This window comes from Periplaneta americana, chromosome 7, assembly GCF_040183065.1.
Source record: "Periplaneta americana isolate PAMFEO1 chromosome 7, P.americana_PAMFEO1_priV1, whole genome shotgun sequence".
NCBI classification, from domain to species: Eukaryota; Metazoa; Arthropoda; class Insecta; order Blattodea; family Blattidae; genus Periplaneta; species Periplaneta americana.
Window position 1 is genome coordinate 59496004 of NC_091123.1, and position 60734 is coordinate 59556737.

Sequence of the window (60734 nt, forward strand, 5' to 3'; positions counted from 1 at the left end):
TGTTCAACTCATTTCGAAGATAGTTGTTACCTTGAAACTACGTTATTACAATGTACATTGCTATTGTTCTTCATCCACTTCATATCCTTCATTTTCTTCAAACAGTTGATGTTTCAGTGCATACATGAATAATTATTCGCTGAATTTGAAGGTACAGAAACTGTATAAATTAGAAAACGTTAATTATTTAATTTGAGTGATTGAAAGTGACTTAGTTACGGATTAATGAAACAGTTTCTTATACAGCTGTTGCTCCTGCTACTGCTACTACTACTACTACTGCCACTACTAACACCACCACTACCACTGCTACCACTACCACTACTACTGCTGCTGCTGCTTCTTTTAATTTCATACAGCAGTTTAACCTGCGGCAAAAAGTAAACATTAATTCTTGTATTAACCGTGGTTATGAATATTCACATTCAGAGTTCCTACGAAAATGATGAAAGCCTGACAGCCTAATTGAATCCCGATAAAGCGAGTTGAGATTGATAAAAAAATCCCGATTTGAGCGATAACAGCCTACAACGTTATTTAAACAAGTTAGTCTGCATTTTCTATTATCCCATATTTTTATTTATTCAAATTTAGCATTGTAAGCATAGAGGTAGCCCGGGGAAATTTAGTAAGTCTGTGAGGTAACCCAGTTGATTGCAGTAAGGCAACTCTACTCGCAAGATAATAGTTCCGCTAGTTCTACCTCTTTGTTGATTAATCCTTTTCGGTACTTATAGTTACTTTTAGTTACTGCTCTCGCAATTAATCACCATTGTATATTTTAGGTGCGTTGAGTGGCAAAAAAAGATAGCGTTTTGATATGGTATTTTAAACTAATAACAGACACATACAATTCCTGCGTTGTATAGTTTAGTGAACTATGTTTAAACATGGATTCATCGTCAGATATACTCTTGCAATACCGGTTCCGATAAAGAAAAGTTAATTTAGTAGCGAAAGGTTAAAACATACGCGTGGTTAATAAAAGAGAAAACGATTAGCCTGTAGTATTCACTCTATTGTGTCCTTCGTATTTTAGCGTTCCTCAAGGAGGCGAGTATTACATTATAAGCACGCGAACACTACTTTGCAGAAAACAACTATAAAGTGATGATCAGTCTAATGTCTTAAGTCAGTTTCTAATATCCCGATTTCTCTCGCAGAAAACGTAGCAACTCTGCTGATAGCAGAAACACGGTATTAAAGGTAAATCGCAAAGGAAGTTTTGTTCTTGTAAATAAAACCATTTAGCTTTCGGATACGCAATAAAACGCGTATTCAAATAGCGGTTTCGAAATCCCGCGCGTTTTCTACCAACAAATGGCGGCTTTCAGCTGCTACAATTTGGGAACATGTTTCTCACTTCTCCGCTACGGCGTGGTAGGGGCTCGAATATGGTACGGCACGTCAGGGCTGTTCAAAGAAAAAGTAAAGTCCCTTAAAAATTTAACAATTTAAAACGACAGCAGCTAAAACAGTAAAAAGGCTATGTAAATCGTAATTTCCGCCACAAAATCCGTCACCCGTCGAAGCCCTACTTTTCCCGTCCGCTACGTTGAAATTCCGTCACTTTTGACGGAATTTCCGTCCAGTTGGCAACACTGCCGCAGCGCCACGTACAACGTCTCGCGCGGGTTTTTAAAAATAGCCAACGAAATTTCCACAGTTTCTCTACATATTGCAATGCATGTTACCAACTTATTTCCATTCATTGATTTTTGGCAGCCAAATGAAATGTGTCAGATTCATGGTAGACACACTGTATTATACAACCAACTACAACATCACCAGTTAGATATTTCTAAGGTTCAAATCTGCATATAAAAATTAAATTATGGTTTATTTAACGACACTCGCAACAGCAGGGTAACCCCTGCGTCGCCTGTGTGCCGGAATTTTGTCCGCAGGATTCTTTTAAATGCCAGTAAATCTACTAACATGAGCCTGTCTCATTTAAACACAACTTACAAGATAAGGCGCATGGAACTAATCTTTAAATAAAGTAAGTTGCTTGGTTTATTTTTGTATGCAGCCCCCCTTAATTCAATACCCACGAGCCGCCACTGCAGTACTGTATTTATAATAATAATAATAATAATAATAATAATAATAATAATAATAATAATAATAAAGAGAGGAGCGCACAATGTGCAGAGTTCGAGATAAGTCACTAACTTCCACAGTACAGTATTTATGACCCGAGCAAAGAGGCGGTTCGGGAGATATTTGTAGAGCACGTGCATTCTTAGGTCATAAACGATTCTTGTATACTTACATGTGCAATTATGTGCTATCTGTTAATTCTGTTGATGTCTTTCCGACCTGTTAAATGGTTTTCAGACATCGTCTCTGAACCTCTGTTGACTTCTGGTAGCACACAGAGAGGTCGTAAAATGTGCTGAATTGCACTTTGAGTTGGATTTTAAAAGGTGTTTCCGCATTAATTTCTAAAATGCAAACTTTCCCTCGGGAATGGTTAACTTCGACCTCAGAAAATGAACAACCAATTAAATCGCAAATTTGTAAACATAATAACTTCAAATATAACAACCAATCACAACTGTAGAATTTTATAGCTTCAACAATAAGCTAGGTACCTCTATTTGGCCTGGTTGGCAAATTCAGTTGCATATTGGTATCAGAATTGTTTCAGTTCACATCTAAAATGGATAATTGGTTGAAACAGGAGCAGAAATCGGGATGAAGTTGTTATAAGTTTAGTAATGTTTGATGGATGGTTTTTCCGTCTACAAACTTAAGTAAAATAATGAGTTAAAACACCATTACAATAATATTTATTAAAATGTGGACTAGATTAACATTTTTGACCGGACATTGATCAACTTCAGATCAATATTATGTAGCCTGCATAAATATGTTTAAACACAAGAGGCATTTAAATAGAATTGCATAATGTTATACTTGGACGTTATGTTTGTATTAAAATTAAAGGTTAAAAGTAATGGTTGATAAAATATATCAACATTGAGATAAACAACAGGCAATTAAAATGTCAACTTGTAACATAGATTGATTTGACATAAGGTTTTGTAATATGGTTCTATTTGGACAATTTTTATTTGATATTGTGAAGTTGCAGTTAGGAATACTGTTTTAATTATGCACTGCCAACTCCAAAGATTCTACTAAATAGGCATAATTGCCGAGATGTATTGTTGATCGTAGTGTAGCTACCTGTTGACTCATCTCGAATGTTTGAACTTATGTAGTTTCAGTATTTTATGCGTTGTTGAGTCATTTTTGGAAGAGAATCCTAGAGTTGACCTATTTACCATAACTAGAGCAACTTTAAGTTAAATTAAGGTTGTTAAATATTATTTCTATTAATAAGGGGTTCTCCTATTGGCTACGCACTAGAAATTATAGCAATTCCTTACGAAATATCGATTGTTACTGATAATTCAGACACGTGAAATATGTTAAAATCATGACGTCACCCAAACATCGTAAGATGAAGATTACATTTATAAAGTTTCTTTCCAGCCATAAGCAGTGCTGACTAAGATCAGATGCTATGGACAGTACTTTATAACAGAGTCGCCAGTATGAAAGGATAATTTCGAGCCTTTGGCGTGAGGTGAACTCGATAGCTCAGTGGTAGAGCGCCTGACCGGAGAACAGGAAGTCGCAGGTTCGATTCCCGCTCTAGGTTGTGAAATTTTTCTTTCATACCATGGCATGATTGTGACTATAATAGTATTTAATTCATTAATTCATGAATAGAGATTTACTAGTATACCTACGTTCAGAATCAGGGACAAATCAAGAATGGTATATGGGCCCCTTGAGTAATAATAGTAATAATAATAATAATAATAATAATAATAATCTCACCTCTTTGATGTTGATCACAGGGACGAATTTCACTCACAGTCACAGTTGTTAAGTACGTCATTGTCATAACAACCCCTTTCTTTATAGACCATGATATCAAACTACCGGTTATTACAAATTTGATGTTATTTCTTTATTAATTGTTTTATAATGCTGTCGTAAAAATAGTTATTTATGTATTAAGAGACGTATCGGTAAGTAGTTTTTACTATTCAAGGACCAGATTGCACCTGAGTGATAGTGAGGGTTGCAATTAAATAGTTCCTATACTAGTAAATTGTACTTAACTCACGAATTGCATATAATGTTTTTTCCACTCCTACATTTTACATAATAAACATAATATATTTCATCATTTTTTGTTATTTAATATCAGAACTGTTGGGAGGATTGTTGACTTTTGAGTATTATCTTGTTTGTTGTTAACGCAACTGTTGAATGAAACATATTTTCACTTTCTTTCCAAGGGAAGTAATGTGTTATGTTCTGTCGCCAACACTATCACTGTAAAATCCATTTACTTCCCTAAAAAGAGCTAATAGCAGCATACTTACAGCAGTTGGAGTGAAAAGAACAATGTAAGAAATAAGTTTATAATGGTATACAGTTATTATGTTTGTCAAAATTAGGAAACTCCTAAACATTGGCTCATGCAATCAAGTATTATAACATTATAAACTTATTATTTTACTTTAATATCTACAATGGTTTTCTTGTAAATTAGAGTCAGCTTCAAATCATAAAAAGGGATAAAGAGTGTAGTGTAAATTTTTTAATGAAATTAATAATGTAGGCCTATCTTTTTTTTTTATGAAATCAACAGATTCCATAGGGTTGTTTTTCATTTTTGACACCTCATCAAGTACCATCAAGTATCAAAACATACAATGTTTACTTGATTTGTTCACTTTATCAATGTACCATAATAAATTGCAGATCAGATACAGGTGGCACCGGTTTAGATTGAGTTAAAAAAAGAAGGAATCTGTATGTGGTGCTTTGCTGTTTGATATATACGTAGCTAGTTCCTAGAATAGTGCCCTGGTACTTATTGTACATATGTAGTTTACTGTATGTTATATTATTGCAAAGGTTATATAAATATTTGTTTTCTGTCAACTTGATATTTTGTTGATTCTTTCGTGTTTGTGTATATTGGATTATCAATTTTTATTTCAAACTTCACACTAATTTTTATATTTTTCCATGACTTTGCTCTGAATGTTACAGATATGAGTTTTTGTTTTGGTAACTGTGTAGGTTCTGTAGGAATTATTTCAACTCCGTCTAAAGATGTTTTTGATTTTAGTTACCTGTACACTCTCCTCTTTGTTGAGTACCGTATTTTAGCCTTGTCTCTTACATACTGCGACACAAACATGAATAAATAATGTAGTTAATAATAATAATAATAATAATAATAATAATAATAATAATAATAATAATCATCATCGTTGTTAGCTGTGTACACTAGTGAAATAGTTGAACTAAAATTTACCTGTGGGACCACTTTGTACAAAAGGTGAGAAGGAATTGAATCGAATTGAGGGACGGATAAATAAGGAGAGAACAGATCAGTGACTCAACAAAATTTGTAACATATATCTTCATCATGAAAAAAATATCTTACAAGAGTTTAGGAAATATTATAATTTATTTATGAAAAAAAAAAAAAGTTACCGGTACCGGTACTCCATCCTATTCGTTATGTGAATATCTTCCACATATTCTGAATATTCGTACTTGTACTTTAAAATAAATTTTATACCTATAATTCTTAAAAGAGGTGACTTAAAAGTTAAGTTGTTTAATTAAAAATAATAACAAAAAAGAAATACACTTTCCTCATCTCGTAATATCATACCATGCTGTTAGGCACTTCTTACATTTTTCACTTCCTTAAATCTCAACTTCACAATATTTGTTTGTCATTTTACATTCACAATACATACTCTGTTAAGTATTGAAAATTATGTTTACAAAGTACATAATATGCTGAAATTCACACCAATTATTTACCTTGGAAGTTTAGTATTTTTTTTTTTTTTACACAGCGTGTCTTGAATACAGTTCAGAATACTGCAGTAATGTCATTATTGGACCTATTTGCAGACGGTTACTATGTTACTATGTAAATTTGATTGATGAGACTTTAAAATTGCCGAAAAAAATAATGGTTAAATGTAAAATTTGTAATTAATTTAACCAATGTTAATATACGAAACACAATGATTTTGTGAAAGACATAAGATTTAATTTTAACCAACTTTTAAATGATTCTGTCTGCATTTAATTCTTCCTGTGATTTTATATTCAAAATTTTACGGTTCTTGAATCTTCTTATTTCCTCTTTATGTTGGTGATGCTAAGACTTGCTGGAGCATTTGTAACGCACTTCACATTGTTCTCCACTTATACCATAATCCACTGCTTCTTGTAGTTTCGCAACAATTCCTTCATATTTGGGATTGTATGGCACCACTCTGTAGAACAAAATAATATTTGATTTAATTCTAATAGCTACATACAGGTAATCATTTGAGTGCACTACATACTGTATACTGGGGACAGAACATCTAGAAGCTTGGAGACGGTTACTTTTACTGTCCGACCGCCCCCTCCTCCCGCACTAGCAGGTATGCGGTACCATTCAGCTGCAAAACATTTTCTGAACAGACGTTATTGTATTGTGAGAGCGCAGCTGGATCAGTGGAAGTAAGTGGTCAACGTTTTCAGTTTGTAGTGCAACGAACAATTCTGCTGTGTGTGGATTCTTCTGTAGTGACGTCACTTAAGCCTCTAGTTGTTCTGTCCCCGGTATAACATTTCAGTAATTAGAGAGAGAGAGAGAGAGAGAGAGAGAGAGAGAATACAATTTCGAGATAATACAAGAATTTAGACTTTCGCTACGGACTAGGTAGGCAGTGTACAAATGCAATCTTCTTACTGCTGAAATCGAAAGTATAATAAAATTCCAATTACATAATCCATTATTTGAACGCAGCTTTCGTGATAACACGTTATAAATTCCATTCCACTCCACGTCTGTATTCGTCATCCTTCACTGTTACTATTTCTCGTCACTGGAAAGCTCTACCACCTGAAATCAAGGGCTTCCAAACCTTGAAATCTTGTTTAGTCAACTGTCCGGAGACAGGTCTGAACCTCACAAGTGATACCAACAAGGCACTACTTATGAGACAACTAGGCCAGGAGATAAAGGGGTAGGGTGGCCAGTTCCTTTCCCCCTCCATTGCATACGTCACTGACTAGATACGTACATATTACACTAGTCAGACTTCAGATGTATATAAACAATTGTTCTTCCTCTGACACATTAAATCTAAGTTACAAAATTATCTCATAATGAGTTGCCAAACTAACTTACTGTTATGACAAATGTTGTATTGTGTGTATCCACGTATCCTCTAAATTTAGATATTCCAGTGATTTTGTTTGTTTTTTGTTTAATTATTTTTTCCTATAACGCCTATCATGTAGGAACTCGTGCTACTTATCTTGATTTTCCTCTCTCTCTTTTCTTTTTTTTTTTTTTTTGCACCTAAAATTTTGTTTATTGTATGCTACACATTGTATGTCCCACTCGTTTTCATTAATGTTTACATTTGATTATGCTTATTTCTTTCTTTCTAAATGTTGTAGCGGTAATGTACATGTCTCATGTCTATTGGTTTATTTGTTTACATTGAATCATAATTATCTCTTTAAATTTTTTTGTGTAGGTACTGTATTAATTGGTACCGATATATTTGTAATCTTCTTTGTATCAAAGTTTTACTCCTAGTTGGGTGTTACAGAATTATTATCGAATTTTCAGTTTGGTTTTAGAAACAGCTAAAATACATTAGATGCAGTTGAAAAACTAGTCTCGTCTGTTATTCCCGGTTTTGATCGTCATGAAAGCTAATTGAACCACAACTATAGCAATATAGAACAGACATGGAAATTCTACACATTGAATCCAAAAGCCAAAATTGAAAATACTAGAAATATATGAACACAAAAAAAAATACATATAGTATATACATAATAGTCAGTCAATTGAGTTTCAGAATGCACACCCTTTCGACACAACACTACTAATTGCAAATACATCCCCATCTGTGCCCACAAACTCCAAACCCCCCCCCCCCCCCAAGACATCAAACAAGAAGGGATCGGAAGAACGCAAAAGACTTTACTAGAAGTTCCGAAGAAACTAATCACATAGGTGAAGTACCACATATTTCCAGTATTTAACAGCATCACAGCGAATGTATTTGAGTTATTAATTAACAATTTTATTAATACTGGTACATAATATTAGTAATATACAAGTGTTAAAATTGTGTAAATTAAAAATGAATGACGAAAATATTTATTAAACAATAATGTAGACTACGTTATAATTATGTAGACATTACCTTTCCTAAGTTACGTTGGGTTAAACAGTAAACAACTTACATTTCCTGTCAGAATAAGTTACGATACTAGGAGTGATAGATGAATAGTCGAAAATCTATGATAATAGCATACTATACAATTGTGTAAGGTTTCCTGTTTTTATTCCCTTTCTCCTAATGAAATATATAATTCGCACAGTGCTGAAATGTTTGTTTACTGTGTTGTTTCTATTGTAATGTATACGTGACTCTCCCTTTAATGTCATACTTTAGAAGAATTCCACATTCTTACTAATTCAACAATTTACATTTACAGCAGAATGAGGGACATAGACTGCAGATATATGAGAATATGAGAAGTGGCTCCTTAAGGTTGTAGCAGAAAATAAACTTATAGCAAGCTCGTGTTTCTTCTTCTTAATTCAGATATCCACTTTCCAGCAGTTGCTTCTAATTCCTGTCTGCCATAAGGATCTATCATTCCACTGTCCATCTTCTAAGTCGAATTTAGTCATAACTTTTTTCACACTACCACACCAACTTAAACGAGTCCTTCCCCTTTTCCTTTTTCTTGTGGGGGATCAATGAATTATCCGTTTGGGCCATCTATCCTCCTCCATTCTTTGTACATGTCCGTACCACTGCAGTATCTGTTCCTCAATCCTGTTTACTACAGTTTCTTCTGCTTCCATCTCTGCTCTAATAAAATCATTTCTTGCCTGCTGCAACCGAGACACTCTCATACTTGGACGTAACCCATCCATCTCAGTGCTCTCCAACTTTTTCCTCCATCTATCATTCAAAGTCCAACACTTTGACCCATACAGAAGGACACTCTCAACTATTGTTTTCAAGATACGGTTTTTAGTTGCTTTTGTCATTTCTCTGTTCCAAAGGATAACATTCAAGGATCTAGTTATTTTTATCGCTTGGCAGATTCTATTTTCTATGTTCTTTTCATAAGTACCAGAACTATCTATAATTGATCCTAAATATTTAAACTGGCTGACATTCTTAATTGTTACACCATTTACAACCAAGTCCTCTCCCTTCTCTCCAACAACCATATATTCTGTCTTCATAAAATTCACTTTCAATCCGTGTAGACTATACTCACTTACAAGCATGCGGAACATATGGACTATTCAATATCTTACTGATCTTGTCCTACTATTACCTGGTCGTCGGCATATAGCAAGGTATGCAACATATGGCTATTAATATTTATGCCCATACCTCTGCATGAGTCATTCCATTTCTTCAAGGCATTCTCTAGGAAGATTTTAAATAAAGTTGGTGACATTCCACACCCTTGCCTCAAACCTTTTGTAGTACAAAATTCTGCTGATAGATTTTTCCCTATTTTGACACATGCTGTACACTTATACATTCTCCTTATGAGGTCTATGAGAGGATTTGGGACTGCAGTTTTTTGTAGGGCAGGCCAAAGTCGATTAACTGGTACTGAGTGATATGCCTTCTCTAGATCAATGAAGATAAAATGTATCTCTTTTCCTTTGGTTAACATTCTTTCCATCATCTGCCTAATTGTAAATATACAAACAAAAATTCTAGAAGCTATAAACTATTTAAAACAAGAGTTGAAGTAATTTAGTTCTGTCTACTAGATCATAGGAACATGATTGGTTTGCTTCAGAGAATCATGCAATCCGATGCTATACTGAGTGGGAGTGATATAACTGTGTAGACCAGGGATGGGCATCGAGAGCAGATCCAGACTCTAAACCTAAACGGGGATGCTTAATATTCATTCGTCACTGAATCAACGCTGCGCGGTGTTCGGCGGGGAGGAAAGGGGATGAAGAAAAATCATATGACTCCCCGTGAGAGAGTAGAATCTGCTCTTGCTGCCCAGCCCTGGTGTAGACTGATGAGGGCAATAGGCGGCATTAAAATAAATAAATAACTTGTTATGCGTTTTGTAATTAGTTGTATGGTTAATTTATTAGAAAATTAGGCTGAAAGTCTGCATAGTTTGGCAACAGCGCATCTCCAACTCATACAGAGTTACTTATTCTGAGATTGAAAATTCACAAACATGTTGTTACAGATTGTTCCATAGCATCTTTGAAAAATTTGCATTAATACAAATATGAAATATTTTTTTCCAGATGTATGGCATGACAGTGCAAATGTGGAAAAGTTAGCTACACCCTTGTGCAGGATGTAAGTTATCCAACATTGATGTGCGAAATGTTACAGAAAGACTAGGAATGTGAGTACTATATTTATAATATACTTTATTGTCATACATTAGCTCTTGTGTTAATTACTTCTTAAATACATGTTGAATCTTTCGTACACTACTTTTAACACTTGAATATAAATAATTGATTAAATGATAAATGATAATTGATAAATTGATTAAATGGCGATCATAATTAACACAAGTAAGATCACCATTTAATCAATTACAGTATTTACGTCTTAAATAATTGAGCTATTGTGAGAAAATTCCAAATACAGTACTCTGTGATGATTAGAAATATTAACACAGAAATTGGAAAGGGATGGTTTATGAAAATTTACTTGTAGTACGTAAATGACTGTAGTAACTTTCGAGGAATATCACTTTTGTTGACGTCATACAAAATTTTGTCCAATATTCTTTTGAGAAGATTAACTCCATATGGGAATCATCAGTGTAGGTGTAATAGATCGACTATTGATCAGATTTTTTGTATTCAACAGATATTGGAGAAAAATGGGCGTATAAGGGTACAGTACATCAGTTATTCATACATTTCAAAAAGGCATATGACTCAGTTAAGAGAAAAGTTTTATATAATATTCTTATTGAATTTGGTATTCCCAAGAAACTAGTTCGATTAAAATGTGTCTCAGTGAAACGTACAGCAGAGTCTGTATAGCCTAGTTTCTGTCAGATACTTTTCCAATAGCTCTGTAAATTCATCATCACGATGCTGGGTGGGCAGTGGTGCCATAAGATGGCCAAAATTTCTTTTTTAATGAGGACTTGAACCAATGCTCATTCCTTATTGGTAGTCTAAAGCAAGATATTTTGACCACAAAGCTACGGTGCGTGACATCTAAGTTATATATGTATATAATTTCACCAAATTTGGGACATATATTTAAACAACACTAGTGAAACTGTAGGTATCAGTAATTACTTCTAGTTTTAATGTATGAATAAAACCAACCCAAGGAGGACACTTCCAGGACAAGTTGTGATCGTCCCCCATTTCTCCTACATACAGGTAGGACATATTAATGTTTCGGTTAATTTCTGTCTGTCTTGATAATATAAACTACCGGTAACACTTTTCGAGGCTGTCTTCGAGTGTGATATTATGTACATTAGTGCATATTGCACAACAAAACACTCCTGCATATGAACAGATTAAAATTATTGACAACAAATTACTGACTTCCAGCCATCCACTTCAAGACTACTATTAGGTAAATCAGACAACTATCTCCTCTCCTCTCCTCTCCTCTCCTCTCCTATCCTTGTCACATTCCTCGTTCTCTCATCACTTAGCTGTTCCCACATCTAACCCCCTTTAACTTTGTCACAATCTCGGAGCTCTGTATCATAGACCTTGCAAATATGCATCACAGACCTCAGGACTATGCGTCACAGTCCACTGGGCTATCTGTCACAGTCCTCGGTCAGTCACTTACATATACCCTCATTAAACCGTTTTTACCATTGTTACAAAACTTGGCATATTGCTAGCCCATATAATACTATAATGCTCCTTTTTCATTTTACTAGTTTTTTTTTTCACTCTTTTCGTCTTTCAGATGTTGTTTCTACTGTTACTTTTAATACGACGAACCCTAATGAGCGATTCTGCAAATGTATGATGTATGATGGTGATGTAGAATCGTTGGTAGTGTACAATTGTGTACCGGAACTACTTATCATCCAAGAAAGAGGCGTATCACATGTGTCATTTATGGTGATTTCTATAAAACGAGCTACCAGTACTTTCTTGTATGAAACAAACGAACGTAGAACTTATTTTACTACTCTTCAGAACTTTACACATCATAATTAATAGGAAAAGTTATAACATTAACTAAGTTCTAAATGTAACCTAACCTAATCTAACATAACTCAGCCTAACTTAACATAACCTGATCCTACCTTAACAGATCTGACTTGATCTCACCTGGGTACCTAACCTAAATAAACTAGGCTAAGTTCTCATAATAAGTTGCGCTGAAGCACTTGCCTAAGTCCTCTTATAACCTAACCTGCATAGTCTAACCTAACCTGATGTAAGAATCAATGATTGAAACAAGTGACACTGATTTCTCTTGACGAATACCGAAACAAATAAATTTGTTGAAAGTTTTTTAAGTACTTAGTAGATCTACTGAAATACTTACGTATTGAAGATTCTAGCTCCTTTGATGAGCATTTTGGCTGCTGTGACATATTCACGGGCCTTTTTCGGCTCCTCACAAGCTACTCGGTGCAGACAGTTGTAGTCATTGTTCGCATCTCCCATCAGGTATGTGAGCAGCAGGAGGAGTTCCGATTCTGTGATAAGTGGGTTTGCTCTTGGGTCTGGGATTAGGTTGTCATCATCGGAACTACGTCCATAACTACCAGATGTCCCACCTCCGTGTTTTAGGAATCCAAAAGAAAACAACCCTGCTCCAAATAGCAGAGCTTTCAGGACCAGCAGAATGAACAGGTTAGTCAGATTCAAACTCAGAACCTGAAAAAAAAAAAAATTGATATAATTACTGCCAATCATTCCTTAGGATAACACTTTTTTTCTTGAGATTTTAAGACATTGTTATGCCATTAGATCGTAAAATTGATGCAGATAATATCTCAGTAAAATTGTTATAAGGTAAAGAATTTTTTACTTTAATTCTGGCACTATGGCCACAAGAGGTGCCAGAGTCCAGAGTCCAGCTGAAAATCTGCCATCTTGTAGCCAGCTGCGTAACTATCAGATAGGATAGGGACATTCTAAGTTCATTCACATTCAAAATACCTGATCTCGTCCAACTACGATATACTGTTCCAGCTTGACTGAGCAAGGTGGCTCATGCATTCCACCTGACTGTGGTTTTTCCGTGGTTTTCCACAGTTACTTAGGCAAATGCCAGGTTGGAATTTTCATTGCCACGGTCCATTTCCCTTCTCTTCTTGTGTAGAAAAAGCATTTAGATTACATATCATTCGTTTTCTTCATCTCAGTCCATAGACACATTCAGGTCAAGACGCATGTCTTCGTCCACTTACGGGGGGAAGGAGGGGGGTCCCTCTCCACAACCGTTTCTGGGTTTCTAACTTTCCGCAATATCTCTGACAGGATTCATTCCTTAAGAGCACTTACAAGGGCACTTCGACACCTTGGAAGGAGCGTTGGAATGGATCCTGTGCTACTTGGTCACCTTGGTGGTATGAACTTGGGGTGCGGAGTGGGGGTAGGAGGCCCCCATTGGATAAGCAGGTGAGGAGTCAATGCAGCCAGTGGGCTGGTACACCTCATCCTCATTGATCCTATAAATTCGGAGGGCACAATAGATAGCCGACATGCAAAGGCTCGTCCCTAACCTAACCGCCACCATTACCTAACCTAACCTATTGTTGCAGATATGAAAAGTGCTTTGCTGATTCAATCGAAGGCATCAATTGCAGCTGTGGTCGCATACTAAGCCGAAAAGAAATGTACACTATGCCCCTGGAGCTATTTTTTTTTTTTTTTTTTTCAGAAAAACAGATAAAATGTCATACTACACAAAGTTACGGGAATGGGAGTATTTTCAAAGCTTTGGGTACCGTTTTGTTTGGAGTTAAAAAGAATATTGGACAAGAAAGTGAGAAAGGAAACACACTTGAAATTTTATAGTTTTGTTTGAAGTTAAAAAAGAATATTGGGCAAGGAAGTGAGAAGGAAACACTCTTGAAATTTTGTAGTTGTGTTTGAAGTTAAAAAAGAATATTCGGCAAGAAAGTGAGAAAGGAAACACTCTTGAAATTTTATAGTTTTGTTTGAAGTTAAAAAAGAATATTGAACAAGAAAGTGAGAAAGAAACACTTTTGTAATTTTGTAGTTTTTGTTGCAGTTAAAAAAATATTGAACAAGAAAGTGAGAAAGAAACACTCTTGAAATTTTGTAGTTTTTGTTGAAGTTAAAAAATAATATTGAACAAGAAAGTGAGAAAGGAATCACTCCTGAGATTTTATAGTTTTGTTTGACGTTAAAAAAGAATATTGGGCAAGAAAGTGAGAAAGAAACACTCTTGAAATTTTGTAGTTTTTGTTGAAGTTAAAAAATAATATTGAACAAGAAAGTGAGAAAGGAATCACTCCTGAGATTTTATAGTTTTGTTTGGAGTTAAAAAATAATATTGGGCAAGAAAGTGAGAAAGAAACACTCTTGAAATTTTGTAGTTTTTGTTGAAGTTAAAAAATAATATTGAACAAGAAAGTGAGAAAGGAATCACTCCTGAGATTTTATAGTTTTGTTTGGAGTTAAAAAAGAATATTGGGCAAGAAAGTGAGAAAGAAACACTTTTGAAATTTTGTAGTTTTGTTTGAAGTTAAAAAAGAATATTGGACAAGAAAGTGAGAAAAGAATCACTCCTGAGATTTTATAGTTTTGTTTGAAGTTAAAAAATAATATTGGGCAAGAAAGTGAGAAAGAAACACTCTTGAAATTTTGTAGTTTTTGTTGAAGTTAAGAAAGAATATTGGGCAAGAAAGTGAGAAGGAAACACTCTTGAAATTTTGTAGTTTTGTTTGAAGTTAAAAAAGAATATTGGGCAAGAAAGTGAGAAAGAAACACTCTTGAAATTTTATAGTTTTGTTTGAAGTTAAAAAAGAATATTGGACAAGAAAGTGAGAAAGGAATCACTCCTGAGATTTTATAGTTTTGTTTGAAGTTAAAAAATAATATTGGGCAAGAAAGTGAGAAAGAAACACTCTTGAAATGTTGTAGTTTTTGTTGAAGTTAAGAAAGAATATTGCGCAAGAAAGTGAGAAGGAAACACTCTTGAAATTTTGTAGTTTTGTTTGAAGTTAAAAAAGAATATTGGGCAAGAAAGTGAGAAAGGAAACACTCTTGAAATTTTATAGTTTTGTTTGAAGTTAAAAAAGAATATTGGACAAGAAAGTGAGAAAGAAACACTCTTGAAATTTTGTAGTTTTTGTTGAAGTTAAAAAATAATATTGAACAAGAAAGTGAGAAGGAAACACTCTTGAAATTTTGTAGTTTTGTTTGATGTTAAAAAAGAATATTGGGCAAGAAAGTGAGAAAGGAAACACTCTTGAAATTACATAGTTTTGTTTGAAGTTAAAAAAGAATATTGGACAAGAAAGTGAGAAAGAAACACTTTTGTAATTTTGTAGTTTTTGTTGCAGTTAAAAAATAATATTGAACAAAAAAGTGAGAAAGAAATACTCTTGAAATTTTGTAGTTTTTGTTGAAGTTAAAAAATAATATCGAACAAGAAAGTGAGAAAGGAATCACTCCTGAGATTTTATAGTTTTGTTTGACGTTAAAAAAGAATATTGGGCAAGAAAGTGAGAAAGAAACACTTTTGAAATTTTGTAGTTTTGTTTGAAGTAAAAAATAATATTGGACAAGAAAGTGAGAAAGAAACACTTTTGAAATTTTGTAGTTTTATTTGAAGTTAAATAATATTGACAAGAAAGTGAGAAAGGAATCACTCCTGAGATTTTATAGTTTTGTTTGAAGTTAAAAAAGAATATTGGACAAGAAAGTGAGAAAGAAGCACTTTTGAAATTTTGTAGTTTTGTTTGAAGTTAAAAAATAATATTGGACAAGAGAGTGAGAAAGAAACACTCTTGAAATTTAGTAGTATTATTTGAAGTTAAATAATATTGACAAGAAAGTGAGAAAGGAATCACTCCTGAGATTTTATAGTTTTGTTTGAAGTCAAAAAAGAATATTGGACAAGAAAGTGAGAAAGAAGCACTTTTGAAATTTTGTAGTTTTGTTTGAAGTTAAAAAATAATATTGGACAAGAAAGTGAGAAAGAAACACTTTTGAAATTTTGTAGTTTTGTTTGGAGTTAAAAAAGAATATTGGACAAGAAAGTGAGAAAGAAACACTCTTGAAATTTTGTAGTTTTGTTTGAAGTTGAAAAATAATATTGGACAAGAAAGTGAGAAAGGAATCACTCCTGAAATTTTATAGTTTTGTTTGGAGTTAAAAAAGGATATTGGGCAAAAAAGTGAGAAAGAAAACACTCCTAAAATTTTATAAGGTGTTGATGGTAGCCATAATTTTATACGGATTAGAATCATGGACTATAAATAAACAAAAGTGAAAAAATGATAAGAAGAATAGGGTCGCAGAGATGAAATTTTTTAGATTTATGGCTGGCTACACGATTATAGATAGAAAGGGTAATGAAGAGTTATAAATCTTGAGCCTGATTGATAAAATAGAAGAATATAGAGAAAACTGGTATGTACATGTCTGTAGAATGAACCGTGAAAGAATGCATTTGATCATTTTTAACTACATCCCTAGAGAAAAAGAAGTCAGTGGTGATGTTGGTAGAAATCAGCAGCTGGAGCCTGAACGGATCAATAGTCCAGACCTTGATAGATGATGATGATTGTCACCGTTTTGCTAACTTTCAACAAAATATGATATTTGCATGCTTTTCACTTGCCGACATGGAGGAGCTTAGCCAAAACCTTGCAGTAAGGAACTTACTCTTTCAGTTTAAAATAATAAGCTATAGCTAGCAGCAGAGAGTTAAACATGCAGGTGTGTGAGCTTGGTGTGAGTTACAAGCTTGGGGTCGACAGAGGGCGACTGATTTTTATTTTTTTATTGTTTCGTCTGCAGCCAAGTGCAGAGTACAGTCACTTCCGAATATGAATGATCCTTGTCAATATGAGTTACATTTATTTTGTAAGTTCGAGCTGTTGGAATATTCAGTTTTCAAATTACATTTTGTAAACAATCTGAAAATAATAAAACTGAGTCATCTTTCAATTCATCGACTCTGGAACTAAGTGACACTTGTCGTAACATTAATCATTACTGATGAACGTTATTAAATTAGTAATGACTACTTCACTGTGTTAATATAAATAATTATTACTTATTTTTAATATTAAATTATAATCACACTAGTCGAGATTATTCAGTAGGCTATTAAGTTATGAAAATAATAATAATAATAATAATAATAATAATAATAATAATAATAATAATATAACAAAAACATTAAAGAATTAACTGCTTATACGAGTGAATAATGCATCTGTAAGGATAGTATGGCCAAGGAAGCTTTTAATAGAAAAAAGAGCATTTTCTAAGAACTAAGGAAGAGACTAGTGAAGTGCTTTGTATGGGGCAGAAACATGGACATTGCGACGAAGTGAAGAGAAGCGAATAGAAGCATTTGAAATGTGGATATGGAGCAGGATGGAACTTGTGAAGTGGACAGATAGAATAAGAAATGAAGCTGTGTTGGAAAGAGGAAAAGGAATTGGCTGGGTCACTGGTTGAGAATAAACTGCCTACTGAAGGAAGCACTGGAAGGAATAGTGAACGGGAGAAGATTTCGGGGTAGAAGTAGATATCGTTTGATAGACGACATTAAGATATATGGATCGTATGAGGAAATGAAAAGGAAGGCAGAAAATAGGAAAGATTGGAGAATGCTGGGTTTGCAGTGAAAGACCTGCCCTTGGGCAGAACATTGAATGAATGAATGAATGAATGAATGAATGAATTAATTAATTAATTAATTAATTAATTAATCTATATACTGCGTGCCAGTGGCAGCTGATGATTACGTCACTTGTAGTGATATGATTATTACTAGAGACCGACATAACATGAAGAATATTTTGCTAAATATAAAATTTATTTTGGCAAAATATGAAAATGTGAAATAAATATTTCAATGCTAAAATATCTTCTTTCCTAAACCATTTGTAGCAGGTTTACATAATTATTTACAAAATAAACCTTTAGAGATTAATAGTTTTTTCTATATTTAATACGCTACCAGCCACTGGCGGACTCAGTCGGTTGAGGCGCTTGCCTGCCGATCTGAAGTTGCGCTCGGGCGCGGGTTCGATCCCCACTTGGACTGATTACCTGGTTGGTTTTTTTCCGAGGTTTTCCTCAACCGTAAGGTGAATGCTAAGTAATCTATGGCGAATCCTCAGCCTCATCTCACTATCACCAATCTCATCGACGCTAAATAACCTAGTAGTTGATGCAGGGTCGTTAAATAACCAACTAAAAAATATTATTCCGTGGCGCTACAGCCCGTGAAGGGCCTAGACCGGCCAGCCGGCTGCTGGCCTCACGCCCACATGCCGAAGCAGAGGTGGATGATTATCCAACCAGAATGGAGGTATCGTGTGGTTAGCACGATGATCCCCGCAGCCGTTATAGCTGGCATTCGCAACCGGATTTCGCTATCTATCGTAGGTCCCCAAGTGCATCACGATGCTGGGTGGGCACCGGTCCCATACACTGGCCGATATTTCATGAGAAAATTTCTTCTTCCATGAGGACTCGAACCAGCGCGCATTCCGTAACGCGAGTCCTAGGCAGGATGCCTTAGACCATGACGCCACGGCGCGGGATACTGAAAAAATATGCTACCATAAAAATAAAATACAACACAAGTAACTTTTATATATTTTCTGGCGGTTAATATTGTTTTGTACTGTGAAAACCCCATGAAGTTGCAAAAAATAGGGAAAATAAATGAAGGGTTCAGAGCCATAGTGGGCCAAGCGCCATTTATTAAAAACGGAGAAAGAAAGGGTTAAAGATAACTGACTACCATAGTTTAATGAAGATTGACATATCATTTAGTTTTAATGTGTATACTTTATATTACTTGCTTTATGTTTCCATTGAATTATGGTAATAACTTCATTTTAACCCTTGTTTTCTACGGTTATAGTAAATGGCGCTTGGCCCACTATGGTTCTGAACCCTTCAAATAGGCAACAAAATTAATGGTTGAGATCCGTTTAAAACATTGATTTACGTGTACATAAGTAGACATGGCAACACTGAAAGGCTTTCACTAGATTCCAGAGAATGAGCTAAGGTAAAATAGGAACCACTTATTTTGTTTTGGTTTCTCAAATTCATTAACGGAACGAGTTCACGAATTCAATTAGGCCTACTCTACACCAGTGATTCTCAAAGTAGGGTTGGCGACCCTCAGGGGGTTCGTGTGAAGAACTGAGGGGGGTCGCGAAGTTATTTACAAAATAAAACAAAATTCGCTTTATTAATATACATCTAGTTTGTATTTAGAACATAAACATTAGCAACATTAAGCATAAAAGTAAAGAATGTTTCAGTACCGTAGTTATAGGGTAAAAAATAATTAATTCTATAAATGTGCCTGTTTTGCAGAAAGTAGCTTCTGAAATCTGTACTAAGTATTCAATGCATAGATGAACGCAACTGTCTAAAAACAGATTCAGTATCCATCTGACTCGTAATTGTTTTGAGTTTCTTCTGGAAAAAAAAACTAAAAAAAACCTGTTGTTTAAATCGTAGACCTACTTTGGGTGCTATCGACGGGTTTTGAGTAAAATTATAGGCCTAGTTGTTTGCAATTCTACTTAAGATTTGTTGTTGTTTTTTTCGTTTGACATGTTCCATATTCTAGCTAAGAAGCGATGTACGAATACCATGGAATGTACATAAATGTACAATACAATACAGGATTCGTATTTTTAGAAATGGGATCAAAGACCGGTACAGAAGTCTCGCCCAAAAGTGGGTTGCGCCTACAGAAAGTTGAGAATCACTGCTCTAAACTCTAAAGCGGAAACTGAAGATTTAATTTGCCCTTGGAAATCTTGGAATGGGTGGCTTGCGTTTTTCAAGTGTTTCCTGGAAAACATCTCTATTTTCTCCTTATAATATCTGGAGAGCGCGGCTCATTGACAGTTATAGAAATGTTAACGGAGGGGAAAAAATCGTGCAAAATATGAAAAGAGATACATTATGATGGTTTTTATGAAATGTGAAAATATTACTAAAATATTATGAAATAGGCTATGAACTTTTTTGGCTTTAATTCTACTCTGCACATCGTGAATCTTGAAAATCCTTGTTTCTATAACGCTAGCAGGAATGGTTTAGAATAGGAAATTTCATATTTTGCCTGTCATTAACTTTACTCCACACCCCGTTCCGGACTAGCATCTCTCCAGGTCCCAAATACGTATAGTGTGCTCTTAGATACAGTGCACTTGATGGCTGTCCATAAAATCGACTCTGTTGTAGAAAAGAATTATACGTGATTAACACAAAAATGTATACTTATCATTTTGCTTTTGGAGCATCATTAGTTCAACAGCTAGAGTATCGGCATTTCACACCAGAGACGTGGGTTCAAATTCTTGAGAGTTCAAGTGGAATTTGTTGCAAACAAAGGACATGTTTGGAGCAATTTCTTACTAATTACCCTAATTTCTCTTGCCGAAAATCTACAGATTTTTCAATTACACTCTTGTAATGTTATCTTAGTACACCAGGGACAACACCAAATATGGTAAAGAGGTAAAAAAAATTTGGTGCATTTTTCCTATAAGCCATAAGGGAACGATAGAGTTCAGAGTTAATTAATGATTATTGTAATTTTCAACAAAGCGATGGAGGAGTTTTCCTTTTGAAGTTTCTCATCATTGTTACCATATGATGACTATGATCTCCACGAAGAAAGTTGAAGAAAGATTAAGGAAGTATTTTTGGAATCGTCGGAGCCAATAATGATATACTCGTAGCGGTTTTGTATTGGGAGGTGAAAGAAAAAGTGTGACACTCTTACTTTCTATAAGATTCCGAATATTACAAAAAATATAATAAACATCCTGTCATCCGTGAAGAGGAAGAGGTGACAACACTATCTCCCAGAACATCTCCATCAGAGGGCGAAATAGCGAATTGAATAGCCAGTCAGTGCAATACTTGACGGTGTGGTATCAACAGCTGTATTGTGTCGTAAATGGGTATGTGAAACAATGTTACCTTTCAGTTTTAGAATACACTATTGATTTTAAATTAAATTCAGTAGAACAAACTTCGGTACATTGGAGAATGTACAATGTATTCGATAATGGAAACAGGATTTTAACAGCTGCCATACTGGAATAATTTTAAAAAAGAATTTTTTATTCATTTCATTTTATTCATTTATTTAATACTTTACACTTGAGCTACATTAGGGATTGCAGCCCGAAAGAGCAGAAGCTCGTGCTCGGGCGCAGTTCAGATCATTTATACAAAATATATCACAAAATTAAGAGAGTTCATTGAGTACAATAACATTAATAAGTGGCATTGTGTTTTCAAATTGAACTCCTTCGAATAAGGGTGTAAGCAACCAATCTATGATAGACATTTCAGGAGGAAAGAAAATAATTTCAGGGGCATACTTCGTTAGGCCTATATTTACTAGCAGAACAATTTAATTAATCATAGATACAAGTTTATTCAGCTATTGGATACATTCATTTATTGTTATAAATAGACGCTTCAAAATTAATTTTTGCACCGAAGTTACATTTTTCATTAATTTAATGTTACACTCTTTTTCGAGGGAGGTCTTCAATTATGTAATTAGAATTTAATACAGTAATAAAAGTCTCTTTTCATCCAGTTATTTTAACTTTCTTATTAAATTTAGTATATTTGATGTTACTTTCTCCACTAATTGAATTAGATATGACTACTGGGTAATACAGTATTAGATTGTTTTCCCAACGAATTTATAATTTAAATAGAATTCCTGCGATTAGTTTATTATTCATTCTACCATGATATAATCAGATCTTTTTAATGTATTATTTTATGTCAGATGGTTTCTTGCGCGAATTTCTATGGCTCGCGATAAAAGGGCATAAGTCATAAATTGAAACAAATCTGAAGCTCTACATAATTATGGAAGAGGATAGATATGTCTTCTACATCCTCCCAAAAAGTACATTTTTGTATTCATATTATGGTGGTGGATGCTCTGGAAGGAATGGTAAACGGGAGAAGAGTTCGGGGCAGTAAATATCAGAATATGATAGACGACATTAAGATATTATATGGATCATATGAGGAGGCAGAGAGAAAGGCAGAAAATAGGAAAGATTGGTGAAAGATGGGTTTGCAGTGAAAGACCTTGTCTTGGGCAGAACACTGAATGAATGAATGAATGAATGAATGAATGAATGAATGAATATGGTGCCATAAGTTAAAACCTCCATTTTTTACTTACGCCCTTTTTACCGCGCACTATAGATTTATACCAGTGGTTGCCAAACACCACGAAATTGTGACGTAATAGAAATGCAACCCGCACACCACTATTGTAGGGAGAGGGGTGGAGTGGGTATCTCCTCAGATAAATGCAGTGAATAACAGTGCAGAGACGGACTGTGACCAAAAAATGGAAGCAATATAATATTCTTCTACTTTTTAACTATACACTTTTTTCCATGTTAATTTTTTATCCTCCTAGTCATTATTTTTGTATTATTAATAAAATAAAATACATTTATTTTCTTATTTACCATAGAAAGAACGTGTACTTTACATCAGCAGATATTTGAAATTAGAAAAACGTACCAGGCTGGTCACGAAGTTGTAAATTACACTACATACTTAAAAAAAAGACGTCGAAGTATTTTACTCCGATTAAGACATATAAGCCGATATTTTTTATTGTTCGTTTATTAATGAGATATTAAGTTACAGGTAAGGGCGTGGTAGTCTTCGTAACAAGAAAAATAATGACAACGTGCATTGTTCTTTTATACTTAATTTAAAATTTTACAACAAATTAAGTATCTCATATTTTTGCCATCTGCACAAAAGAAATACTTTTCCTCCCACGCTACTTAAAATTAAGTTTTTACTTATACCTGTTTTCGAAAAGACATTGAAACATAGTATCCTACACACTTGTAACATTACATGCGTACGTCCGCTGCTGATAAATGTCTTTACTTATATCGAAGTGATGGCTGTAAACAGAGGGTAGAGGTAGGATGCCATGGTTACGCTTGAGTGGAGGCATGGGCATGTGTTGCGACACAGCTTTTTGCGATACTGATTTATACCATTTAAATACATATGGTCAAATCTTTTTAAGTACAAGGGCCTTCTTAGACCAATGCCGCTCCAGTAATTCTTCTCCATTGGCTCCTATCCTATGCTTTTATTTTCCATTGGCCTACTTCGAAGGTCTTAAGGTAGATATTGCTACGTCGTCAAAGCATCATGTAGCCGGTCTTCCTACTTTTTTGTATAATAAAATACCAGTATAACGAAATCATGGGATCTCTGAACTTACTTCGTTATAGTGACATTTCGTTTCTATGTAAAAGTTAGTAGGCATACATTGTTTTTTTTTTTAAGAAAACGCATTACGCCGTAAAATTCCGCATATTTTATATGTAGGTCTTGAAAATATCCTTAAGTAACATAAATAGCTGTACTTGCATTGCATTATAAAAGAAAAAAAATTAAAGAAAAGGCATAGGAAAAGTAAAAAATTCAAGTTTTATGAAGTACCTATTTTGTAGGACAAGAGGTGCGATGTTGTTGGGAAGCCATATTGTGAGATTAATGAGCTATGATTGAGAGCACTATGTTCCGAGATTAGTGATCTGTGATTAATAGAAGGAAACTAAATGGAGAAAACAAGGAAACAACTGCATGAAAATTCAGATACATCTGCATCATAGTAGACGTAATACATTAACTAGATGACTAGATATTTAATGATCGCGTGGCCATTATGTAATTACAGTATTACCACAGTCTAATTACTAGACTCTAGTATATACAGTCACGAAGCTTGGGTTGTGAGGGTGCTAGGAACAATAGACTGTACAGGTACTATTTCGCATTGTCTGTAATGAGGCGATATTAGCGATCCTAGTGGTTAGTAACTATCTATGGATGCATATTTACAACGTATTGAGCTTCGTGACTGTATATACTAGACTGTGATGTTACTATAATATAAATAATATAAAATATGTCCCTACTTGCTAAGGATTGTACTCTGTATTTAAAATACGATCTTGTAGCATAACCTACTGCTTTACATCTCCTTCTCATTCATTTTACCAAGTTTTTACACGGTTCTGGTTTCATTTTAGCCATTTTTCTCTCACGACATGTTTGAAATCGTCTATGGTTGTAGGCCTACACTTGTGCTTGCTCATACTCCTTTTCAAAATTTCCAACGAATGTTCGACGATGTCGGGTGAGGGTGGTGGATCTACGCAAATTTAACTCGTGCCCATTTATTTGATCCTTTTCCACTTCATATAGGCTATATATTGAAAGTGTATAACTAAACTTATTTTAAAACAGTTCAAAACAATTTGTTATTAATTGTTATTTTAATTATTGTTACATTTAGGTTATTTAACGATCTGTATCAACTAAGCCAGGTTATAGAAAGTTTTGCTCTCTTAGAAAAATTACAAGTTTTAACGATGAACTATGCAGGTAAGTGAAAGAAAGAAACGTTAAAGTCTTGTAGGGAATTAAACTTTTATTTCTGTGTCGTTGACTGGGCAATATTATGGAACGAAAAATAAGAATCTACAAGACTGCAAGGTGACCTTTAGTAGCGTACAGTAATATTGTCGGCGCAATGCAATAGGAGCAGTTATTCTTTGTACTCATATCTCAAGCGATAAGAATAAGAGAAATTCAGTTATTTTATTACCGTTTGTTCGAACTGACGTTAATAACAAAAGCCATTGTTTTCAGTACCAGTACGTGTCACCTTACTTTGACCGTTTAGCCTGCGAATCACACAGCATCCGGTACAGTCTCTGCGGAATATTATGGTGTTCAACTATGTACAGTACATGGCAACTCAACTAATCTAATTTCGTAATTTGTTTCTATTTTTATTTAAAAAAAGTCATTTATCATATTTGTTTCTTTATTTTAGTGATTTCTGTTATTTGTATAAGCGTTATTTGTGATTAAACAAGTCGACCTGGTTGGCGAGTTTGTATAGCGCTGGCCTTCTATGCCCAAGGTTGCCGGTTCGATCCCGGGGCAGGTCGATGGCATTTAAGTGTGCTTAAATGCGACAGGCTCATGTCAGTAGATTTACTGGCATGTAAAAGAACAATATGATAAATTCAAGAATAATTAACGCCAGGAAAGTTACAGGAACACTAAATTCTATTCTACGGCAGAAGAATATTGGGACAAAAACAAAAATGATGATATATGAATCCATAGTTAAACGCGCATTACTCTATGGATGTGAAGTTTGGCAGATACCTGAGAGCATGAAAAATAAGCTTCTATCTACTGAAATGGATTTCCTGAGAAGATCAGCCATGAAGTCAAGACTATATAGGGTCAAGAACGAAGATTTTAGAAGACTTGTGCATAAAGAAAAAACAGTCATCGAAGAAATACAAAGAAGACAATTAATTTGGTACGGACATGTTCAGCGGATGGAAAACGAAAGACTGCCGGAAACTATCTTGAAATAGGTTCCAAATGGGAGGAGAAGAAGAGGGCGACCGCGAGATACATGGATTAAAGGAGTTAATAATGCTATGTCACAGAGAGAGTTAACAAGACGGTGATTGGGAGGACAGAAGAAGATGGCAACTAGGATCCGCAAGGCGACCCCTCTCGCTGTGAAGCCGGATATACAGTATAGGCCTATAAAAGAACTCGTGCGGGACAAAATTCCGGCACATCCGGCGACGCTGATATAACCTCTGCAGTTGCGAGCGTCGTTAAATAAAACAAAACATTTTAAAATTTGTGATGAAACAATGCCTTCAGTAATTTCAAAATTGAAAGAAAAAAACAGTTCACAGTCAAAGACGTGATTGTGGCCAATGTTGGTCAGTTTATGGAAAACGAGGTAAGCAACAAAGGCGAAGTGTGTTCACCGGCATACTAAAATATACAGTACAGATAGTTCAACAAAGAGCTTCTCAATCAAGTGGCGTGTCAATGAGTTCAGTATCAAAGATTATAGAAAAAAAAGTCGTTGAAAGAACATAATTCTAAATACCTGGCAAAATCATGACGTTCCCGAAAGAACCACAGACATTGACACGTTTGGCAAATGTGTTATTCGACGGATAATTCACAGTTTTTACGCATACTGCTGACGAAATTGAAAGACAATGAACTTACAAAGAAGTTACTCAACTAGGACCTATAAGACGAATTGTAAAAGATCTGGGCACGACACCTTATCCTGCTCAAGGTTTTTCCGTGGTTTCCCTTGAGTAACAAGACAAACGTCGGGATGAGCCCTAAAAGAAATGGGCCACGGACCACTTCCCTTCCCCCACTCTTTTCTCTTCTACTATCACAAAGAAATTGCTAATTTCTTAGATAATCCTATAATATGATAACAGGGGAAAATAAACATAATGTAAGTTCACAGGGCTAACGGCTTCGAAGCTGGATACCTGGTTCTAATGAAGTGCATAAGTAGCAATATAAACATGGGGCATAATATAGTTACTCTGCCTGCCATAATAAATTCACTTCAATTAAATTCCCCAATGTAAAAAAAAAACTGGGGTTTAAGTGGGAAAAGATAAAAACTAACAGCAGCATCTGTTACGCAGGCGATTCGGGTTCGAATCCTGGTCAGACATGGGATTTTTCATTGAAAAATCGTAGTAACATTTGTGACAGGCAACGTCGCCGTTGGATTTTTTTTTTCCTTGGGGTTCTCCCGTTTTCCTATATTAGGCAGCTACAACATTCCGTCAACATTTCTCCATTTCGTCATCATTCCATAGCATTCCCCGAATGTTCACCGCTGTGAAGTAACGTTTAGCACGCCTGACCGTGAAACGAACGGGCTCGGGTTCAAATCCTGGTTGGGACAAGGTACCTGGTTGAGGCTTTTTCCCGGAATTTTCCCTCAATCCAATAAGAGCAAATGCTGGATAACTTTTGGCGTTGGACTCATTTCGCTGGCATTATACCTTCATCTCATTCAGACACTATATAACCATAGCAGTTGGAAAAGCGTCGTAAAATAACCAACCATTCCCCGAACGCCAGCTGGCGACGCACGGAAGAGGTTGGTCTAGGGACGAGTGGGGTTGCCTGTTCGAAGCTTGGATATGCAACGAATCTTAGTGTAGTCTGCCGGTGTGAGTTTGGGAATGCGCCTAGCTTGAGGTTAGTGCAATAGATCTTAAGGTCGCAGTTCTGGGTCATAGTACTCCCCCGCCTGAAAATCAGTTCCATTCCAACTGTAGCGTTCTCATCATAGAAAACACGACATAAAATCCCAATGCGAAACTTGTCTCTTCTTCAGCCTTGGTTTTTCTGAACCGTCACATGCGACGTGCGAGATGCGAGGCCCGCCTCGCACAAATCCGATCTACACGAGAGATAGTGAGTGGTTTCTATAACTGCGAGATTCGCAGACCTCGCACCTCGCAACCATGGAAACCACTCACTATCTCTCGTGTAGTCCGGATTTGTGCGAGGAGGACCTCGCATCTAGCACGTCGCATGCGTCGGTTCAGAAAAACCAAGGCTTTAGATAGTACAAGGCAGAAGGGCGACCTCTATATTAAGGTGCGTACACACTTAGCGAACGAACAACGAACGAACGACAAACGATTGCATTCGTTGATTGAAATCGGTACGTGTGTACGTCGCAGCAAAGGCAAACCGATCGTTTGGTTTGCCTTCGGAAGTGATCCGTCGCTTGTCGGTACATCAAAGGAAGTTGGTATTCGTTGTGGACGGGATTTGCCACTAGCTTGTAGTTCGTAGCAGAACGCAGCGCTTAGTTCAATTTCACTAACAGGATGTCGAAACTGGAGTGGACGGAAGACGCTGTTATAAATCTTATTAATGCATATAGGGAGCAGGAAACTTCATGGAATCCCAAGTATCCTACTTACCACAATAAAATAAGAAAACATGATGTTTGGGAACCTATTGGAAAGATGTTTAGCTGCAAGATAGGCGAGTCAAACACGTGCAAAATTTGAAAATTATTTTTGTTTATTTATTTTCAGTGGATATATGTTTTTTGTTTATTATAGGGAGCAGAAGTCAAAAAGAAAATTGAAAATTGAATCCCTACTGACATCATTCTGGAGTGAAAGACAGAATTCCATAAAAAGTTCTGGAATGGGGAGTGATGAAGTGTACGAGTCACCTTGGTTCGCGTATAAACATATGTCGTTCCTTTTGGACAAATTCACGCCCAGGAAAAACAAAGTTCCAACCTTGTGCACACAAAATAAATTATTGGCATTGAAAAGTGCCTTTCGTAAGCATGATGCGCATACGACAAACACAGACAAATCTCTCTTTTTAATATTTTAAGATAATTATTGTCAGTGAGGTATCCGTGTACTGAAACTTTCCCCTGGGGCCTATTTCATAAAAGTAATAATTTAATACCATTACTAAAAAGGTAATAACCAGACATCGGATTCTAGGGCAAATGCCTATTTTGTTTCTTTAGGAGAAAAGTAAAAATAATTATTAATATTTGTGTTTCATGGAAATTGAAAGGTATTCAAAGAGTTTTATAGTGCCCTAAAATTCCCTAAAACGGTTATTAGAGCCTAATTTGTTAATATTCGCCTAAAAATGCCTAACTCACTGTAAAGTTTCGCATTTTACTCTTACTTTTTATAATTTATACATGCATTCACTGCGAAATTTAAGGCATTTAAAAAGTGGAAAGTTTGCTTCACACCGACCATGAAACCATTGATAAAGGAAACAAAATGTTTTGAATCTCACGACACTCGCAATAGATTTCACCGAATTTAACATGTTTGGAGGCATAAATGCCGACAAAGAACCAACCTTAGTTTTGAAGCAGGCAACAATCACAACATGTGCTGCTACCGATTCAGAGATATACTATACTATAAAAATGACTGTTTTCGGTCTGAAACCGATTAGCTGTACTGCCCTTCAGAGTGTCATAAAATCACAATTTTTGGAGAAAGAGTGTTTTTGAAATATTTATGAAAAGTCGTAAAACTGCGAATTAGTAGGGTAAACCGTTACAAAATATTTAAAAGAATGGCCCTCCTAGTGTTAACACTACCAGGAAATGCAACAATAAGTGGAACTTTGTATTTTTGTCCAATTGAATCTCAATAACAACGGTTCATTTGAATGCTCGTTAACAGTTGCTCTTTCCCTCACCTTATTTGTGTTGAGAAGTTTTGAGCGGTAGGACGTTTTCCTGTGAAGTTTAACGCGATAATGCCGAAAAATATAAGTGCAAAATCTACATTGATCCGGCAATGGCTAACAGAATACTCAGAATTCACTTATGATGGAAAAATAATATTCTGCAAGATTTGTAGCAAACAGGTATGTAACAATAGTTGAAATATATAAATTCTATTAATTTTAATGAGTAGGCCTATACATTGACTGAGCTATCCTGAGGTATAATTCTTTTTAAGACCACTACACTTTAACCTTTTAAATTCCGATAGTTAAAGTATTTGCAGGTCATTAAAATTTTGATTGTTCGAAGCCACTAACTTTGTGATAGAAATACGGCAATACAACAATTAGGATTTTATTTTAATTCAGTTTACTTTACATTTTTAGATTTCGCAAGAAAAGAAGTGCCACCTAAAGCAGCATGTGCAAGGAGCGGCTCATAAGGCTAAAGCTCAGCAGAAAAATCAACTGCAACAAACTTTACTAACACAGCCTACTTCATCCAATCTCAGCAGCAATTTCTATGCTGATTTAACCAGAGCGTTTGTTGCTGCTAACATTCCCTGGAATGCAATTGAAAATCCGGTTTTAAGACAGTTTTTACAAAAATACTGCAAACAAAATATCCCATCTGAGTCGACCCTAAGAAAAAATTACTTAGACAGAATATACAATGAAACTTTAGCTTCCATTCGGGAGGATATAGGTGATTCTTACATATGGGTCTCTGTGGATGAAACCTCAGATCCTATGAATAGGTATATAGCAAATATGGTAGTAGGAAAACTTAGTCCTGATGGACCTTCGATTCCACACCTCGTATGTGTTAAGGAACTTTCGAAAGTGAATAGTCAAGCCATTGCTTATTTTGTAAATAAAGGCCTACAGTCTTTATACTCAGGTAATATAGACGATTCTAAAGTTCTGTTGTTTTTTACTGATGCTGCCTCATACATGGTTGCTGCAGCTCCACTTCTTAAAACATTTTATCCTAACCTCACGCATGTAACCTTTCTAGCACATGGCCTTCACAGGGTTTCTGAAACAATCCGGAATGAATTTCCTCTTGTCAATTCGTTTATTTCTAATACAAAAAAATGTTTTTGTAAAGCCCCATCCAGGATTTCAATATTCAGAGAGAACTTTCCAGATATCCCACTCCCACCTCAGCCGGTTGTTACACGATGGGGAACCTGGATTCAGTCAGTGGTGTATTATTCTAAGTATTTTAAAGAAGTGGTCACAGTTATTGATAAATTACCTGAAACTGATAGTGCAGCGTGTGTGAAAGCAGTGAAAGATTGTCTGAATTACTCACGAGTGAAAAACGATATTGCCTACATAACATCAAACTTTTCTTTCATACCTGCAAGCATTGAACAATTAGAACGTGAAAAACAATCTCTTTGTAGCCAAATATCAATAGTAAAGGAAGCTCAAGTGAACATACATTCTGCTTTGGGCGAAACTGGGAAAAAAGTTAAAAATAAGTGGGACAACGTATTAAATAAGAATGTAGGATTTTCATTGTTGGAAAAAGTATCAAGAGTGATATCAGGGGAAAGTGTAAATGTTCCAGTAAGTATTGATGTTTCTATTGTACCTAATTTAAAATTTGCGCCTCTCACATCAATTTCGGTTGAAAGAAGTTTTTCTGCTTTCAAAATGATTCTCAGTGACAAAAGGCAAAGGTTAACTGTGGAGAATTTAGAAAAAAATTCTGGTGGTGTACTGTGCAGATAGTTATAATAAAGTCTGAGCATGGAACTGAATTTCAATAACTTAACATGAGTAATCTTGATATCAATAATCATTATTTCATTAGTTTCAATATATTAAATTTGTGCAGCTCTGTTTATAAATATAATATAGTATTCTTTTTTAATGTTTAAACATACTTTTTTGTGCGTATTTTAGTGTATAACTAAAAATTTCAGCGAAAGAAATAAGTATGATACCTTGATGTGCCTAAAATGCCTATTTTCATTAAAATAGAGCTTAATTTTACAAATTTTGTGCTTATTTTAGGCGCCTAAAACTGCAATTTTTAGTGCCTAAAAATCCGATGTCTAGTAATAACATTAAGTAATATTATTACTGTTCTGTTTCATAAAAGTAATATTTAATAATATTATTTATTACTGTAAACGCTCATATTATTACTAAAATAAATAATAATATTACTAAAGTGTTTCATAAAGCAGCAAAGATAATTAAATTTATTAATAATATTAACGTTAGTTCCATGACTGTATTTTAAGTAATAGTTTAATAATTTGTAAAAAGTAAATGCCAATGTAGGGTTAGATTTTGAAGATAAAACCATGAAACCATTTGAAATGGATAATTCTGACTCAAATAGTGATGAAGAGGGAGTGTTTGTCCGACGTCCAAGAAATTTTAGACAACGAATATCCTACAACCATATGCAAGAAAGTTACGAATATAATGAAATAGTTGACCTTTCAATTCGAGAACTTTTCGCAAAAAACTCTGTTCCTTCAAGTTATTTTCACGTCTTTTCCCCATTTTAAAAAGCATAAGAGACAAAATGAATGACTAACAAAGTCCCTCTCCATACTTACAAACTGTCATAGGCGCCAATGTAGGTGGACCAGGCTGAAATTGAAAACTATCTTATCTAATTGTAAAAGAGGAACAATTGGAAAGGATGAAACCTAAATTAAATTCAATTACAGTATAGAACTGTTAGAAAGTAATTACTGTATATTTTACATTATTTTATGTTATTTGAATGATTGAACTTAACGTTTTTCTCTCCTTTCTCGTCATTTTTTAAATTATAATAATTGTTCAGAAATATATGCCTATGGGACATCTACATCACAAAATACAGTAATATTAATATTTTCTGTACCTATTGAAATGTTTTTTCAGTGTATACTTGTGACAACCTGAATCTATATACTCTTCACTAATTAACATTGTGAAGATCTTGGTGAGCCAAAATCGTTTGCAGACATATATCAACAAGTAGATCTATTACAAAATATGTGGACTACTTTAAACCACCCCTATTGAGGGCATAAACTAAAATTAACTTACGAGATTTATAGGTACCGTATCCACAATTCCACATCACAATCTCTAATTAGAACATATGTATTTGCACTTTGTATAGTCAGGTAACTTCTTGAAAATACTACTTACAACATAATCAGCAATAAAAACCCATTAAGACAATTTCAGTATTTTTATTAATTTCGTCATAACATTAATCTTCTACAACATCCACACCTTCAAACTCAAACACTATATTTTCTAGGAACGACTTCACCGCGTAAGTACTTATGTCGTTATTGCATTACTTATTTATTTTTGGTAAAAGAGTAATTTTTATGTGTATTTATTTACGCTTGCACCAATAATTTTTAAGTCTTTTTATATAAGTACTTGCGCAGTATTCCGAATTATAACGGAACTTGAAATATCTTACATAAGACGCTTTGCAGGGTCCACTAACCCTGTCGTTAACACTGTCCTTAAGGCTGGTACAATATTGTCATCAAAAGTTTTCACTGCTTAACATTTTCATATGGTACTTCTTTAGATAACGAGGTCCAAGTTTTACACACGCGCGCGCACACACACGCTTCTGTCACTGATACACTGTTTTTGGAATTGCAAACTTTACAACAGCAGAGACGTGAACAATTAGGAATGATAAATATCTGTTCACAATATTTTAGATTTATCATATTGTTTCTTTTACTCGTAAAACAACTGAATCAAATAACAGAAACAATAACTTCGAGTTGCAGTGATTTACAATCTTATCTGAAATAAATTGTCTCCCAAACCTTCACACATATTACGATTTACTCTGTTGTTGCTATTAAAGATAGTACTTCAAAACTTATTTCATTCAACAACTGTTAACAGAGAGAATAATATAAATAGCTGTAGAGTGCAGACCAACTTGGTTATGTTTGTCAGCCTTAACCTCAAATCATCTGGCTACTGTACGTATTTTATGACTCGTGCAAAACGTTTATGAAACAGAATTTAGTCGGTTAATAAAATTGTTTTCATGACTGCAATACTATTAATTAATATTATTACTGTGTTTATGAAACAGGCCTGCACTTGCTATAATTATATTTTCGTCTGCCTTTATAGCGGATAATCAGCGAATGTGAATGTTTTCTGACAATTTGCTGATGATTTGTACGTCGCTTCAAACAGCGAACGAACAACGAAGTTTTGCTTCATCATTCGTTCGTTGTTCGTTCGCTAAGTGTGTACGCACCTTTATACGAAGACGAGACTTACATTCAGAGTAGCCATACCACAGCAGAGTCATGGACTGGTGACAGTAATTTCAGTTTACGGGCACCTATTTTTAAAGGAGGACGTATAAGGATCGTTCATGCTGGGGGAAGATACGAATTCGTTTCAAGTGTTTTATTGATTCGTGAATCAAAACAAAAAACCGGAATTTATTATCACGAGATGACTACTGGAAAATGTGTCAGGTGGATTAGATCAATGTTAATTCCAAATTTACTTCCAAATTCCGGCCTAGCCATAGAAAATGCATCATACTACGAGACACACACACAACAAACAAACCACCGATAGCTAATTCTTTAAAAACTGACATCGTAGTTAACAAAACATATTCCTATATTCCTTTTGACATTAGATTAACTAAAAGCAACTCTGGCATTGTGAAAACAAATTGTCAGCACACAAAACTTAATTGGTAAACCAGATATTGACATATTTACACACTGAACTAAGACTTACACCTTATTATCTTGATATGAACCCCATTGAATTAATATGTACCAATGCAAAAATAATGGGTTACCGGCAGAAACACAACATTCAAAATTAAATACTTTTTGCATTCGCGCCAACAAAGATTATCAAAAATTGACAGGATGAGAATGAGAAAATGTATGCCGCCATGTGGACGAAATTGGGAAACAATATTTTGAAAACGATGAGGTTGTAAAAAATGATGTTGAAAAAATGCTCGTTCAGAACAGTGGTGTGGACAGTGACAGTAACAGTAATGATAAAGAGAGAATGACAGACAGGAGCGACAATAAGAGGGCATGTGAGGTGTTGAATTTAAAGACGAATAAATATTTTAATTTTGATGCGATTCTACAGTTACCTACTGATTCGGCTTCGTATCCGCACTTCAGGATATGATTTTTGACTTGACCAAAGCTTCAAAATTTCAAGGTAAAACTTTACATAACCAGAACCGGAAAACTATAGATAACATTTTTAATTTCATGAAGGAAAAGGTAAAAAATAAAAAGCGTTTTCGGCAGCATTTTTACAAACAAATTCAGGAAGTGCAAAAATGCGAAATGACTTCGTATCACTTGGTTCGAGAGTGGATGAATTGAAAGATCACTCATGTTTATTATTTACAGATTTTTTACAAAATGTTATTGGCAAAAGTGTACAGTATATTTTTAACAACTCAAACTCACGAATGAATTAAATTCAAACTGACAATGGTCATTCATATTCGAAAGTGACTGTACTCTGTATTCGGCTGCAGAAGGAACATTAAAAATCAGTCGTCGGCTGTTATGAGGGTGACTCATATTAAAGGTTTGAGTGTAATGATTCCATAGCCTCTTGAGTCCTGAGACATTTGTTGTTTTATTTTTAAAGTTGAATATAATTCTACACTTAAAAAAAAAATAAAGTCACTGACATGAGGAAAAGTGCTGAAAAAATTCTGCAGACTACAGTCAGGCCACAAATGCAGGTATATTTTATTATAGTTCGAGTCTCTGCACATACATCTTATATCGTCTTTGTTCTTGCAATAACTCCTATGTGCAAAATATAGGATTTTTCAGTAGGAGGAAAAAACACATTTATTCATCCTATGACAGCCGTACATAGGGGATTGTGAATTCTTACATTTTTGAAACAAAGAAATATAATTACATGTAGGAGATTTTATTATTTGCTGCATCACTATTTCTTCTTCTTCTTCTTCTTCTTCCTCTTTTTCTTCTTCTTCTTCTTCTTCTTCTTCTTCTTCTTCTTCTTCCCTTCAAGTCTTAGGCCAAATGGCTGTTACGATCTCACAGTTGAATTTTCAATCCAGCGCTTCTTTGGACGACCGAGAGATCTCTTCCCGTTTGGACAATAGTGGAGCATGACGTTTGGGATTCTATCTCTACGCATGCGATGCAGATGATTTATCCAGTTGTTCTGATCATGTTTTACGTGATTAATTACAGGTTGTATCGCTATTTCAGCTATTTAATAGAGCAAAACTCTGAAAATCGATAAATATGTCACATAGGAGTTATTGCAGGAACAACGACGAACGAGCAAATGCTGGGTAACTTTCGGTGCTGGACCCGGACTCATTTCACCGGCATTATCACCTTCATTTCATTCAGACGCTAAATAACCTAGATGTTGATACAGCGTCGTAAAATAACCCAATAAAATAAACAACGACGATATCATAATCATGTGTGAAGTATGGTATAGTATAGGCCTACTATACTCTCAGGACCAGTAGGATACCCTTAGCTATGGTAGACATGGATAGGAATACAAGAGGTTACAAAATAAGCAATTAGTGTAAGAACCTTACATACTGTAATAAATTGTTGCAAACTTTGAGGTTCAATCTAACATTTATTTTCTTATGGCATCATAATAATTAGCTACGCAAATTAAAAATAATATAATTTCTAAATAAAGTAAGTAAATTATATGAGAAAATTAAGTCCATACAGTAAAATACCAGTATAAAGAAGTCCTAGGAGTCTCTTAAATTATTTGTTTATAGTGACATTTCGTTATATCGAAATACATTATTATTCTAAAGAAAGAATGCTTGTTAATTTAATTTCGCACTTTATATGGATGGGTCCACACCTGTGGAGTAACGGCTAATGCATCTGGCTGCGAAACCAGGTAGTCCGGGTTCGATTCCCGGTCGGGACAAGTTACCTGGTTGAGGTTTTTTCCGGAGGTTTCCCTCAACCCAATATGAGCAAATGCTGGGTAACTTTCGGTGCTGGACCTCGGCCTCATTTCACCGGCATTATCACCTTCATCTCATTCAGACGCTAAATAACCAAAGATGTTGGTAAAGAGTCGTAAAATAACCTACTAAAATAAAAAAAAAATATATATGGCTGAACTGAAAAATAACTAATTAGTATCTTACAATATAATTTCATGTTATCTGTTTCGTTGGCGTAATGATCCGATAAGCAGGTACAATAATAACAAAATAATATTTGTATTTGGTTCCGTATAATTACTTATCTTTAATATTGGTAATAAGTCAACAGATCATGTTTTAATTACAGGGTTGTTTCCGAATTCTGATAACTAGAGAGCGCAATTTTAGGCGCCTAAAATAGGCTCTTAAATTCCTTTATTTAAGCTCTACAAAATAAAAAATAGGCTTTTTTGTTAAAGAATGTCACTAATATGAGATTCAACATTTATTTATTGTAAAATTCTAGGATTAAAAGAAACTTCCACACTTTTCACATTTTACAAGGGTACACATGCATACACAAAATGAAGATATTCTGTCTTTAAGTTAGTGTTTTTCATTCACCAATCACATTTCCATAGTTTGCTTCACAGTAGATGATCAACACCTATTGTGGCTATTGTGTCGCTCACTGCTGTACTTACAAATGGTGAGAAAAAAGGAAGGGGTTGTTATCTGTCTTGAAATGTAAGAAAATGCTTATTCGGGTACAACCCAGCAAGTTTGTTTCAAATTGCTGACAGACAGAGGAAGTTATAATAATAATAATAATAATAATAATAATAATAATAATAATAATAATAATAATAATAATAATAATAATTTGTCCCGCAGGAGTTCTTTTACATGCCAGTAAATCTACTGATATGAGCCTGTCGCATTTAAGTACGTACAGTTAAATGCCATTGACTTGGGCCGGGATCGAACCCGCAACCTCGAACACAGAAGGCCAGCGCTATACCGACTACGCTACCCAGGCCGACTGAAAGTTGGAATTTTAGGATTGAAAGATTTTAAGAATAAGAAGGGGTGGCCCGGAGTTACTTTTCTATTGTGTCGTTCACTGTTATCCGTCTTGGAATGTAAACAGTACAGAATGTTAAGAAAAACAATAAACAGTTACGAAAAAGATGCAAAAATTTAAAACAACTTAAAAATAGGCACTAACGTCGAAATAGGCATTTTTAGGCACTATAAAACCCATTTATGTATACTTGTATTTCCATGAAAAATGTAAATATTAAATCTCAAGACTGTATGTATCAAGGAAAAAAAATAGGTTTTTGTCTAAATTCCGCTGTCTACTGATAACGAGTTTGAATGACGTCATAATATGCGTCAGGAATCACACCGACAGCTGAATTGCGGCGAGAGGTGACAGACCAGTAGTGAGTGATTTCATAATCAGAGTGCACGATGTATCACAGTAGCAATGCCCAAGAAAATCGAGCCTTTTTGGGACGGATACATAACAACTCTTCTTGATGCCAAGTACAGTTACGTGAAAATCATAGGAGCCTGCAAAACATGTGGTTTCGTTATTTCCAAGAAAGGCATCTTGTATGTACCTAATAAGACTGACAAAGCTCGGATGGGATTAATTCCAGAGTGGAAAAAGCAAGCAAATCCACCCCCGTCACAAGTCGCCGCACCCCAAGAGATGATACAAATTAATTCCATTCGAGCTTTACCATCTTATTAAATACATAGAAGATGCCTTTCTTGGAAACAACGAAATCTCGTTTATTGGAGGCTTCTTTTATTTTCACTTAACTGTACTTGGCATTGGAAAGGGTCGTAATGTACCCCTCCCAAAAAGGCTCGATTTTCTTGGGAATTTCTGCTATGAGTCGCTGTGCACTCTGACTATGACATCACTAACTACTGGTCTGTCACCTCGCGCAACATGATATCATTCAAATTCGTTATCAGAGATCGGAAACAACCCTGTATACAAACTAATAGTGAAGTCCCGGTAAGTAATAATTAGACGGAACCAAATACAAATATTATTTTGTCTGCCACCATTTTCACGCAAACATAGTAACTGATGATGTTCGAATGTGAGCGAAAACGTTTGTCCGAACTCATAGTATAAAAAAAACGTTTTTGATTGATAAATTATTGACGAAATTTTCATTCAAGAAAAAATAGATTAGCAATCTTATCGGAATCCAATGTCTCTAAAACTACCAAAAGAATTTTAACAAGGCACTTATTATAGAAGAGATGGATGAACAAGATAAATAAATTTTCGTGAATTCTATCAGCTACTTTATTTAGTATTCTGGAGAGAATTTGCATTATAATGTTATAGTACCTTTTCACATTCTTAGTAGGCTTAGGCCTACTGTAGAAATAAAGTAGCGTGTACTGATGAAGTTTTGAGGGTAATTTTAAATGTTGCCTCTAAATAAGCGGTTCATTATTTGTGTGTAATGTAAAGTGCGTGCCGATAATTTTCGAATGAAATAACGGCCAACTTGAGAAGAAAGAAAGGATTCATGAAGAGTATGTCACCAGAAATTTGTGAAGCAGGGAGTTCATTGGCGGAGAAAATAAGTTTAATCTGTGGATAATTTTTCGAGAACTACTTCTTATTGGAGCAACGCAAATAGGAAGCGGAGAAATCTGAAAAGCTGCTTGGTCGTTTGACATACAGAGGTATTACTGCGCAATTACGAAAATTGTGTCAGTTAACTGGTGTAGAATAATCGAAGCACTTTAGGAGCTTTTATTCACTGAACATTGCCAATTTCTCAGTTATGTTCCTATATTTCATTACCTTCTTCTTTAATCTCGTTCTCGATCGTCTAGCGGAAACCATGCTACCAGGACGATACGAGGTTCAAATCCTGCCGAGGGCGATGGATTTTTTAAGATCGATAAAATTCTTAGCTTAGTTTTCTCCAGAAGAGAAGGAAGACTGCGAGATACTAATATAGACAGTAGAGCAGTATCTAGTTCTCAAACTGAGTTCCACGAAACCCAAGAATTCTGCAGAACTGGATTCGGGGTTCCGTAAAATATTTTATACAATGGTGGGCAACTTGGCGTGTCTACAAATCTTAATAAAGAAAAACGCACACAGTGTGCTTCAAGTTCGTATTGGCAACCATGGAAAATGTTAATTTGTCATGTCTGAATTGCACCATATTTGAAGGATTCAGAATCATAGTGGGCCAAGTGCCATTTATTAAAAACGGAGAAAACAAGAGTTAAAATTAAGTGATTACCATAATTTAACGAAACATATAGCAAGTAAGATAAAGTATGCATATTAAAATTAAATGATATGTCAATCTTCATTAAGTTATGGTATTTACTTAACTTTAACCCTTGCGTTCTCCGTTTTTAATAAATGGCACTTGGCCCGCTATGACTCTGAACCCTTCATTTCTCAGTACATGTAATTAATTGTTGAATTTTAGGGATTCTGCATTGCTATTAAAACGAGCGTACCGTCGAAACAATAGACAACTGTTTTTTATTACTTTGAACTGTCTTTATAATTGAAAAATATACGTGTGGTATTCGGACTAACACTGAGTCACTTTAGTTAATTGCATACATCATGCAACTGACCATAACTTGAAAATCACTTTTAAAAACTTTACACGCATCTAATTCTGGGCGCATTAAGAGGAGTTGTTTAGTCAACTGTCCGAAGACAGGTCTGAACCACACAACTGATACCAAGAAGGCACCACTTATGAGGCAACTAAGCCAGGAGATAATGAGGTAGGGTGGCCATTTCCTTTCCTCCTCCATTGCATACATCTCCCAATAGCTACATGCTAGTCAGACTTCAGTTGCATACAAACAATTGTTCTTCCTCTGACACATCGTCAAGTGAGATGTACTGCCTGATAATAGTTGTACATATCAGCCAGAACCTCAATCAGAGGTTATTAAAAGGAGAATATCACGAAATTTCGAACCGAGCTGTAAGAAAATTGTTCCCTTTTGCTTCAATATAATTAATTATCTATACAAATTAGACTTTTCAAGATATCCTGCAACCAAAACTTTAAACCGAAGCAGACTTAACGCAGAATCTGATTTGAGACTACAGCTTTCTCACATCCATCGCATAAGTCATGAGTAAGCGTAATGAAAACAGTAGGTCTATAGGCTATACAGATAATTTATTTATTCGGAAACTGCCTTCAAGCATCCTCATTTTTAGCGCAACGTGCAATGCATAGCTGTTTACACAATCTTCTGAAATATTTGTAAACGGAACATTTACATATGCACCAAATTTTTTTAATCAAATATATACAGGTCATGTTTATAAAAATTGGTTTTACATTCCTGCGACATTGTGTCTTCTTGAAGCTAAAATACAGCAAAGTATAGCGAAATGTGTTGCGATTTAATGATATCTGCCAAACGGGTTCAAATCCTGATTGGGACAAGTTACTGGTTGAGGTTTTTTCCAGGGTTTTCTCTCAACCCATTAAGAGCAAATGCTGGGTAACCTCCGGCACTGGACCCCGAACTCAATTCGCCGACATCACCTGCATCTCATTCAGACGTTAGATAACCATAGAAATTGATAAAGCGTCGTTAAATAACCAAATTCAAATAAAATAAAAAGAAATACATTGTCACCAAAGTTAATCACTAACTGTAGCAAAAAACTTTGTCTGCTTTCTTTCACTTTCGGTATTTTTAAGTATTAACTTGTGCTATACAATATGCTGATTGTGGGCATTGCGGCTGCAGTATTTGTTCTGGTTCGGAATGGGGCGAAACGCGTCACACGTGATCAGGAGTCAAGGCTGATGCAACCATAAGAAAAATCCTGCAGTAAGTTCTCGTATTATAGACTACGACTACACAGTAAGAAATGTCCGTTCATAAGCAGAAAAGGGCAACAAAAAGTAGAACATTTCCTAAAAAATGACCAGTAGACAATAAAAGACCAAAAAATGCAAAATAAAAATAGGCTATATTAGTTCGTGTTGAAGTGAAAGTGCATTGTCTGTGATGTCTCAGAAAAAGATGACACTTCATCAACTTCCGAGCTCTACTTATCACACATTCTGCCTAAATAATTAAAGTAAATTGGATACCGGAAGGTTGAACGGTAAATTATACAGGATGCAAACGATATAAACAGCATAGTCATTTTTTTACTTGGTTATTTAACGACGCTGTATCAACTACGAGGTTATTTAGCGTCGATGAGATTGGTGTCAGTGAGATGATACTTGGCGAGATGAGGCCGAGGATTCGCCATAGATTACCTGACATTTATCTTACGGTTGGGGCAAACCTCTGAAAAAACCCAACCAGATAATCAGTCCAAGCGGGAATCGAACCCGCGCCCGAGCGCAACTCCGGATCGGTAGGCAAGCCCCTTAGCCGACAGAGCTACGCATAGTCAATTAAAGAAATGTTTTGGTCTAATTACTATAACGATTTGCCAAGAAAAAATATTTTCTGTAATTCCTATGTTTTCGCAAAAGTGAATTGCAGTATACAAGTGAGAAATTCACACGGGCCAATACATCGACAGCGTTACACAACTAATATCTTCATTTTTTCATCCCTTTTACCTCCACAATTGAGCTGCACTCGGGTGTTAGTTCGATTTCCTCTTTGATTGATTATCTGGTTAGGTTTTTTCCGACGTTTTTTCAAACCGTAAGGGAATGTCAGGTAATCCATGACGAATCCTCGGTTTCATCACGCCAAATATCATCTCGCTATCACCAACTTCATCAATGCTAAATAACGCATTTGTTTAAACAGCGTCGTTAAACAACTAACTAAAAAAATTCCCTTGTAATACCAACTGTGGTGTAGGAGAGGAAGGGTACTGTCTCTGAATCAACACTAGACATCTATACCTGTATTTTTGAAAGATGGGACATGACAGTTAAGCGGCCGAACTTGGAACTACAGTGCTATGTTGCCAATATGGACTATCACGCTGCCAGCTGATGGAAGCCAGCAATTGACGTTAATATGGCAGACGTTAAAACATTCATTGACAATTGACGCGAAGGTAAGAAAACAATACAAAAATCGACAGAGAATCAAAGACGAAACGTACCAATGCTAATATTGTGTGCACAATAAATGTCGCCAAGAGAGCTATGTATTAAGCACTCGCCACGTGGGAACGGTAAGTTTGGCAACTCAACCGTTGTTACCATAGCAACAAGTCTACCACGCTATGTGACATTCAGTTTTTTTCAGATCGCAACGCTCCTGTCATGCCCATCTTTCAAAAAAACAAGTATACATATTGCGGGCCTCTCTGGAAGTGGAATTGACACAATGCAGGGTCACTTCAGAGACGTCAGAGGACAATCACGAGACAGCTGACAACTATCCAGTCCCGTAGGCGGAAGATAAATTTCTTCCATTGCCTTCACCGGAATAGCGCGCACCCTACCTCAGACCCACCGAATATCAATGTTTGAAAATCAAATACAGATGGAACTGATGATATTCCTTAATTTATGGAGAGAGGAGATGTGTCGTGAGGGCGATACTTCACTTTTGTTAAGAACGTTTTCAACATCTTCAGCTTCATTCACACTAAACGTTTGTTGCTGTTGCCCAACGATTTAAGCGAAGATGGGATAAAAAATCTGACCAGTGGCTATCAGTTCTATAATCACAATATTTCATTAAATTAAAGAGCGATATAGAAGAAATCTTCATTATTTCTTATTAGTGGACTGTAGGCCTAGTTTATCGCCAGTAAACTTGGCAGCTTGTACTCACATTATATATATGTAGAGCACGAATTTATATGCAAAATGCATATTGCATGAAAGATAATTTAACATATGGAGGGCATCATACCAGAAAGACGTATTAACAAGTTGTCTTATTGAAATATTTTAATGGAACCTATTTGTTTAAAAACAACCCTTTGAGAATTACAATGGACATGAAGAAGAATGATAGAATGTAGGTACCTTGTTATGTAGACAAGAATAAAAATAATAATTCCATATTTAAATGGCTCTAATATAAACTTGCACTTTTGTTCATATCCCTTCTGGCATGATGCCCTCGATAGGGAAACGTATTTTTCGATTATCCTGACAATAGTAATCTTTTAACACATGTTTGTTACTGCATATGATTTCATATTTTAATATTTATTTACATTGCACGTATATCTTCCTATTTCAGTATAGAAATTGCATACCCTGGACATATTCTGATGCATATTTTCCTTTGTAATGCAAAGATGGCATATTTAGCAATTCTCTGAAGCTTAATAACAAATAAGGAATAATCCATGCCCTGTGGAAACGCTCATTTGTTTTAGTACCACGTGAATCAGTTATTTGAAACAATAACAAAAATGGAAGCTCAGTTTTCTCCGTTGCAAGAGTCTTTGTCCTAAGTTCAAAATGTTATTGATGCTTTGCCCAGAAACTCACGGAATTGCAAAGAACGTCTGAAAAACTTCAATCTGTAGTAGCAAAGGGGTGTTTACAGAAAAAAAGTCACGAAGTTTATCCCATGCGCCTTGAACTTCTTGCCCAGAAACACACGGAATTACAAAGAAATTTTGAAAAATTTCAATCAGTAATTGCAAAGGGGTGTTTACAGAAAAAAGTCACTAAGTTTATCCCATGCGCCTTGGACTTCTTGTGATGTGGAGAGGTCATTCTCAATGTATAAAAATCTGTTTTCTCATAGGCGTAGGAAAACATGAAGATGGTATTAATTTTTTCTGGAATTTTCAGCTTTAATGTGGGTAAAAGATAGAAATTTTATACTTATGTTGCTATTGTTTAGCCAACTGTCCGAAGACAGGTCTGAACCTCATAAGTGACATCATAAGGCTTCACTCATGAAGCAACTAAGCCAGAAGATAATGGGGTATAGTGACCAGTTGCTTTCCTCCTTCATTGCATACATCGCTGACTAGTTACATTTTACACTAATCAGACTTCAGATGTACAGTATACAAACAATTGTTCTTCCTCTGACATTTAACGTCAAGTGAGATGTACTGTCTGATAATAAATGTACAGTCTTAGACACAAAAAATGACCGGCTGCCATACGCTAAGTCCCTTTCGGAAGACTTCGGTTGATTACGTGACAGCGTAGGTTTACACGTGAAGGAGTTTCTCATTCACGACTCCGCTCTGTTTTTCCTTTGTTTTGTTTGTTTGCTTGTTGTTTTTCTGTCTGTTTATAGGTAAAGTGTTATGAATAATCTATAACGAAGATATATTCAAGGAGTAAATTAGGTGCAAAATAAATATCCTTTCCCTAGTCGTGTGAACCAGGCGCTGCCCGAAGTGGACTTAGAGAAACTCACGCTACAGGCAATCGGTCATTTTTTGTGTCTAACGCTGTACATATCAGCCAGACCTTCCATCAGAAGTATATACTTAAGTAATATAGCGAAACTTATGTTAGTTGTTTAACTGTGTTTTATTGCAATGTACAATGCTTTAAATAACTTTCAACAAATTGTGGATGCACTGAGGTTTTAAAAACTGCCATGTTTTTACTCTATTTCAAAGTAAAAATATTTACGAGGTGTTATTTTTCGAAATTTATATTGCATATTTTAAGATTTTCATAGAGAATATTTTCACGTATATTTTGAGTGTATAAATATATACAGAGTATTCCCGGGCTAGACTTACAAACTTTCAGGAATGATGGGGCAGGGTACATGTATCGATTTGAGATAAGGAACCCTGGTCCAGAAATGACCGAGTCGAAAGTTACAAGCAAAAATAGTTGTGAGGAAATGAAATAATTTTATTCCTCTGTACACCTTATTTATGTGTATTTATCTGTAGATCTTACACATACTGTATTCATCTGACGTTGTTTACGTTGTCTACTTACAGTATTCCATTCAGTGCCTTGTCTGAGGGGTGGGGACAGGAAACTACACTAAAGCAATGCAGATAGCGTAATGTGTAACGGACATGGTCGGTCCTGATATGCACGTCTGTAGACAGCAGTGTATGTACACAAGTTGCAGTGTCCAGTCGATCAGTCCTAGTGAAATGGAGGTGTACACGAGAGCGGAATATGCAGACCTGATTTTCGAATACGGATGAGCCAATGGGAAGAGTAGACAAGCTCACAGATTGTATCAGGTGCAAGTACCCACGTAGGAGACATCCGGCCCATACCATCTTTCCACGACTGTTCCAAAGATTAAGGGAAATAAGGCACGTGGTGCCAAATTACAAATCCATTTCCATACAACTATTTTTGCTTATAACTTTCGACTCAATCATTTCCGGACCAGGGTTCCTTGTTTCAAATTGATACATGTGCCCTTCCCCATCATCCCTGAAAGTTTGTAATACTAGCCCTGAAACACCCTGTATAAATCCGGGCTCTGTTTATTTGCATTCTGCATTTTAAATAAGTAAAAATTGGAAACAGGAAGAGAAGTGGAAGATTAGTTCAAAATATGTATAATAAATCCTGTTATCAGTTCCTCCCACCTGACTGTTGGTTGTCGACCTCATCACCATCTCCCGTGCGATGTCAGCCAGAACGTTTGCGGGTTTGAGCCCCGTCATTTTCCCCGTCCTTTCTTCCGAGGTGTTGTAAGAGTTTGCTATGTCCTGCGCTGGTGTGTCGTTACTGATGGCCGCCGCTGCGAACGTGGCCAGCCCCAGGAAGACCAGGAGCGTCCTTTTAACGGTGCACATTCCTGGAACAATGCGTCGTCATGCATATGCAAAGCCTCCTCACTGTTTTCTTCACGACGACAAAAAAACAAGTTCATACGAGTTCAGACTTTCAGATACTTACCACATAGATCAGTTTGTAATCGTAGGCGTCTGTTAATACCTCATAAAATTATTATTAGTTAATTTACCTTCAAAAACCGGAAAATCTGGCCGTTTTATCTTTAATCTTGTAGAAGATTATGACTGAAATTAGACATTATCAAGTAGGGGAATACCTTGGTCATGTGATTAGCATGATGCAACATCACAGCTTAAGACAACAAAATAATGGGAAGCAGCACAGTAATAAACGAAGAGTCCATTGCAAGAATGATGGATGTCATTTGGAATACATTTTGCAGGAGAAGCAATTGAAAGTTTGAAATGCTTAGCGCTCAAAGCTTAACTGTGATTTTCCGATCATTACTGGACAGTGACTATTATCAGTGTTAATGCCATATAACTCTGTATGTACATTCTATATGCCTTAAGCTATGCATTGACAGTCTTGGTTCATTTTCGACAAGAAAGTGACATCCATCATTCTTGCAGTGGACTCTTCAAATATTTTTGCCATCTTACGCCATTAAAAAACAGCCTCCTGAACATACATATCGATCTACAAAATCATAATCGAAACGAAGACAGAGCATTGAGTAATCAATATTCAAATGTTAGTAAAACAGTAAATAAAATTTAATTAAATATTTTATTACTGCAGTCAACGGGTGTGGAATGAGATGGCATCTAGCTTGAGGGTCACCGCAATAGATCTTTTAGATCGCAGTGCTGGGTAATAGTGCCTCTCTCGAAATTCAGTTAAATTCAATTTAAAAATGGGCACGGTTTCCAGTAAAAATTGGCATACACTGTAGATCTTATAATCCTGTTATAAATGGTGTTATTTTTATACATATGAAACATTTTAATAATATTTTATTATACATCTTGATTACACAACTTTTAACACTATATCACTTCGGAATATGTATTATATGTCTTATATTATAAACGTTTCCTCCAAACAATAACATCAAATATGCATATTTCCGAAGTATAAAACAAAGAAAATATTTCGGAATGTGTATTATATGTCTTTCTCGTGTTAAATTTTATCATACCTGGTTAACATGTTTCGGCCTGTTATGGATCTTCTTCGATAATACATAATATACAATTATAGATATACATAATATATATTTAGACCCTATTTAAGAGACTATAAACTTTGACTTAACATTATAGAATTATCTCTTTTCTCACATATTCTTGTTTTGTTTCCTCTGGGGGTGGAGGGAAACAAAACAAAAGGCGCCAAGACCAACAACAACCAATTCTGAAGAAGGCCCATAACAGGCCGAAACGTTTACTAAAGCCGCTTTATTCACCATAAATTTTGCGAAATCTTAAATTGTATTTATAAAAACATTCCTTACTTACTTACTTACTGGCTTTTAAGGAACCCGTAGGTTCATTGCCGCCCTCACATAAGCCCGCCATTGGTCCCTATCCTGAGCAAGATTAATCCAGTCTCTATCATCATATCCCACCTCCCTCAAATCCATTTTAATATTATCTTCCCATCTACGTCTCGGCCTCCCCAAAGGTCTTTTTCCCTCCGGCCTCCCAACTAACATTCTATATGCATTTCTGGATTCGCCCATACGTGCTACATGCCCTGCCTATCTCAAACGTCTGGATTTAATGTTCCTAATTATGTCAGGTGAAGAATACAATGCGTGCAGTTCTGTGTTGCGTAACTTTCTCCATTCTCCTGTAACTTCATCCCTCTTAGCCCCAAATATTTTCCTAAGCACCTTATTCTCAAACACCCTTAACCTATGTTCCTCTCTCAAAGTGAGAGTCCAAGTTTCACAACCATACAGAACAACCGGTAATATAACTGTTTTATAAATTCTAACTTTCAGATTTTTTGACAACAGACTGGATGATAAAAGGTTCTCAACCGAATAATAACACGCATTTCCCATATTTATTCTGTGTTTAATTTCCTCCCGAGTATCATTTATATTTGTTACTGTTGCTCTCAGGTATTTTAATGTTTCCACCTCTTCAAAGGATAAATTTCCAATTTCTATATTTCCATTTCGTACAATATTCTTGTCAAGAGACATAATCATATACTTAGTCTTTTCAGGATTTACTTCCAAACCTATTTCTTTACTTGCTTGTAAAATTCCCGTATTATTTATAAAAAACATTATATGGAAAATATAAAAAGGGGTTTCATTCTGTGTAAATCTTGAACCACCAAAAAAAAAAAAAAAAAAAAAAAAAAACATGTCTACAAAGTTCCATTCCCGGTCGGGGCAAGTTACCTGGTTGAGGTTTTTTCCGGTATTTTCCCTCAACCCATTAGGAGCAAATGCTGGATAACTGTCGTTGCTGGACCTCGGACTCATTTCACCGGCATTATCACCTTCATTTCATTCAGACGCTAAATAACCTGAGATGTTGATAAAGCGTCGTAACTTAACCTACTAAAATAAAAAAATAAATAAATACGAATCACATTCATGAGATCACTATTAGCTGCTGGTGTTGACTTCATCTTCACGATTCAGAAGCACGTTGTAGGTTACCTCGAGACCCAGTACGTGCCTGACAGCGTGTTAACAACAAGTTGAAAGCTGTCATTTAGTAACGGATAAACGGCTGCTCCAAGACTGGTCATTATTATACGTTAGGGTCAGGTGGTGAATGGCTTCAGTAATGGGATAATAGATGTTTGTGCATTCACGTCACATTCAATTCAAAAAGTCTCCCGATTTACACAAGGGAAATGTTTTTATGATCATGGGCGTCACCTCGTTAATCATACACGATTCTTATCGCCGGAGCCTCCCATTTTGTGAACACACAAAAGCTTTAACCGCAAATACAAAACCTATCGATAGTCTGAAATAACTACATGCAGTGCACTATGTTAGTCACAGTCATTTTAGTAATGCAGAGTGTCACAAACAGAGACCGGCACAATATGCAGAAAATTTTGCCTTGATATGAAATGTATCACTGAATAAGTGAATAACTGCTTTACTGTATTAATATTTTGGTAAATTACCTGGCTGACTAGTTTCGACGTGGTGTCCGTCATTCTCCGAAGCTTAATGAGGTCCAGCGCTATCTTTTGGTTTCCTGTCGAAAAGAGTGTGTTTTGAAATTCAGTTGAGTGTTCAGGATGTGTTGTGGGTGTGTTTTTGTATATTTGTAAATTTCGTATTGTTCTGTAGTGTCAATTTTCTGTTTTTATTTTGTAGTATTTCCATGTCAGTGTCTATGTTGTTGTACTCCAATCACAACTAAAGCAACATAGATACTGACATGAAAATACTACACATCCAGGCAAAAACCAGAAACTTGACACTCTAGAACAATATGAAATTTACAAACACACTAAAACACACCCACAACATATCCTGAGCAATCACCTGAAGTTCAAAACACAAATCATTTTCGACACAATTATGAACACACCCCACCACAACAGTAAACCAGAAGATAGCGCTGTACCTTACTAGGGTTCGAAGAATGACGGACACCACATCAAAACTAGTCAGCCAGATAATTTAACATAATATTAACACTTATTCAATGATTATACAAGTGTTAAAAGAGTATATCTAGAAATGATTAAATTTATTTCGTCAAAATATGAAAATATGAAATAAATATTTCAATGTTAAAAATGCCATCGTTCCTAAATAATTTGTAGCAGGTTTACATCATTATTTACAAAAATAAGTCTTTAGAGATTAATAGTTTTGGCTATATCCAATATGCTTCCAAATAAAATACAATAAATCCACATAATTAAACAGTTTGACAGCATCATGAAATCCTTACATAAATGCAAGAAGTAAATAACTCTATTTTTTACATTGAACAAGCGCTGGCCTTCTGTATTCGAGGTTGTGGGTTCGATCCCGGCCCAGGTCGATGGCATTTAAGTGTGTTTAAATGCGACAGGCTCATGTCAGTAGATTTACTGGTATGTAAAAGAACTCCTGCGGGACAAAATTCCGGCACACCGGCGACGCTGATATAACCTCTGCATTTGCGATCGTCGTTAAATAAACCGTAATTTAATTTTAAATTTACACTGAACAGAAAAAAAAATTAGTTCCTACATTGGCTAGACTCAATAAATAATGATTGCAGCACATGTAACTTTTCTATATTTTCTCCCCCCCCTCTCTCTCTCTACCTCCCTTTTTCCCTGCCTTTCCTTTTCTTCTTTTTCGCCTTTCTTGCTCTTTTTTACTCAAATCGCCCGTCTTCCTTCCTCTTCTCTCTCGCTATCTCTATGTTTTCATACACTTGTTGAAGTTTACCTAACCTATAATCGAGAATTTTCAAGCAATTTATTAGATGGATGCAGTGGAGATAGGCTACATACCACACTTCTGGTTTTGACAACATAAATTGTCATACCCTGTGTATAAGCTACAGGTAGACATCTACCTCCTAAGTGAAAATGAAAAACAGATCTTTCATTGTAAAACAGGATGGAATCTGCCATTTAAGGATTTTATCCTTCACGTTAGCAGAAATGACTCCTATTTATAAAAATGAAACATGATACTACCAGATTGCAAAAATATTTTCTCTTTTTGTGAGCTACGAATATGACTTTTATGGATTGTCGTGGCGAAATAGAAAGAAGTTGTCAAAAGCAGAATTTATTACACTTAATGTGAAATCGATATTGCTCAATGCTCAACGAATAAAATTTTTACTGTACAGTACAAGAAAGAATTTTCATTCTTACAAACTCTGTGATCAAGTAGACTAGTTGTTCAAATAACGCATTATTCACTTATTATTATTATTATTATTATTATTATTATTATTATTATTATTATTATTATTATTATTATTATTATTATCAGCTTTACAATTCACTAACGGTAATCGTGTAATCTCGAGGTAGCGAAAGGGATTCGTAATCCGAAAATAAGCTCAGACATGGGTTCGAGTCCGTTACATTATTAACTTGCTCAGGGATGTCTCCACTTTTCTGCTGAAAACTGAATCCGACTCTGTTAGATTTGTAGTTTCAAAAAGTACTATTTGAACCACACAAAGGACCTTTTCAGTTATACAGTAATATGCTTACTGTAATGATTTTAATCGCCATATAATAAAATAAGTATATATCTATACATATCAACTTAAAACCTAGCCCAGGAGTTCTCAACCTTTTTATGATTGTGAGAACTACCCACCTGTAATACTGAGTGAGCGAGCACCTTGAAATCGTAAAGGTATTAATATATAAATACCTACGTAAATAAATTAAATAACAAATAAAATATATATTTATGCTCGACCATGCCGAAATATAGTAATTATACACCTGGTAGCAGTCCTTTAATGCATGTCATTAAAGTACACCTATTCATTGAAGTTCAGGTTTTCGATTATTCTCGGATATGCAATCGAAAGACGAGGGAAACGTCACGGAGGCTGGAAATCCAATACTGTCGCAGAAGGTTATGTTCTGTTACTATAATAATTAGCGTTAATTGTAAATAATATTCAAATAAATTCAATTTGTCATCTCGTTTTTCAATTCTAAATCAATTTCCAGGTTATACATTCTCTGCATTACATCAAGGTCAATGACATTATTGTTCCTCGGAGAAAATCAATACTTTCGCGTCTGCGCACATCTCACAATTTCGAGCTATGAACACGGTCACTTTCGATCTTCTGTCAGATACAAATAAAATGAATATATCTGAATAATTTCAAGTTAGAAATATGGTAGAGCATAAAAAGTCGTATGAAACTTGCCTATAATGGTAATTAAGACGCTCGTATGAAAATTATGAAACGAGCGCAAGCGAGTTTCATAAACAAACGTACTTGCGTCTTAATTACTATCATTATAGGCTCGTTGCATAATGCACTATTATGAAACACTCACCAGGGTAATGCGATCGTTGAACTTCAATGTTATTCAGAATTTCATTGATGTCCAAGGAGAAGACGCTTAGATTAAATTAAATTATGGTTTATTTAGCGACACTCGCAACTGCAGAGGTTATATCAGCGTCGCCATTGTGCCGGAATTTTGTCCGCAGGAGTTCTTTTACATGCCAGTAAATCTACTGACATTAGCCTGTCGCATTTAAACACACTTAAATACCATCGACCTGGGCCGGGATCGAATCCGCAACCTCGAGCACAAAAGACCAACGCTATACCGACCACGCTACCGAGGCCGACATTCGCTTAGATGTGATTCAATAAATTAATCGTGAGATATTTCATATGAGAAAGTATTTTATTTTTTCGCATAGATGGATCGTCCCGAACATAGTTATGGATTTGAGAGAAACACTCCGTAGTATTTGGAATCTTTTTGCATCTTCTGCTTCCGTAAGGCTATGAATTTCTCCTTTTACAACAAATGTTTCAGCGCTGAGGAGGACTGGAGATCTAACAATTCAAGTTCCTCTCTACCAGCCATATTATTCTCTTGAATAATCTTGATTTTTCGGACTAAATCCATACTGAATTGAAAGGGATTATAGTCTACACAATGAAACACGGGAAAACCTATCAAGTCGCTAAAATAGTAGACTATAACTTAATGGATGGATAGGAATACTATTTGTTCCGGCTTGTAAAACAAAATTTGCACTGAAAAAAAGGGCTTCAGGAGCGTTCGTGTCGCCAGCACATTTTTACCTGCATGACGAGAGCACCAAATGCCATTAAAAGAGAACTATTGTGCTCGCGAGCGCCAGGTTGAGAATAAAAGACGTAATTATAATTTTAATAAGTAATGATATCAGTGTTGCGTTTTTTTCTAAGTAATTTAAGCATTAAAACATTGAATTGTGAACGTTTTATATGTCTCGAAAACGAAACGCGTTTTATAAACTGTAAACACTTGTCCTCGTGAATTTTCAATTAACTTATATAACTGAAAGGGAAAAAAGTTCATGAGAAATCGCTGTAGGTTCCTACAACTTTTATTTCCTCAAAAGTCTCAAAATCACACTTTTTCTCTAATGAGAAAGTAAAAATATGTGAGAAAAGAGATAATCCTATAATGTTAAGTCAGAGTTTAGGGTCTCTTAAATAGGATCTAAATATATATTATGTATATCTCCTACTTATATAGGTATTTAGTCTAGTAACATTTTTAACTACTTCATTTTAATTTTAAGTATTAATTTAATTTATCGCGTATAAATTATATCTTTCCGAGATCACATATTGTCGTTAGGCTTATTACAGCACAACATCATAAAATTTGTTGCAGTTCTGCTGAAGATATCGATTAAGATTTTCATAGAAATACAGTACATGTTTAAATACCTGTGATGCCAAAAAAGTATGTGGGCTAATGTTATTAAAGTTATTTTATCAACAGTAATCTCACTAGACGTTTTGATTTATCTAGAGAAAATCAAAACTCGAGTGGGATTTAATTAACTATTACACGATTTGAAGAAAGTATATAAAGATTAGAAGTAACGAAGTACTCCAATACAATAAAATATTAATTGACTTATGAAAATACAACTGTTTTCAAATGTATTATTGTACCATCTCAACATTACAAATATTACGCTAGATGCATGCTAGATGGCAGTAGTGAGCAACGCCTTCTCGATCTATTACACACGATGGCAATGTTACTAGTCAAAAAGGCTTTGTTGATTCAGTTTCATTTTTATTAAAATGCAACATTCCACTTCAATTATCCGAATCCCAGTAATCAACGTCACTTGACAGATGATTTTCAATAAATCTTAATATTAAACAATCTCTGATACGTGACTATCCATAATATCATATAGCAGAAGCTATAACATAACCTATAACATAATATGCACAAGTGTTAGAAAAGTTTTAATTAACGACGATGACATAAAAAATAAACATGAATAATTTTAAAAGGAATAATTATTGAATGTACAATTTTCAAATTTGAATGTGGTTGGTGGTTCAAATGATGTTATATTAGACGTGTGCGTAATAGAAGTGGAACTCGTTGATTTAGGCCTACATGGTGTATTCAACTTATTCAGGATTTCCGAATGGTGCTCTTCATTTATTTGTAAATCGGATTTCAGAAGATGCATAGGTATGATCAGTGATTTTTATTAATTTTTGTTCTTGAATGCCAATGTGAGTCATATTTGAAACTGCTGTACATCGACTGGAGTGGTTTCTAATTTTATGTAATTATATATATTTTTGACGTCCAGACCAGCGCAGTTTCAAATGTTGGCAAACAAAGAAAAAAATGCTAGGGACGCGATAAAATTAAACAAATGCTAGGGACGCGATAAAATTGTACGATAAGCAGCCATGATTGGTTGAAATACGTCCTTTCGTACCGTTTTATTGGTCAAAAGTAGTATGACGTAGTGAGAGTGTAATAGTCATCGTAAATCTGTGGCTCCAAGGCAGTTTTTCAAGAGCGAGTATTTAAAGTTTGAACGATTGTGTAAAATCATAATAATCATGTCTCATAAGAACGGGTTAGAAAGAAAAATAATGGAGATAGTATGCATGTCGTCTTTTGCCACAATAAAGATACCACCAGGATGCACAACATACAGCAAAATCTCATTTTCACAAAAAAATTTGACATATCACATCTTTTGCCTTGGAACCACAGAAATGCAGTGTAATATACAGAGTGATTCATGAAGATTGTGCAATACTCTAGGATGTGATTTCTGACATCATTCTGATGAAAAAAGTTCATATATACATGTGTCCGATTTTGAATAGTTTCGGATAAAATCACGTTTCTTTCTTCCGTAACACACATTCTTGTGAACTTAACTCTCTCTGGAGGTCTGGAGTTGGATGTGTTACAATACAGCTGATAGCGACGCAAAATCTCGTGACATTTCGGTCACGGTTAGAGGTAACTCAACACCGGTACACCTACCTACCTAGCATTCGAACAACGGAAGTTAGGGACTGCGGCGCGCGCAGTTCACACTCGTACGGCTACGTGTATTGCTGCAGAAGGTGGGATCTTTGAAAACAGGCTTTAATACAGATTTTCCAGGTGAGTAATATCGTGAATGTTCTTTAATGAATTTATAATACACCCAGTACCATTACTGTAAATAATTTAAATGCTTAAACGTTCATAATATATACGTTTATGTTTAACATTCAGAGGGTGTAACTCACTCTATTTAAAAATTATGGCCTATGTTTATGTGAACTTTTTTTCATCAGAATGTTGCCAAAAATCACATCCTAGAGTATTGCACAATCTTCGTGAATAACTGTATATAAAGTATTTATGTATTCCTGTCTGCCTGTCCATCCGTCCATTCATCTGCCCGCCTTTGTGTAGCATTTTCTTCTAAACAGCAGAGCTGCTTTTAGTCCGATCGGTTGTTTATAAATCAATTGAGGAAAGTATGCACATGAAATATGATTTTTTAAAATATAAAAGTGTTAAATTACCCGAAAACTCACATAAATTATGAGTTACTCACAATAAATGCACATAATCTCGTTTAAATTGAATTTTAAACTTTTTACCAATACTTTAAATCAGTGGTACTCATTACGAGGCTCGCACGCCGTATGCGGCTCTCAAAGATGTTTATTGTTGGCTCTTGAACTAATATTACTATTACTATTCTCTTTCTGGGAATTATTATTTTTTATGTACAGTATATAATAATAATATGCAACTGAGACAACTTTGATTACCCTGCATCATTACTGCCAGTGAAGGTGTTCAACAATGACACACATTTGTGTCTTTAAAAAGAGTTAGTGTGAATCTCATGTGCTTATTTTGTCTTGCTGTAACAATGGGTTATAAACGTTTTTATCTTAACAAACATTACAATAGCGTGCATTAAAATTTTGATAGCAAGTATCCAAAACATTCTCAATAGAAGGACTGTTAAACATGTTCATAATATTATCTGAATAGAAAGTAATGTATTCCACTGTACATAAAAAACGAATTGACAACAAAAGCATGGTGCCACGTAACAGAAATTAAACCATTTAGGGTCTATAGATGAGGAGATTGTTTAGAGTGCCTTATAGCTGTATGTGATTAATTATTTTCTAAATTTCCAAATTCAAAACAGAGTGCTGGGGCCTATTCCACAAAGGTATGGTGTTGTACATTACAGGCAAATTCGCTTATAAGTAGTACAAATACCAGAGTTTCTGTTCCACGAAAGTTTTCTACAGTAATAATTTACTACTACATACTTACAAAATTACAAATCAAGCTTCATGATTGAGTTCCACAAAAGTAGGCCTACTAGTATTTGTAACTTAATATATACATGCATTAGTGCTACTTAAATATATTTATTCAATAATATTAAAATATATTTTGATAAATATGTGGTCTGGAATACCTTTTCTTGCTTCTATTTCTTTCAAAAGAAACAACTTATTCTCCTTTGACACGATTTCAATAATTTTTCAGGGCCATATTCATAGACATTTTTAGCGCGGGCTTCCGGTGGGTGATCAGCGTTTTTCATGTTCATAAACCAGTGTTAGCGATAGGGTATGATTTTAATTCTGTACTAGTAACCAGTGGATAGCCGGGGCTAGCTTAGTACGCTGCGAAATGTCTATGAATAGCACCCTCAGTGTTCATAATTCCGTAACGATTAAGTTCGCGGATGAAGTACTTTATTGGTGGCATCTGTTGACGAATATGGAATACTATCGCGGGGCATTATGCGGAACACAAGAACATAATGTTTAACAAGGAAGGATTTTTTTATTATCAAAGAACTAAACTAAAATAAATACCATTGCAGGGTTACGTAATTCATAGAAATATTACAGTACTACGAATCTTTGCTGTATAACCTATCTTAAAATACGACATTACGATTAAGGATGCAAACATAACCTAATTCGACTAATGAAATACGAAGATAAACAGCTGTTTCATGTTATGACGTAGTTTGTTTTATATGAAGTCACTTGTAGCGATTCATTAGTGATGTGCAACACACTTTAATTTGTTCATGGAACAGAAAGATACAACTCTGTACTTTACAACAACTTTCATTGTTTGTAATATACAACACCATACCTTTGTGGAATAGGTTCCAGGTGAAATAAAACAATAAATCAACCAGCTCGTATTGATATGATTTAGCAAACGCAAACGAGTAGCAGAATTCGTCCTTCAGCTTGAAAATATTAGTAATATGTTAATTATGTTACTTTATATTAAAATAACAGGACAAACAATTTAATAATTAAAAATCCACGCATTTTGTTAAGCTTCAATACTGTGGAATGCATTGCAGCTTTCGGAAAATTGATACAGTCAAAATGAAAACTGACCAAGTGCAAAAAGCAAAGTTTTGAGGGGGGGGGAAACTGTATATTATTCAGTTTTATGTGAATAATGACCTGAAAATGTTACAAGTACAACTTATTGGCATACAGTTTACTATAATAAAGTTTAATTAATTCTTACTTTCTCACATTTAGATATATGGGTCAGTTTGTTAGCTTTCTCAGAATTTTTTTTTTTTGCACTTGATCAGTTTTCATTTTGACTGTATCAATTATTGTTTATTACTTTTGGCTCTCCTCTAATTTCTAATGAGTACCAGTGTTTTAAAAAGCACAGAAAAAAATTACAAAATTATAATATTTCACAGAAAGTGAGTTGACGTGATATGCAAATATAATATTACCGGTATGTAATTAAGATGAAAGAATATCACTTTTCTACGACACTATAACCCACCTGTCCACTTTTGGAATCCTGGTAATATATGAACTACAACACAACTGTTTAAAGTCACAAACCAAACCTTATACAGCGACCCACAACATGAGACTAACCTGGCGAGGGGTTGCATTTCCCCTTATATAGACGACATTGTGTTTTCTAGCATTATTACCTGTGCTTTGGGTAGGGCTCTTGCCATAAATCGCTCCTCACTCTCCTCCCAGTGTCCATTAATCCCCCACTTCTCCTCATTTTCTCTCAAAGACAATTTTACTTCACCCCTACAGAAAGTTCTAAAAATGATGAAATAATGACGGATACATCTCGCTGAGCATAAATGTGTATTGTACGTTTTCTATCATTGTGTTCAGGACGTAAAAATATGTCTATTTGCATTATTATGGAAGTGAGGTATGAGATGATATTGTTTTCGCTTGCACGTTGTCATGGTAACTGGACACAGTAACAATGACCCGTACTCGGCGCGCAAAGTGCGAGGAGGGATATATCTAAACGGAGACAATACGCCAGCGACGCCACTCTCCGACAGTTTTTCCACATGTCTCATTGTTTCCGTCACAGCCAGGTGCTTTATTTAAATTCCTCTTTATTGTATTTAAACTTAAAATGTGATTGTGTTACCTAGCGAGCGGATTCCTATTAGTTTTCTCCGTCGTAAATCTCAGAATTATATAGAAAACGACACTTTCTTTTTAAGCTGAGCAGTAAAAATGACAATGAAGGGGGTTGTTACGTGTCACACGTATTAGGAATGAAAGGGAATTTGTCACCTGGTGGAAATAAATTTCCTGTCTGTGACTTCACGAAAAGATAAGAATCATTTGTAACACTGCAAAGCTTCTTACGAGAATATTTCTGTCGTCTATAGATGAAGAGCACACCGTTAGCCGAATATTTTATGGTGACTATTACACTTTTACTACGTCACACTACTTTTGACCAATAAAACGGTACGAAAGGACGTCTTTCAACCAATCATGGCTGCTTATCGCACAATTTTATCGCGTCCCTAGCATTTGTTTATTTTTTTTCGCATCCCTAGCATTTGTTTAATTTTTTCGCGTCCCTAGCATTTGTTTATTTTTATCACTGCCCTAGCATTTTTTTCTTTGTTTGCTAACATTTCAAACTGCACTGGTCTGGACGTCAAAAAACAGAAAATTGCAAACCACTCCAGTCGATGCACAGCACTTTCAAATATGACTTGCATTGGCGTTCAAGAACAAGAATTAATAAAGATCACTGGCAATATTATGAAGAGCACCATTCGGAAATCCTAAATAAGTTGAGGGATACACCATGTACATCAACGAGTTCACTTCTTTTAAGCACACGTCCAATATAACATCAACTGAACCACCAACCACTAAAACATTCAAATTTGAAAATTTTACTTTCAATAATTGTTTCTTTTAAAATTATTCATGTTTATTTTTTATTTCATCATCGTTAATTAAAATGTTTCTTGTTTATTTCATCATCCCTAATTAAAACTTTTCTAATACTCGTTTATATTATTTAGGTTATGTTATAGCTTCTGCTATATGGTATTATAAATAGTCACGTATCAGAGATTGTTTAATACTAAGATTTATTGAAAATCATCTGTCAAGTGACGTTGATTACTGGGATCGGGATAATTGAAGTGGAATGCAACTGTTTTAATAAAAATGAAACTGAATCAACAAAGCCTTCTTCACCAGTAACCGTCCACAGAATTCAATGAAGATTCCATAGTAGGCACAACTGATAAGAAAACGGCTATTCATAACACACCACTGCCATCTATTAGCGTAATATTTATAATTTTGAGATGGTACAAATTTGAAGACAGTTTTGTATTTTCGTAAGTCAATTAATATTTTATTGTATTGGAGTACTTCATTACTTCTAATCTTTATATACTTTCTTGTAATCGTGTAGTAGTCAATTAAATCCTACTCGAGTTTTGATTTTCTCTAGGTAAATCAAAACCTCTAGTGAGAGTACTGTTGACTATTACACTTTTACTACGTCATACTACTTTTGACCAATAAAACGGTACGAAAGGACGTCTCTCAACCAATAATGGCTGCTTATCGCACAATTTTGTCGCTTATCTAGCAATTGTTTAATTTTATCACTTCCCTAGCATTTGTTTTTATCACTTTGCTAGCATTTGTTTCTTTGTTTGCCAACATTTCAAACTGCAAATTCTTTACGGTACTATAAAACATGCTTTGCGATCGTAATTTATTCCCCTCATAGACAGTCGACTGAAAATGGCGGCTCCGTTCAAACATTTTGGTGAAGATAGGTCCTAACATTAGTGAAATAGAATTTTATTAAGTCAATTAGTATTTTATTGTATTAGAGTACTTTAGTTCTTGTAATCTTTATATAGTTTCTCCTGTTTTTATCACTTTCCTACCATTTCTTTCTTTGTTTGCCAACATTTCAAACTGAAAATTCTTTACGGTACTATAAAACATCCTTTGCGATCGTCATTTATTTTGTTTACAGCATAGACAGTCAACTGAAAATGGCGGCTCCGTTCAAACGTTTTGGGGAAGCTAACTTTAGTGAAATAGAATTTCAGTAAATCAATTAATATTTTAATGTATTAGAGTACTTTATTTCTTCCAATCTTTATATACTTTCTTGGTCAATTATTTCTAGTCTTACAAACAGCCAGTCTAAATCTAAAGTTTCTTCATCAGATATTGATGCTGACCAATTTAATAATCTTTTTATTGATAATGTTAATTTCATTGTTAAT

General features: G+C 35.1%; 1 protein-coding gene across 1 annotated transcript; it reads right to left on the reverse strand.

Annotated features, from left to right (window-relative positions):
• Positions 1-5442: 5442 nt before the first annotated feature.
• Positions 5443-58051, reverse strand: LOC138702698 (uncharacterized). Its single transcript, XM_069830019.1, has 4 exons — positions 57971-58051; positions 45973-46184; positions 12642-12976; positions 5443-6338 (listed from the first exon to the last, which is right to left on the reverse strand). Exons 2-4 carry the CDS (start codon positions 46180-46182, stop codon positions 6221-6223), a joined length of 663 nt encoding a protein of 220 aa, XP_069686120.1. The 5' UTR covers positions 46183-46184; positions 57971-58051; the 3' UTR covers positions 5443-6220.
• Positions 58052-60734: the final 2683 nt, after the last annotated feature.

Excerpts from the sequence above, each read along its gene's own strand:
- LOC138702698 (XM_069830019.1), bottom strand. The coding sequence starts at position 46,182 with ATGTGCACCGTTAAAAGGACGCTCCTGGTCTTCCTGGGGCTGGCCACG. Across the intron at positions 12,977-45,972 it reads GGTCGACAACCAACAGTCAG|GTTCTGAGTTTGAATCTGAC; the intron begins GTGGGAGGAACT and ends TTTTTTTTTCAG. Across the intron at positions 6,339-12,641 it reads GGAGCTAGAATCTTCAATAC|AGTGGTGCCATACAATCCCA; the intron begins GTAAGTATTTCA and ends TTTGTTCTACAG.